This window comes from Rosa rugosa, chromosome 2 (assembly GCF_958449725.1).
Source record: "Rosa rugosa chromosome 2, drRosRugo1.1, whole genome shotgun sequence".
Lineage (NCBI taxonomy): Eukaryota > Viridiplantae > Streptophyta > Magnoliopsida > Rosales > Rosaceae > Rosa > Rosa rugosa.
This window is the reverse complement of record NC_084821.1, coordinates 36,959,457-37,010,249: the sequence shown is the minus strand read 5'-3', so window position 1 is coordinate 37,010,249 and position 50,793 is coordinate 36,959,457. Positions and strand designations below refer to the sequence as shown.

General features: G+C 38.4%; 1 protein-coding gene, 1 long non-coding RNA gene and 1 pseudogene across 6 annotated transcripts; 1 reads left to right on the top strand and 2 right to left on the bottom strand.

The window, feature by feature from the left end:
* Nucleotides 1–4,804: 4,804 nt before the first annotated feature.
* On the bottom strand, nt 4,805–7,317 carry LOC133730702 (cytochrome P450 736A117-like; annotated as a pseudogene).
* A 31-nt stretch (nt 7,318–7,348) lies between these two features.
* Nucleotides 7,349–10,991, top strand: LOC133734385 (uncharacterized). Of its 2 annotated transcripts, XR_009858246.1 has the most exons (9): nt 7,349–7,623; nt 7,989–8,060; nt 8,230–8,295; nt 8,390–8,508; nt 8,632–8,799; nt 9,131–9,191; nt 9,281–9,352; nt 10,215–10,275; nt 10,391–10,991. It is a non-coding gene; the product is annotated as an uncharacterized LOC133734385 (long non-coding RNA). The 2 variants fall into 2 exon arrangements; XR_009858245.1 differs by having other exon boundaries at nt 10,215–10,991.
* A 21,580-nt stretch (nt 10,992–32,571) lies between these two features.
* Nucleotides 32,572–34,658, bottom strand: LOC133727953 (uncharacterized). Of its 4 annotated transcripts, none has more exons than XM_062155369.1 (4): nt 34,358–34,658; nt 33,966–34,206; nt 33,171–33,328; nt 32,572–32,853 (listed from the first exon to the last, which is right to left on the bottom strand). In XM_062155369.1, the coding sequence occupies exons 2-4, from the start codon at nt 33,995–33,997 to the stop codon at nt 32,801–32,803; spliced, it is 243 nt and encodes an 80-aa protein (XP_062011353.1). In that variant the 5' UTR covers nt 33,998–34,206; nt 34,358–34,658; the 3' UTR covers nt 32,572–32,800. The 4 variants fall into 4 exon arrangements, with proteins under 4 accessions (XP_062011353.1, XP_062011354.1, XP_062011355.1 ...); XM_062155370.1 differs by having other exon boundaries at nt 33,966–34,105; XM_062155371.1 differs by having other exon boundaries at nt 33,966–34,102.
* Between the last annotated feature and the right edge of the window lie 16,135 nt (nt 34,659–50,793).

Genomic DNA, 50,793 nt, shown 5'->3' with positions numbered 1-50,793 from the left:
TAGTTTTTCTTATGGAACGGATTTACTGTTTTCACCCACTTTCCGATCACATTTTCACATCTTAACCGTTCTGTTTTTAGGTCCTAATGTATGGATCACCTCTGCAAAATTTCAGCCAATTTGGTGATCGTTAAGGCGTCCAAAACTGCAATTTACACGAACGAACCGAATCTGTCGAACTGGAACCGTTCGTTTACATTGTTGTAATTTGCAGTTTTGGATGTCTTAATGATCACCAATTTGGTTGAAATTTTGCAGAGGTGATCTATACATTAGGACCTAAAAACTGAACGGTTAAGATGTGAAAATTTGATCGGAAAGTGGGTGAAAACCGGAAATCCGTACCTAAGAAAAACTAAGGACGTCCTTAGTGTAGCCGGACTGTATATATATATATATATATATATATATATATATATATATATATATATATGTATATATATATATTTACGTGGAATATATATATTGATTGGCGTGTTATCAAGTGATGAGATGATTGGAATGGATTGATTATTATTCAAGCTTTTATTTCCGCACGTAAGATGTTGAATAATGAATTGTTGAACATGTGGTGAGAAAGCTATTGTGTATGTTACGAATTTTGGATTTAGGGTCGACGTAGTGACCGGTATGAGGGAATCGGATGCTCTAATCTTGGGCGGATGATGGGCTACGATTAGTTGAGGGAATCGGATGCTCTAACCTTAGGCGGATGATGGGCTACGATTGGTTAAATGTATCGGATGCCATAACCCTGGGAGGGTGACGGGCTACGATTGAGGCGAGTGTATCGGATGCCATAACCCTAGGCGGTGACGGACTACGATTGAGGTAACGATGTCGAGTTTTGAAACGAGTTATTTTGTGAGATGGTGTATTCGGAGTTGAAGGGTGAGTCTTGGTTTTAGCATGAGTTGTTGATTTCTTTAATTAATTTCCTTTTTCATTTCTATTGTTTGGTTTCTTTTTCTCTTCTATGATTGATTTTTAAGTAATCTCCTGAACTAAGTTATATGCAGGGATTACTGCTTTTGTATTGTTTGCTTTAATGTAATCTCCTGAACTAAGTTATATGCAGGGATTACTGCTTTTTGAATTGTTTGTTTTTATGTAATCTCCTGAACTAAGTTATATGCAGGGATTACCACTTTTTGTATTGCTTGTTTTAATGTAAATTCCTGAACTAAACTCTATGCAGGGATTTATATGATTTCTTTTGTTTGTCTTCATGTGATCTCCTGAACTAAGTTTCGATGCAGGGATTACTAATTGTTACCTAGTGTGATTGTATGTTTGGTTGTGTTTTGTGGAATTAAATATTGTTGCTTTAATTATCTCACGAGCTGAGAAATTATAAGCATGAGTAACGTGAGTCACTTTAATTGAGTTTACTCATACGGGCTGAAAAGCTTACCGGGTTTGTTTTGTTCAATCCCAGTGCACTATTCTATGGTGTAGGGTTTATTGTGCAGGTCAGAATATCGGGTGATCGTTATCGAAGCTGAGGTGGACTTTCCGTCACGTGGGTGTAGAAGGGCGCTTATACTTGTAGTCTTCCGCTGTGTAGTGAGTTGGTGAGAGTGGTTACACATTGAAGTGATATTTAGTTTAATTTGTAAACTATTGTAATGTAATATGTGACTCTAAAGAACGAGTCGGTATTGACATTGTGAGTTCAGTATGTTTGTTGCTTAGTTTATTTGAAAATTTTTCTAAGAGTCTTATTGTGATTGTTTGTTCTCGCGTTTCGGATTTGAATTCCTTTATTCAAAATTCGGGGCGTGACATCATGGGTGAGATGAAGGAAGAAAGAAGCGAGAAGGAAGGAGAGAGACGCACTAAGAAACAACAAAAAAATAAAAGACAGAACGAGAAGACGCTGTCAAATTTGACAGAGGAGAGGCCAATGTCTAATCCACGTGGATAAGGCATATCCATTGGAGAACAATTTGGACCTTCAAAAGTATTCGTTGGAAGGCTAGGTGGCAAAAGACCAATCTGTTGGAGATGGTCTTAGTCGTTACTTCCCACACGGTAGTGTACAGGGCTTGCTTTTGACGCATTGTACTGGTGTCAATTTCGGATTGGATTCCATCCTGATCTCATTTCAAGAGGCTTTGGTGGTGTGGAGTTGGTAGATAGGCCACTAATGGGATCTCGTACTCCTATGTTGGTCAACTTCATCTTTTGTTTAGGAGGCTTGGGTTGTTGGTTGCCGATTTCAGGTGACTACTTTGAGGTCGTGAGAGATCTCCAAATTCAGGCGACAGTTTGTTATAAACTTGGAGGACTGGAGTGGCCGTCCCCCAGAGATTAGCAGCAAATTGACGGCAATGGAGTTACTCCTGGTTTTTGCAGTGAGATGATGCGGTCTGGGCAGTCTGGGCACAACATTGAGCCTTTGGTCCTCTATTAGGTTTGGACTATGAGGTCAGATTGGGTTCTGGGCTGGGTTATTTGGATGGTTCCTTGAGATCCTCATTCATTACCTAGGTAGTGAGTGCCTAGGGTGGGAGGTCCTTCTAATCCTCTTGGTTTAATATGTACTAGTAGGAACTCTTCTATTAGTCTTTATTAGAAGTATAATTTACTATTTCTCGTACTACAATTGTTTGCTAGAATAAGAAGTTATAAATTCAATTGAAAGTGTGAATGACAAATTTGTTCTTATTTTTGTTTGAGTGATTTCATTAAACTAAGGGCATGTTTACTTACTTGGAATGGGAGGGAATGATTACTGGGTAAATTTATTCCTGCATTTACTAACACATAAAGGAATCAGAATGATTCCGGGTAAAAGTATTCACGCGTTTACTAACACATGAAGGAATCGAATGGGCGTAGGTCCCACCTCTTTATAAGGAATCTATTCCTGAATACTCAGCAATTTGATTACGAAGGGGGAGGGGATGGGTTTAGGAATCAACAATACCGATTCCTTTCTTCTCCCATTCCAGTTGTCTCCGATTCATGATTATTTTTCATTCTAAGTTAGTAAACATGCCATAAGTGAGCTTGTTCTTCTTATATTATATACAACTAAGGTAAAACTTAAAAGCCCAACTTAGCCCATGGTCAAGTCAACCAGCATACTCGAGAAAATCCCTTTAAATTTAGAAATTCACCTCCTCGCATCAACCAGGAAAAAAAAGAGGAAAAAGACACCATTCACCTCCAGAAAATCAACACAAGCATGAACTTGTTCATTACATGTTTACAAATTACAACCAAACCAAATCAACAGAAAATCACTCTCAATCTTTCCTAAAGTTGAAGAGCCAAAGAATACTGAATTTCATGTAGTTGCAGACCTAATTAATGAGGAGGCTAGAGAATGGATTCCAGCTTCTGTGTATGCTCTCTTTCCACCTCACATAGCAGAAAAAATCTTGTGTATCCCTGGAAGACGCACTTGTTCAGATCGTCTTATTCGGAGTCCAGAAAGAGGGTTTTATTCTGTGAAATCTGCTTATTGGATTGCAAGAGAACAAGTGTTACAGAATGCTCTTGCTTCCACCTCAAATGGTGATCCATTCAAAGAGCTATGGAAACAACTTTGGAAGGCAAAATTTCCAGGAAAGGTTCTTATATGCAACTGGCTCGAGCTTGTAACAATCTCTTCCCTACAAGAGAGAGACTGTCACCAAAGGCTATACTGGAACTACTGAATGTTAGCTGTGTCATCACCCCATGGAAGATACCTCACATCTCTTTTGTAAGTGTCCTCTTGCTTCACAAATACTCTCTGCACCTCCTTTCAACTTGCAACATACTTTGCTGCCTAATATGAGTTTGAAAGAATGGATGCTTGACAGAGTGCAGCAACTAAAGCCTGAGGTCCTTGAGTAATTGTTGATGATTGTGTGGGCTTTATGGAAGAATAGGAACAATGTGTTATGGTCGGGGAAGTTTCAAACTGCTCAAGACTTAGTTCTTAGCTGCTTTGCATGGTTGGAGGATTTCAAGAAAGCGCGAGGCAGCACTGTTCTACCTAAAACGATGCAGACCAAAAAATGGAAGCCAGCAAAGTCAGGTTTCAAGTTAAATGTTGGTACTGCATTCATTCCAAACCAGAATCATGGTGGAATTGGGAGAGTACTAATTAAGAGACTCGAATGGACAGTTCAAAGCGGCCTTTATGCAGCCGGTGCTGCATACTGCATCTCCAAAGCAGTTTGAGCTGCTAGCCATTCGTGCAGGTTTGGACTTACTTGCCTCTCTTCAAATTCAGAATGTCATCGTTGAGAGTGACTGTATGGAAGCCATCTCTGAAGCTTTCTGTACAGAGTATGCTTTGTTAGCAAATGAAGGCCTAATAGATGATATTCGACATGTTTGGAGTAGGCTAGATGGAGTGACACTCTGTCATACTCCAAGAGCTTGTAATGCAGCTGCTCACCGCCTAGCAGCATTAGATTTTGAAGCAGTTATAGGGGCAGTATGGTTAGATCATGCTTCTTCTAATATCATTGATGTACTGCAGCACGATTGTGCTCCTCTTTTGAGTTCCCTCTATAAAAGTTCTTTGTTTTGATTCAAAAAAAAAAAAAAGAAAGAAGTTGAAGAGCTAAACAAGGAGCATGGCGAAGAATCAATGGGATGTCATTTTACGATATTATGTTTCTGAGAGGGAAGAGTAGTATTTCTGATGTTTAATCAATGCATGATAATGTTTCCAAAGCATGAATGCAATTAAATAATCTTTCAAATTATGGAATACAATGTATAGTACATGTAATGAATGAATTAAAAGCATTTTAATTGCATTGAATTTTCTTTCTTTTGTTTTTTGTAAAAATGAGAACTAAAATACACTGGATCGAAGTACCGAACATAGGGACAAGCTCACATGAACTCTTTGTTATTTCTTAATTATACAATATGTTCTTTAACCTTGGCAAGGATATGGAATAGCCACGGCTTTAAGAGGATATTTTCTATGTACAGTTTGACCAGTTTCTTCAGTCATGTCTAAATCCTCCCCTCTTGCACCATCAGGCAATACCCAATCAAACTTGTGAATTAAATTTGCTAAAGCAATCTCTTGAACAGCCATGGCAAACTGAATTCCTGGACAACCCCTCCTACCAGCCCCAAATGGAATAAACTGGAAACCATCGTTCCCTTTATAATCTATGGCATTGTTCATAAATCTTTCTGGTTTAAACTCTTCTGGTTCTTTGTATGACTTGGGATCCCTTCCAATCTGTCATGCATTAACAAGTACTTGTGTGCCGGACAAAATGTTGTAACCGTTTATCTTTGCATCTTGGGTAGCAATCCTGGGCAATAGTAATGGAACTGGAGGATGCAAGCGAAGAGACTCCTTGATCACTGCCTTCAAATAGGGGATTTCAACCAAATTATCCTCTGTTATTATGTCTTTTATGTTTCCGACTATTCTCCTTACCTCACTTTGCAATTTCTTCATAACACTTGGATGCTTGAAAAGCTCAGACATCGTCCACTCTAAAGTTCCAAATGTAGTATCGGTCCCAGCCACGAATATATCCTACAAGAATAATATTTATGTAGTCATTAATTTTGATTAGTCAAATTAAATTATACAAATTAATTAATGAAATAATTGTCCTATCATCAACACCAACTTAACATATTACTGTGTTGTAATGAATAAAATACAAATCACATATACGAATATATATATATATATATATATATATATATATATATATATATATATATATATATATATATTCTATCCAGGACGAAGCTTTGCTTTGAAATTAAAGTGCGTATTTAGAGTTTAGGGTCACTTTTCGATCACATATCCACATTTTGACCGTTCAGTTTTCAGGCACTAATGTATAGATCATCTCTGCAAATTTTCAGTCAAATTGATGATCATTAAGGTATCTAACTTGCTTAAATCAATGGACGAATTGAATCTATCCAACCTGAACAATACTAGCTTTAAGGCAGTTATCAATGCCTTAACGATAATCAATTTGGCTGAAAATTTACAGAGATGATCTATACATTAGTACCTAAAAACTGAACGGCCGAGATGTAGATATGCGACCGAAAAGTGACCCTAAACTCTAAATGCACACTTTAATTTCAAAGTGAAACTTTGCTCTGGATAAAATCTGTGTGTTTATATATATATATATAGTCAATCATGCTTATTTAAGAGTAGTTTTAAAGCACCATAGGAAAGAGGAGAATTATTCTACGATCCCGGACTACCAAGTGGCACTGCCATGTGGTGGTCTAAACCAAAAACATCACTCGAATTTCGTGTGGACCATGCAGGGATGAAAAAAAAAAGATAAATTAAATTTAAGAGACCAATCAGAAACAAATACAAATCGTATGGGCCAATCGGACATAGATTCACTTATCTCTTTCAATATCTCTTTCAATCGGACATAGCTATAAAATTATAAGAACTTTAATTCTCAGCATTTAGATTCACTTATCTCTTTCAATATCTCAAAAAATATCTCTTAGTTGATCCATCAGCTTTGTATGTATGCTAAAGAAAGTTTGACAAGCTAGGTTACAAGTGATGAGACAAAATTAAACCAGACAAAGAGTAGTCTTTTTTATTTATTTTTATTTTTTATTTTTTTTTATTTTATGCGATAGAGAAAGAGTAGTTACGTACCAAGATGATAGCCTTTATGCTAACTCTATCGATGGGAAGACCGACTGTGTTTTCTTTTTGAACCGAAAGCAAAACGTCCACTAAATCCTTATGGCCATCATCCTCGTCTCCTTCAGAACCCTTTGAACTATCCATATGCTCTTGAACAACCATATCCAAAAATTCATCAAACCGTTTAGCCAGACTGTCTAGTTTAGCTTCCAAGCCATTAACACGGCTAACCCAAGCAAGCCATGGAATATAGTCACCGATATTTACACGCCCCATTAACTCTGTGAACTCTACAGAAAGCTCCATAAACATCCTCCCTCGACCTTCCCCGCGATCACTGTATTTCCTCCCCAAAGCTACTCTACAAATGACATCATTAGTAAGCCTCAGAAACATTTCTCTTAGATTCAAAACAGAGGACAACGAGCCAGTGAACAGAAACCGGGAGCCAACTTCTTGTGAACAGAAACCGGGAGCCAGTGAAGCCACTCATTTAGACCTCCTCTTGGCCTTGTAACTCGCTGCATGGCATTGACAAGTTAGACCATCTCCAACAGATGTATCTTTTGCCAGATGGATACCCAACGTCAACTTTTGACCAACCAAACTAATCTCCAACCCATTTGCCTTTTACACGTGGATTTGACATAAGAGTCTTCTCTGTCAAATTTGACAGCTTCCTCCGTTTCTGTCATTTATTTTTTTATTATTTGTTTCTCTCTCTCTTTCCCTTTCACGTCTTTCTTCCTCTCCTCTCACCCAGAAATTCAAGTTTTCCTCTCTTCAAGTTTCTTTTCTCTTCTTGAATATTAGGAACATGGATCAAAATTTATCAGATTCATCTTCAGATGCTGCAAGTGAGGAATTTTGGGATCTTGCCAATTCATCATCAGACGAAGAATTGATGAATCTGGAGATTGCTGCTCTACAAGAGAAGGGAAGAAGAAGACGCCGGGGCTCAATTCCTGGTCGCATATATAAAGATAGACAACGATTGCAAGGTCAAGAAACACTCTACAATGATTATTTTGCTGAAAATCTTGTTCATGAAGAAGTTATTTCCCTTAGAGGGTTGGTTCTTGTATACATGTGTGTCTGTGTGTAGCTTGTTCTAAAGCAATTAGTCCTTTATCCAGGACAGGGAGAACCTTATATAAGCTAGGTGGGTTGGGAGGTTGTTTCAGTGTCTTTACATATCTAGTTTATTTACTCCAGATACTTGTGTGATATACACATCTGAGGTGGTACTTGGCAGTGTATTTGAAGTATCTCCATCAGCTCATGCCATGCCACATACTTTTGTTAATTCCCAACCTTTTCTGTTTTGCTTACTTGAAATTCTAATATGTTTAAGTTCATTATGCAGGCTGAGATAGAAAAGGTTAAGAAGAGAAGGGAGGAAAGAGCACTTGAAAAAGCTCAACATGAGGAAGAAATGGTAAGTTTATTGCCTGGTATGCCAAGAACTTTTCTCTTGAAAATGTTGGCATAATGAATTGGTGTGCATTTTGCCATCGGGAATAATATTTTTGCTGTTGTCATTTCTTCTTACCTTATTGGTTGATATCATTGTAGTTTTGTTATGCACCTTTCATTTCTTTCTGCAGGCACTGCTTGCCAGAGAACGCGCTCGGGCTGAGTTCCAAGACTGGGAGAAAAAAGAAGAAGAAGAGGTATTCTATTTATATACCCTTCTTTTTGCTGTGAACTTTGAATGCTCTTGTATAAGTTAACATGTTATACCGCTTTTGTTGTGCCTGGTGATAGTTCCACTTTGATCAAAGCAAAATGAGGTCAGAGATCAGATTGCTTGAAGGGCGTATCAAGCCAATTGATGTACTTTCCAAGCATCTTGATGGCTCAGATGTTTATTATCTATGCTGAAAGTTAGTTCCTTTTTCTTTCAATCCAATCCTTAAGTAATTTATCTTTCCTTGATTATGGTTGTAGTTGCTATAGAAGAATACTAACTAAAAACATGTTCTTTTTACTTTTTATGAAACCTATAGTTGAAGCTTTACTGACCTTCAAGAGCAGATTGGAAAATATCCGTGTCTCAAACAATGGACATTTCAGTAGTATATTATAAACTGAAGGACCCTTGTCAACTTAGCACCATTTGCTCCAAGAGTTTTCATGTCACAATCTGTCCTGGTCTTAATGATGTCATCAGACAGGTATTAACTTTCAACAATAATTGTAAATGTTGTAATGCTTTGTGCTGGTGGTTTTTATCTGAACTTTCATAATGGTTGAACTTTCAACAATAGTTGACTGTATCTACATATATGCAAAACATGATGGAATGATTGAAAACTCAAAATGCCATGTTTCAGATCAAAAACAAAAAGAGGTTGAATTAAAATCAAGTTAAGTGACATGCTATTTGTGAGTGAGTACGTACAGCATAAGTTTCAATTGAGTTTTCTTTTCAGCAGCCAAAGAAAGGGTAAAACAAATTTAATGCATATGATTAACACCCGTATATGCCTAATTCTGGTGGTTAAGATGGCAGAAGAGAATGATAAAGAACCGGGAATCTGCTGCTCGTTCACGTGCAAGGAAGCAGGTCTAGTTTTCATTCTTTTATCGTTGATCTTAGATTCCACCTGTGCTTTTCTTTTGTTACTTTCATCTGAAAAGAGAGAGTTGCAACAGGCTTATACAAACGAACTGGAGAACAAAGTTTCACGTCTGGAGGAGGAAAATGAAAGGCTAAGGAAGCAAAAGGTTGGGGTTTCTTTCTTTATGATATCTTTTTGGTATTTCATTCATTTGGCTTCTTCAATACACGTTGATTATTAAATGGATAATTGTAGTTGGCTCCACTACTACTACAATCAATACATTTTGTTTTCTTCAAAGAAAGAGATAGCTTTAGTTGGCTGTCTATTAGTTCAGACACAAGCTCTTTGCAGGTGATATTGGGACACATACGCACAAACACCATTCACATGATCTCATGACCATTAGAAATTGTGGTTTGGCTTTTGGGTTAATATTTTCTTGATTTGACTGATTAATATGACAATTAGGGTCACTGATTCTGGAACACATATAGAACAATGCATATTTGTTTTACTTGTTAATGTGGCTAGCTAGAGTTGATAAAGTCACGGTTTTGGGTGATGGAATGTGGGAAAGCATGTGTGTCTGTTTGTTGTTAGTGAGAAAATTGTTTAGTAAATGAATATGGATGCTGAGGGGCATCATCCAAACAATCACGCAGTACAGAAGGAATAAAGAAAGCATGATTTCTTATTTGACTTCTATTGCAAAGTTGCCATTTCATCCAGCAGTAGACCACTAACACACTCTTGTGATACCCAATTAACTGTGAAAGGGACAAATATAGCCCCAAATATGGTGCATAAACACCAACCTTCATTCATTTGCAATTATTTGGCCAAAATTTGTCTGCTATATTTTAAAGTAATATTATTCTGCACATTCATTTTGTATTGACTGTGTTCAATTTGAATAAGTTACCTTCTTTCCAATACTTGTGTCTTTAGGAAGTATATCTGCCACATTTTTCTTCTATTGTATCTGCTTTTGATTCTAACATTCTAAGTTTTATCTCTTTCTGTAGACGCATTGTTGGGAATTAAGGATTTATTCCTTAAGCATCCAGAAGAGATGAACCACTATCAGTTAAGTTACAGTTCAATTTGCTGTCATGTTGCATTGTGGTCAGACATTCTGTACCTACATGTACGTTTGCAAAGCATAATTAGCTATAATCAGCCACACTCATCGTACCGCCAGAGATACCAACTACCGTCAAAGGAGTAACCCACAGATAGGCAGCCAGGCGGGCCACGGCCTGAGCACAAGAGTTCCCCGGGATCACCGCTGACGCGCCGCCACGCACTCTGCCAAGACGGCATCAGAAGCTACTGAAACTGGGAACTGAAGCACATCAGTCCCACATCGAAAACAAAGAGAAGATCAAACTTCTCCTCACCTATAAAAGGTCCTCTCTTCTCTCTTCATTAATTATGCATTAACTACTCATTTTATTATTATGCTGCCTATATATCAACTGACTTAGGCATCGGAGAAGTGAAGACCGCCCAACGCGGTCTCCCTCTGACGCCTTGTCTTTCATTTAGCAGCCAGCAAGAATCACCAAGTATAGAGTAGCGGTCCGCCCGCCGGACCCGCGTTAAACGAAGGTTTGGCTACCGCCAGACTTTGAGCATTAACACATTCAATGCTGGTGAGCTTGGTGAAGACAGAATAGACTGGAGAACAAAGTTTCACGTCATGAAAGCCTTCTAGATTTTTTTGTTTGGATCAGTTCGTTGGTTTCCAGCGATGCACTTGATGTTTATGTTGAAAAGCTGTTTATGTTTCGATTATATGTATTCCCATATCTCAAATGTCTCATAATCTCAATTGCATCTCAATTGATTTACAAGATAAAAAAAAGAAGGAAAAACAACATAAATAGAATTTTATATATTAAAGTAATATTCAAATTTGACATAACCATTGGAGCTTAAAGGATGTCAAAATGTTGTTATATCAAATTTGCCATGTCAAAGCCATTGGAGATGCTCTTAGAAGACAAAATGGAACTACATATATAAGTGAAACTGCAGTTGTTACAAATATAGATGGGAAAATAATTCTTAGAGAGAAAAAGTTGTTGCTAAGCCGAAGGACCAGAAAAGAATGGATTTCCATAGCATGTACATTGGAAGAAAACACAAATGAATGTTGATAACTCGTACGTTTTGCATCAGGAGATGAAAGTTAACATGACTGGACAGTTTAAAAGAGTACACTTAAAAACTTATAGGGATATGAACACCTGAAACATATAGTACAAGCAATAATATTTTAAATGCAACTAAGGGACTAGCATGATGAGGCGGTGCCCATGTGCACACAAGCTAGGGCTGGCCCTGGTACGGTAACCGACTTTTTTAGGCTGAGCCGACTACCGTACCGAATGAGGCGGTAATTCAAAAATTCAAACCACTACCGTCCCGCCAAAATCGGTAACCGTACATTTCGGCTACCGGAAATCCGGTCGGTTATGGCTCGGTTACAGCCCAACCGAAGTGAATAAATGGGCCAAACTAATATTGAAAATTTTCAGCCCAGTTACTCAATCAAACTGTGTTAGGTCCTTTTTTTCTGAGCAGTTATTCAATGGATACCAATTACTCAACTCAGCACCAACAATATATCTTCATCAAGTCTATTTCTCACCTTCTTATAGAGATGTGAGTTGTAGACTTGATGTTTCTCTATTTTAGCCTTTTTCCAGTTCCACATTACAAGAAATCAAGAATACAAGTTTAGAAATCATGTGCAATTCTGATTTCAAAGTCTAAACCTACTTAAATTACATAACTTCATAATAGGAAGTACAAATAAACAAAAATCTGCTTCTGATTCACTGATTTGATGACTTCAATCACTTGACAAAAAACAAGCAGCTATATCTTCAGGCTTCAGCACCAAGCGTTTGCAGCATCCAAATCTTCATACAACAGTTGTTGTAGAAGAGTTTGCACCTCCCAAATGCAGCACAGCAGTTGCTTCAAAGTAAAAAACAGAAAACAAATATAAACAGCCAAGTGTAAGTTGATGCAAATATAAAAAAAAATGCAAGTAAGCTAATACAAGATTACAAGTTCAAATTATACCTTTCTGCAGTTCTTCTAGATCCTTATACAAGGACAACTCATCCGTTGTTGTAAATCATGTTCAGTTCATACTTTTAGTAAATCACAATACTTATTCGCAATCATGTTCAGTTCATACTTTTAGTAAATCACAATACTTATTCACAATCATGTTCAGTTCATACTTAATTCCATTATTTTCAGAGGGTCACAAATTCACAATACATGAATACATATTCACACATACTCTCACAAAGCAGTTCAATACTCAATGTTCAATTCATACACACTTTTTCACAGAAAGTCACAGTAATAAGAGTTTTCACAGAAAGTCACAGTAATAAGAGTTGCTCGAATGCAAAGTAAAATTTTAGCACCCATAATCACATACTTCTTATACACAAAGTCATAATCAGATACTTATAAGTTATACACAAAGTTAGAATCAGATAGAGCATCTATGAAAGAATCAAAACCCATCAAAGCACACACAAGTTTAGTTACCTAATCAAAGACCTCGATCACCTCTCTGCCTCTACATAAACTGATAAACTCTCAACTGAAATCCATGGTCAATACGTTGAAGCTTCAAAGGACTTTCCTACCAAAACACATATTAACATATATATTAGATAACCACGATCACTTGCAAACAATCAATTAAAAAAATCAACAACATATTACATTTTTTTCATACAGATTAGACTAAAAGGAGTAACAAGAGTACAACACTAAAAGGAGATAGATTTTACCGAATTTTTGTGCTCTGAACCACCACTTCAACACCGTATATATATCTGAGAACAATCAGCTGATCTAGGGTTGGGTCGAAGGATTTGGGGATTTCAAAAATCAAATGATATTGGGTTGAAACTTATGTTGGTGAGGTTCTCATCTTGCGTAGATCACTAGATCGTGTTTTTCGGATTCGATTGGGCAAAGTTTTGATAAAATTGGGGCTGGATTCAAGAAATTGTGGCTGGGTTCTTAGAGGAAGAGAGAGGAAGAGAGGGTCGAGAAAGAGAGGCTCTAAACCACCACTTCAACACCGTATAAGCCTCTGAGAACAATCAGCTGATCTAGGGTTGGGTCGAAGGATTTGTGGCTGGGTTCTTAGAGGAAGAGAGAGGAAGAGAGGGTCGAGAGAGAGAGGCTGCACAAACAAATGACCTAACTCGACTGGACCCCTTAGGTTATCCCGTGGTCTCTACTAAGATCCAACGGCTGTCATTCATAGATGCTAAAATCAATGGCCTAAAACATACCTAGTATTAAAAATAAATAAAATAATAATAAAAGTATATATATACGGCTGGTCGGTAATACCGTATATATATAGTTCTACATACCGTTACCGAGCCGACAACGTATATACGGTTCGGCAGAACCGAACCGGACCTTCGGCTACCATTTTTGTCGGCGCCGACAGCGGCGGTTCGGCCGGAACCGGCCGGTTTCGGTAGCTCCGGCATTTTAAGCCAGCCCTAAAATATTTCAAATAAAGATTTTGGTTTGTTATTGCTTGTGACACAAGCAATAACAAACCAAAATCTTTATTTGAAATATTTTCTTGCCCTAAGAAATATTAATATTTTCTAGTTGCCATATCCATGGAGCTACCCTCTTACAAGTTCCATAATAACACCAATACACGTAAGACTGACAAACAAGTGATCAGCGAAAGCAAGTCACAAGCTCCTCCCAAGTTAACCAATAGAAATCTCCTACACCTTGAAAAACAATTCAGAATTTGGAAAGCTGTAAACTGGTTAGACTAGTTCTAGTTAAATCTAATTCAACATTAAACATACTTTTCATAGGAGTTCATATATACGCCGCCTTCGAAGATTTCTGGCGTCCCCATTTGTCGGTGTGAAAAGTGGAGACTGAACTGCACCTTTTTAAAAACTGTAATGTGGTGGCTTGTTTTTGGCTTCACACAAAGCTGGTTTGCGTGCTAGAAACCATCAAAGCTCTTCACTTCCAGGTTGGTTGTTTGATATGAGAGTCTCTTCCAGCTCCACAACTTGATACGAACTTGATACGTTCTTTATGGCTTTATGGACTATTTGGGTGGAAAGGAACAATATAGTATGGAATGGTGGTAACTTTATACCTATGCATGTTGGACTGAGTCACTTCTTAATTGTATCCCTTGATTGTAGAAATTGTTATGTAATTAGGATTGTGTAATTATTTAGAATGTTATGTAGTTAAGGGGGAGTATATTACGATGTAATTAGGTAATCACTTTCCTATTAGGTTTCTGCATACTTTGTATATATACTCTGCTTTTGGAGAAATCAAGATACATAAGAAATTCCCAAACTTTCTCTTTGCCTTTGTTCTGTTTGACTTGGTATCAGAGCAGAGATCCGTCTGGACTCTGTTTGTTTGTTTCCGGTGCATATTTGTCTTTGTACTCTTTAAGAGTTTGTCCTTTGTCTTCATCCTCTGTTCCTTTTGCCCTAAAACCCTAAAGTTTGCAATACCTTGCCGTCAGCCTCTCCTTCCTTAGCCGTGTCAAATTTTGTGGTTTGTGTTGCTGCTTGAAGAAGAAGAATGGCAGATTTGTCCCTTAGTTCGTTGTTCAACAGTCAAGTGACTTGCAACTATTGTAAAACTATTGGCCATTACAAGAGTCAATGCCCCAAGTTGCTAAGACTCAACTCCAATAACTCTGGTTGGAAAAGAAGTAACAATGGTCTGAAAAGCAAGGTGGCAATCCAATTGGTGTAGGAGCAAGAACCTGATTTCTATGATGTGGAGGGTGAAGATCAAACTAAGGGTAATGTTTCCCTAACTTAGGAGAAACGAGGTAAAATTGGTGCAGGAGCAAGAACCTGATTTCTATGATGGGGAGGGTGAAGATCAAACTAAGGGTAATGTTTCCCTAACTCAGGAGAATCGAGGTAAAATTGGTGTCGCTTTAAATGTTTCTGGCTTTACTGGTAGTAATACATGGATAATTGATTCTGGTGCGTCTGATCATATGACCTATGATAAGTCTTTCTTCGTCACGTTGTCCTCCCCATCCATAACGCATGTCTCTAATGCCAATGGTGAGTCCTTTCCGGTCTTAGGAATTGGGTCAGTCCAGGTTATACCGTCCATTACTCTTTATAATGTCCTCTATGTACCCTCTTTATCTCATCATCTTTTGGCTGTGTCTCAATTAAACACACAAAACAAATGATCTGTCACCTTTTATCCTATGTATGTTATCTTTCAGGATCTGTACACTCGGGTGATAATTGGCAAGGGAGATCTGAGGGAGAGACTGTTTCACTTGGATTGCATGTACAGAGGACCGACACAAGCACCATCAAGTCCACAAGGTCCTGTTGCCCTGACATTGAGTTCTGATCGGATGAATGAATTGTGGTTGTGGCATCGCCGTTTGGGCCACCCATCCTTTGGTGTCATGAAGAAATCCATGCCTTCCCTTTTTTTTTTGGGAATAAGTGATTCTAGTCTACATTGTGAAACCTGTTCTTTAGCCAAGAGTCATAGGTCTAGTTATCCTTCTAGCTTTCAGTCTAGTACAATGCCTTTTGAATTAATTCATTCTGATTTATGGGGACCTTCCAAAAATTCAACTCTTTCAGGAATGCATTATTTTGTTTTATTCATTGATGATTTCACCAAATTAACTTGGGTTGTTTTGTTTAAGTCAAAAGATGCAGTTTTCTCTGCCTTTACAGCATTCCATAATCTTGTTCGTACCCAATATGATGCTCGTATTAAGGTCTTTCGGTCTGATAATGGGGGGGAGTTTGTTAATCATTCATTTCGTGATTACTTCTAATCTCATGGAATTGTTCACCAAACCACTTGCCCACAAACACCAGAACAGAATGGGGTCTATGAGCGGAAGAATTGTCATTTGTTAGACATGGGTCGCGCCCTTCTCCTTAGTGCCAATATGCCTAAATACCTTTCGGGAGAGGCAGTGTTGTGTGCCTCCCATCTTATTAATCGTCTCCCATCTTTCTCTCTTCAAGGTCGTATTCCATTCGAGGTATTGTCTAGTTATGTCTCTATCCCATCTCTTAATACCCTTCCTGCTCGTGTCTTTGGTTGTGTAGCCTATGTCCATCTCTATAAGAACCAAAGTTCTAAGTTAGATGCAAGGGCTCTCAAGTGTGTCTTTGTCGGGTATGGGACTCAGCAGAAAGGATACAAGTGTTATCATCCTCCCTCTCAACGATTTTATGTCACCATGGATGTGACATTCAGTGAGGATACATGTTATTTTCCACCTTCTACAACTCATAGTCAGGGGGAGCAGGGTGTTTTTTATGAAGGACAGTGCCAAACAGGGCCAACGATTGATCGCTTTATCTCAAACGATCGATCGTTTAGTGAAGAGGAAGTGTCCAATGCCTCGGAAACCAACGACATTCCTACAGAATAGAAAAGGCAATTGCCGAACAGAGCGTTGCGAGTTCCGAAACAGAAAAGGAAATTGCTGAATCGTCTAGCCTTCACCATGCAACTACCGAACAGAGTATTGCAAGTTCCGAAACAGAAAAGGTAATTGCTGAATTGTCTACTCTTCTCCATGCAACTGCCGAACAGAGCATTGTGAATCCCGAAACAGAAAAGACAATTGCCGAATCGTCTACCCTTTAAGAAGAAGCTCCTAATCATTCAGTCTCTCTCTCTCCATCAACAGTCTCCCCTGTTCAATCTTCATCTGAGGTACGTAGTAGTTTGCCTTTGTCCTATAACGAATTAACCTACCTTTGTCTAATAGTGTTACTCCTTTAATTGATTCTACACATGTTCAAACACGAGTCTTACCAAAATGGCCCAATCGTGGTCAGCCTCACAAGAAATATGAACCAAGTTTGTGTGCTAAGACCAAATACCTTATAGCTAATTATGTGTCTACTCATAGGTTGTCTAAACCATATGTAGTCTTTGTGAATCAATTATCTTCTGTCACTTCCTAGTAAAGTGCAGGATGCAATGAAGGACGAGAAGTGGGCAAAAGCAATGGCCGTGGAGATGGATGCACTTGAGAAAAATCAAACGTGGGAGTTAGTAGCACTACCTCCTGGAAAGAAAACAGTTGGGTGCAGGTGGATGTATACAGTGAAGCATAATTCTGATGGTTCAGTAGACAGATATAAGGCAAGGCTAGTAGCAAAGGGTTACACCCAGAAGTATGGCGTGGACTATGATGCCCCAGTAGCAAAAATCAATACAATTCGGGTACTTCTATCTCTAGCAACTAATCTTGATTGGCCTCTTCAACAGTTTGATGTTAAGAATGCCTTCTTACATGGTGATTTGAATGAAGAAGTCTACATGGACTTGCCTCAGGGGTATGGTACTTCCACTGGGACCAGGGTGGTGTGTCGTCTAAGGAAGTCTCTATATGGCCTCAAACAGTCCCTAAGAGCTTGGTTTAGTCGGTTCACAACTTTTATGAAACGGATTGGATACAGGCAGAGCAACTCTGATCATACTCTATTCCTTAAGCATCAGAAAGGTAGAGTCACGGCTCTAATTATTTATGTGGATGACATGGTAGTGACAGGTAATGATCTTGAGGAGATGAGGAAGTTGCAAAGAGAGTTGTCTGCAGAGTTTGAGATGAAAGACTTGGGGAGTTTAAAATATTTCTTGGGGATTGAAGTTGCTCGAGGAAAAGATTGTATTATGTTGAGCCAGAGAAAGTATGTTCTTGATCTGTAAGCAGAAACAGGTATGCTCGATTGTACACCAGCTGATACACCTATGGAGCAGAACCATCGGTTAGCTGAGTATCCGGATTAGGTACCCACAAACAAGGCCAGATATCAAAGGTTAGTTAGGAGATTAATTTATTTGTCGCACACTATACCAGATTTAGCTTATGCGGTTAGTGTTGTGAGTCTGTCACGCCCCGGATTTTGAATGATAAATTCAAATCCGAAACCTGAATAATTACAATTACAAAATCCAAATCTCGAAACTTCGAGTTCATTATTACAATTCACTCTCACAATATATTATAAAGCTCAAATGAGCATAACACACCTCACAACTTACAATTGTTGTAAAACTCTAACAATTGCTCTAACCGCGCGATCACCGTCCTGGTTCTCCTGTCCTGTAGGATTACCCGCTACACAATTTGAATAGTGTACCGGGAGTTGCAACAACACAAAACCCGGTAAGCTTTTTACAGCCAGTATGAGTAAACAAGAAAGAACTGTTGATTTATTAGATTTCAAGACTACCACAAACCCACGTTACTTTCTCACTCTCATATATATATATATAGACACTTATGAGTTACTCTCAATTTAGCTCATAAGATCACTCACTCTCATATATATATGTAGACACTTATGAGTTACTCTCAATTTAGCTCATAAGATTTCCCAACATTTGGTAGACAGACTCATATATATATATAGACCCTTATGAGTTACTCTCAATTTCCCTCATAAGGTTACCATATATATATTGACACTTATGAGTTACTCTCAATTTCACTCATAAGGTCACTCCACATTTGGCAGACAGACTAGAGCTCTAACTGAACGTAACCACTCGTCCGGCCACAGACGTGATTACGATTTAATACTATTAATAACCACCAGCCCGGTACGAGAGCGTGATTCACTAATAGATGCCATGGTCACCTCGTGACCTAGTGATCTCCACAGATCACAACAATTTATTGTTCCTCAACAATAAAACTCAACACCTCTCACAATATATTGTTTCTCAACAATAAACTCAATACCTCTCACAATATATTGTTTCTCAACAATAAACTCAATACTTCTCACAATATATTGTTTCTCAACAATAACTCAACACAACTCCAACAATACATATTATTTCACGTAATAATATATATACAGACATTCACACAGGAATGTCTAGTAACACCAACAATAGTTCATATGATTGCAACAAAATAAAGCAATTAATTGTATTGGGTTCGTAATATGAACCACGTGAGGTTTACTCACCTCGATAATCCCGCTGCGTCTTCAATTCAGCTCAAAATACGATCCACAATCGTCCACCAACTCAAACCGTCAATCACCTAGTCCAATAATGATCTTGACTTAGCCAACAACTCAAATATGTAATTAAACGACGATCCAACGCTCAGATTCAAATTAAACGATGATCCAACGGTCGGATCTGAATTTAATGATGATCCAACGGTCGGATCCTCACGGATCGCCTTTAGGATCATCCTCCAAAATTATCACGAAGATCCAACGGTCAGATCTTCCTGAATTGCCTTTACTAACATCTCCACAAAATTATATGAAAATCCGACGGTCAGATTCTCACGAATCGCCTTCCGAATCACTATTTCTCAATTATACGAAGATCCAACGGTCGGATCTTCGCCCGTGACCTCACAAAGTCACCGGGACAGTCATACGATCAACATATCCAAAATTGAAGCAAAACCGATGGTCAGATCTTCACAGATCGTAAACCGAAGATAAACGTAAAAACGTTAAATAGTAACGTCAAAACGAAAATCCACTATTTATCAACTTTTTCTAACATGACCATGTTATATATCAAAACGCTCGTATGGATGCATAGATCATCGCCTAGATAATGAAAACTCGAAATATGGTCTGATGCGCCGCCACAAGCGGTGGTCAGTGGGCGGTCAACGCGGCGGTCAACGCCGGTCAACCACCTCAGATGGCAAAGTGACCAACTACAAACTGGTTCAAAATGAAAGGGTGATCGACTTCCATACCTGGAGCTAAGTCTGGTTTGACCTAGATCGTCCTAGATCAAGCGTTGAAGTTGGATTAATCTCGTGCGTCTGATCAGATTCAGATTAAATCAGGGACGTCGAAAAAGTCAAACCATGATCTAGCGTTCTATACACAAAATCGTGATGAAAGGCTTACATGGGGATAATCAGGGGGAGGAGGAGATCACGAAAATGGGGAGGATCGGCCTGTGCAACGCCGGAAAAGTGGTTTTCCGGTCGGGTCGGGTTCTAGCTTCGGGGGGGGCTTCGATCTCCATCTGGGGGCAGCGGCGGGGCAAGGCGGTGGCAGGGAGCGGCTGGGCGGCTCGAGGCGACCTCGGGGAGGGCCGGGTCGTGGCCGGAGGACGAGCGACGGCGCCGCTGGAGTCGGGTCGGGTCGGCGGGTCGGCAAGCGTGGGGAGGGCTTTGCGCGAGAGAGAGAGAGAGAGGGGGGGGGGACTATTCCGCAAAAAAAGGAATTTTTTGTCCTTGAATGAAAAATAAAATCAGAATTTTCCTATTGATAGAAAATTCCCAATTTTCAAAAATTCATAACTTAATCATACGAACTCCGAATATTGCGTTCCACATGTCCACGAACTCGTATCGACGAGCTCTACAACTTTCATGAAGGAAGTTTTCCCAAATTTTGAATGTATAAAAAGTCAACTTTGTTGACCCCCTAAAAACGTTCGTTTTCGAAAATAAAATCGTTCGAACTAATTCCACAACTTCTCCGAGCCTCGTACTCGCTCCCACTATCGTGAAATCATTTCTAAAAATCCACGGAATTTAATTTGGATTTTCCGGGGTATTACAGTCTACCCTCCTTAAAGAAATTTCGTCCCGAAATTTGAGCGTAAGTCAATTCCTCTTGATTAAGGTTGACCTAACCATAGAATCTCCATCTCTTCCAAATCTGTAGTAATCTACAGAGCCACAATCCTTTGTATAAAAATACATTCCTATGGCCACTAAATCCTTCATCACAAACGTAAACTCACACAACAACTGCTCAACAACACTCCACATCACATACACAAAATCGTCACATGGATCATCTCATAGATCCTCACATAGATCTTCACATAGATCATCACATAGATCTTCACATAGATCATCACTCTGTACTGGCATACAAGCACAGTAAACGCTCTCACAAAGTGTTTCGCTACTCAATTAGCATCACGGTAAATCTCCATAGTAAAACTTAAGCATGCACCACTCTTCACAACCATAGAGATGCATCACTCAAAACAAATCATCCCCAAAAGCACGCCAATAAATTATGTCATCCAATGATGATGACTTGGGCTTGCTCAATCCTTGGGCTAAGCACTAGGGCTGGCCATTTGGGCCTGAAGAAATCGGACCATCCACATTTCGAACCGGCCCAAACCAATTTGGGTTTAACATTTGGGCCTACTATTCGGGCAGAACAATTGGGCTTACCATTTGGGCCTACCATTCGGGCCGAACAATTGGGCTTAACATTTGGGCCTACCAATCGGCCGAACCAAAAGCATTTTGAATAGGCCCAACCAATTTGGGCTTACTATTCGGCCCACAAAGTTTAGCTCGGCTACGGTATGAAATTGTACATACCGTAGGTATACCGTATATACGTATGCATACCGTACAGACCGTATATACATATATATACCATACATACCGTATATACGTCCGTATATCAAGCATATACGAGATCCAAAAATATTTGTAGGAGGTAAGGTTCGAACTCCCGACCTCGAACACGAAGGTTTTGCTCTCAACCACTGAAGCAAGAGCTGCCTTCATTAATATATGCTCACGTGTTATATTTATTATGTCATAAGCGACATAAATAAAATAACGGGGGAGGCAAGGTTCGAAACCTCAACCTGCCGCACGAAACCTTTGTCCCCCAACCACTGGAGCACAAGCTGTGCTTAATATAATGTGTACAAATGTTATACTTATTATGTCATAAGCGAACATAATAAAAATAAACGAGAGGCAAGGTTCGAACCTCTCACCTCTTGTACAAGAGCTTTGCTCTTCAACCACTAGAGCACCAGCTGCTCTCTTTACTATCCATGCAACTCCCTTTATTTATTCTATCATAAGCGATAGAATAAAAACAAACTGTCGGTACACTCCACGTGCCACGACACGTCTCTTCCGTGATTTACGGAAAGCAAATCACTTTCGGCTAAAGCTGTCTGCCACAGCGTCTCGAGATTCCCTCGGTCCCCTTACACGCTCTCCACGCGCCAACAGCTTTTCCGTGTTTTAGGGCGACTTTAATCCAACGCGTAGAATGAATCACAGGAGTCGTCCATCCAACGGTGGAGATCCGCTCACCTCGCTCTATAAATAGGTGCATTCTGAGGGCGCAACTGTTCATTCCAAAGGAACGAAAATCTCTCCTGAGTTCCAGCCCCTCTCTCCCAACTCTTCAGCTTTCCTCTTCTTTCAAAACTCAAAACATTTCTTCTTCGATTCAATCCTTCTCTTCTGATCTTCTCTCCCATCTAGTTGATTCAATCCCATCTTTCCTCTGAACTTTCAGATCTCCAACACACCATCATCATCCTTAATCCCTTTAACAACAACTCCTTCAAACACTCGACAACTTTACTCTTCGATCTTCACATCCCCTCAACCCATCACCATGGAACCACGAACTCTGCAACTGATGGAGCTACAAACCCAACAACAAATCGAGGATGGAGGAAACAACCAAGCAGCCGGGAGTAGTGCCAACACGGATTTCTGGCGAAGCCGTGCCAGGTGGGTTCCTACTCCAGATCAAATAAGGATCCTCAGGGATCTTTACTACGACAAGGGAGTTAAGACCCCAACTACAGAGCAGATTCACGAGATCTGTCTCCAGCTGCAACAGTATGGACAGGTTGAGGGCAAGAACATTTATTTTTGGTTCCAGAATGTCAGGGCTCGAGAGAAGCAGATGAAGAGGCGCAATCAGGCTGCTCAAGTGCCCATGGGAACTAGTTCTCCTGGTACTGGTGGATCCATTGATCTCAATTTTGGGTCCACTGGTTCTACTGGTGCTGGTGGATCCATCGACATCAATTTTGGGCCAGCTGGTGGATCCATTGACATCAATTTTGGGTCCACTAGTTCTACTGATGATGGTAGATCCATTAATCTCAATTTTGGTTCCACCGATTCTACTGGTAATGAAGGATTTCTTGATTTAAATTTTGTTTCATATTCTTCCTCACCCTTCAATACTAATACCAGTACAACTCTTTTGGCACAACAGGAGGACAAACATCCCTGCAACAACGAGGAGGAGATCACCAGGAGGTTCAAACTCTTCCTCTGTTCCCCGTGCACGGCGAGGACGTCTTTGGTAACCTGAAGACTACTTCCGAGGAAGGTAGTGCACATGATTACTATTTCGGTGGCTCAGGCGGTTACAACCGTGGATCTCCAGTTTCTCTTGAGCTCAGCCTCAACCCATCCGGAGCTACTGATTAGGCTTAGTATAGCGTAGTTCCAATTTCCTTTTTGTAATAATAAATCAATAAGATAGTGTGCATGTTGTTTCTTCTTTTTGTTTAACCAACAACAACACCAAGGATCGAACCTTGGTCACCCAATACTATTTTCAAAACCATAAACAACTCTACTGCACACATCTTACATAATGATGCAATAAAAACAATCACTCAAAAAGAATCCAACAATCAATTAAGTCACATCGAGGTCTAGCTAGTATCCTCTGAGTCAAACCAAACACAACAATTTCATCGATAGGATTAGGGATTTATAAAGCTAAACACATCCTGAGTTAGCTAGGAAAAACCCACGTTTTTAGAGTTACTCTTACAACTCTTATAGAATCTCGATAATTCCATCTATCAATTGCTTCAACAAAAACTCACCACAATTCAATCCCTAACATTTAGCGATTCAGAAATCAAATCAAACTCCATATCACATAGTAATTCACTTGAACCACTATGGATACCTAACAAAATCACTAAAATCAATATCCGAAATTGCGTTTAACTATAACACCTAAAATCAATCACCAAAGGCACACACTCTCATCCAACATCATTCACAAGAACTGATTCTAACTCTCCCAATTAATTACACCAAAATCAACTCCATTGCAAAACTTTAAGTGTCCCGCCTACTTAAACTTAAAACACACAACAACTTCAAATTCACTGCAGCCCATCTCCATACTACGATCCAAAACTTAAGAAAACTAGTTCACCACACAAAGGCCACAAAATTCAATTTCATTCACTTGAACAAAACTATATTCACAAGTCACGGTCAGGTCATCAACCCATGGTGTTCAAATGAATAAATTTCAAATCCAGTTTTCCTTATGAATCGTAACGTATCGTTCCAAAATGATGCAAGTAACATCAACCACGTATATAAGACACATCTCGCGAACTCAATTCAAATTCAGAATCACCAAAACTACTACTAATTCCAATTCTACCAACAATCTTGATTCTGAAGGAATTATAGTACTCAACGACAACCCAAAACAATGGTCTCTCATCTCTAACCATCGAGCACAAAATAAAATTCTTGTCTCGCACCTTAAACCCTGCTTAACAACTTACAAGCACAAGGAAGAAGTAACCGCAATAATTCCTTCCCTAACCGCAACACTACTCACAACTCCACATGAGTCAAGAATCTATTCAAGAACATTAGTATATCCAACTTAAAAAGGCAAAATTACCATCGATTAATACTCGTATCCACATTACAGACGAGCATAGGTCCAGACCATGCCTTCAACCAAACACTTCAACAATCAAAAGAACCTCATTTCCATAAAACAATCCTCGTTGACTTAACAGAGTTGAATCAAGAGGTTCCTATTCCTCAAGGATTGTAACTCGCGGCCACTGAACTTATTCCCATACGAACCTACAAGACAACTGTAAGGTTCTAAGTACAACCCTTTCGAATATCCATCACCTAAGGAGTATAGTATGCTTGGCTAATACTTGTATAACACTTAAAACACAGTATAAGTCAAATACAAATTCATATTAACCAAGTCAATACTATAGGGAATGTATTCACGTTCCCTAAACGACCTAGCGGCCTAAACAACTCCCAACACTCACGCATACCCAATGACTTAGCCAATACCGAAGAGCACACGATGGGGATCCGCTGCAGACGGGCCATCACTCGGAAGGTATTGACACATCACCAAATATGCACCTTACGCTCTGATACCAAACTGTCACGCCCCGGATTTTGAATGATAAATTCAAATCCGAAACCTGAATAATTACAATTACAAAATCCAAATCTCGAAACTTCGAGTTCATTATTACAATTCACTCTCACAATATATTATAAAGCTCAAATGAGCATAACACACCTCACAACTTACAATTGTTGTAAAACTCTAACAATTGCTCTAACCGCGCGATCACCGTCCTGGTTCTCCTGTCCTGTAGGATTACCCGCTACACAATTTGAATAGTGTACCGGGAGTTGCAACAACACAAAACCCGGTAAGCTTTTTACAGCCAGTATGAGTAAACAAGAAAGAACTGTTGATTTATTAGATTTCAAGACTACCACAAACCCACGTTACTTTCTCACTCTCATATATATATATATAGACACTTATGAGTTACTCTCAATTTAGCTCATAAGATCACTCACTCTCATATATATATGTAGACACTTATGAGTTACTCTCAATTTAGCTCATAAGATTTCCCAACATTTGGTAGACAGACTCATATATATATATAGACCCTTATGAGTTACTCTCAATTTCCCTCATAAGGTTACCATATATATATTGACACTTATGAGTTACTCTCAATTTCACTCATAAGGTCACTCCACATTTGGCAGACAGACTAGAGCTCTAACTGAACGTAACCACTCGTCCGGCCACAGACGTGATTACGATTTAATACTATTAATAACCACCAGCCCGGTACGAGAGCGTGATTCACTAATAGATGCCATGGTCACCTCGTGACCTAGTGATCTCCACAGATCACAACAATTTATTGTTCCTCAACAATAAAACTCAACACCTCTCACAATATATTGTTTCTCAACAATAAACTCAATACCTCTCACAATATATTGTTTCTCAACAATAAACTCAATACTTCTCACAATATATTGTTTCTCAACAATAACTCAACACAACTCCAACAATACATATTATTTCACGTAATAATATATATACAGACATTCACACAGGAATGTCTAGTAACACCAACAATAGTTCATATGATTGCAACAAAATAAAGCAATTAATTGTATTGGGTTCGTAATATGAACCACGTGAGGTTTACTCACCTCGATAATCCCGCTGCGTCTTCAATTCAGCTCAAAATACGATCCACAATCGTCCACCAACTCAAACCGTCAATCACCTAGTCCAATAATGATCTTGACTTAGCCAACAACTCAAATATGTAATTAAACGACGATCCAACGCTCAGATTCAAATTAAACGATGATCCAACGGTCGGATCTGAATTTAATGATGATCCAACGGTCGGATCCTCACGGATCGCCTTTAGGATCATCCTCCAAAATTATCACGAAGATCCAACGGTCAGATCTTCCTGAATTGCCTTTACTAACATCTCCACAAAATTATATGAAAATCCGACGGTCAGATTCTCACGAATCGCCTTCCGAATCACTATTTCTCAATTATACGAAGATCCAACGGTCGGATCTTCGCCCGTGACCTCACAAAGTCACCGGGACAGTCATACGATCAACATATCCAAAATTGAAGCAAAACCGATGGTCAGATCTTCACAGATCGTAAACCGAAGATAAACGTAAAAACGTTAAATAGTAACGTCAAAACGAAAATCCACTATTTATCAACTTTTTCTAACATGACCATGTTATATATCAAAACGCTCGTATGGATGCATAGATCATCGCCTAGATAATGAAAACTCGAAATATGGTCTGATGCGCCGCCACAAGCGGTGGTCAGTGGGCGGTCAACGCGGCGGTCAACGCCGGTCAACCACCTCAGATGGCAAAGTGACCAACTACAAACTGGTTCAAAATGAAAGGGTGATCGACTTCCATACCTGGAGCTAAGTCTGGTTTGGCCTAGATCGTCCTAGATCAAGCGTTGAAGTTGGATTAATCTCGTGCGTCTGATCAGATTCAGATTAAATCAGGGACGTCGAAAAAGTCAAACCATGATCTAGCGTTCTATACACAAAATCGTGATGAAAGGCTTACATGGGGATAATCAGGGGGAGGAGGAGATCACGAAAATGGGGAGGATCGGCCCGTGCAACGCCGGAAAAGTGGTTTTCCGGTCGGGTCGGGTTCTAGCTTCGGGGGGGGCTTCGATCTCCATCTGGGGGCAGCGGCGGGGCAAGGCGGTGGCAGGGAGCGGCTGGGCGGCTCGAGGCGACCTCGGGGAGGGCCGGGTCGTGGCCGGAGGACGAGCGACGGCGCCGCTGGAGTCGGGTCGGGTCGGCGGGTCGGCAAGCGTGGGGAGGGCTTTGCGCGAGAGAGAGAGAGAGAGGGGGGGGGGACTATTCCGCAAAAAAAGGAATTTTTTGTCCTTGAATGAAAAATAAAATCAGAATTTTCCTATTTATAGAAAATTCCCAATTTTCAAAAATTCATAACTTAATCATACGAACTCCGAATATTGCGTTCCACATGTCCACGAACTCGTATCGACGAGCTCTACAACTTTCATGAAGGAAGTTTTCCCAAATTTTGAACGTATAAAAAGTCAACTTTGTTGACCCCCTAAAAACGTTCGTTTTCGAAAATAAAATCGTTCGAACTAATTCCACAACTTCTCCGAGCCTCGTACTCGCTCCCACTATCGTGAAATCATTTCTAAAAATCCACGGAATTTAATTTGGATTTTCCGGGGTATTACAGAGTCAGTTTATGCATAATCCTAGTGAGGCCCATATGGAAGCTGTGATTAGAATTTTGAGGTATTTGAAGTCTGCCCCAGGCAAGGGGCTGGTATTCTCTAAGCATAGCCATTTGGACGTTTTGGGGTATACAGACGCAAATTGGGCAGGTTGTATAACTGATAGGAGATCCACCTCTAGCTACTTTACGTTTGTTGGTGGGAATTTGGTTACTTGGAGTAAGAAGCAGAAAGTGGTGGCCCGCTCTAGTGCTAAAGCAGAATATAAAGGAATGGCCCGTGGAGTTTGTGAGATGTTATGGTTGAGGCATTTGTTGAGGGATTTGGGATTCAAACAGAAAAAGGCCATGCCCTTGTTTTGTGATAACAAAGCTACAGTTGAAATTGCTCATAATCCTGTCCAGCATGATAGAACTAAACATGTGGAAGTTGATAGACATTTCATTAAAGAGAAGTTGGATCAGCAAATTATTTCTTTTCCCTTTGTACCTTCTGAGGAGTAGTTGGCAGACATTCTCACAAAGGAAATATCTAGTAGAGCATTTTATGACTCACTTGACAAGTTGGGCATACGTGATCTATATGCTCCAACTTGAGGGGGAGTGTTGGACTGAGTCACTCCTTAATTGTATCCCTTGATTGTAGAAATTGTTATGTAATTAGGATTGTGTAATTATTTAGAATGTTATGTAGTTAAGGGGGAGTATATTACGATGTAATTAGGTAATCACTTTCCTATTAGGTTTCTGCATACTTTGTATATATACTCTATTTTTGGAGAAATCAAGATACATCATAAATTCCCAAACTTTTTCTTTGCCTTTGTTCTATTTGACTATGCATGCTGCTGTATGGTCAACAAATTTATTGGATGAATATCAGCGACTCCATCATTTGAATATGGCAAATAAGGGTAGGAGAAGTAAGGTTGCTAAGTGGATTTTCCCACCACGAGGTAGACTTAAAATAAAATATTGATGGAGCTTATAGGAGTGATTCTCGAAGTGGGGGATTTGGAGTTATAGTACGGGATGATTCCGGAAGCTTTAAGGGTGCATGGTCCGGCTTCCTACCTCATGTGAGCTCAGCCATTCACTGTGAAGCCGAAGCTCGTAGAGCAGGATTATTGCTGGCTATCCATCAAGGATGGAAGGAGATTGAATTGGAAAGCGATTCTTACATTTTGGTGACTGCTCTAAACCGGCAAGGTAAGGACTATTCTGAGGTTAGTCGTATTACAGATGATTGTAAAGATTATTTACATGAGTTTGATGCTATTGTAATTCGACATATCTATAGAGAAGCAAATAGTGTGACTGATAGATTAGCCCACTTTGCTAGTTTAGGTCATGTTTGTGATCTGTCTTTAAAATAGGCGCAGCTTTCTTACAGGATGTTCTCTATTAGGATTCATGTAATGCTAATATGAGCGCTAGGTTCAGGTATTACGTCTTCGCCCCCCCGATGCGTCATTATGAAATAAATAATAGGACTAATTTCAGTTTACCCCCTTGAGGTTAGGGGTCGTCAGCATGTTAGTCCCTCTAGTTTCAATTTAATCAGTAACACCCTTGTACTCTCCAAATTCATCAGCCGTGTCCAATTTTTGGACTTCCGTCCAAATTAGACGTTAAATCTGTTATGTGGGCCCCTTTTAGGGGGCAAAATGGTAATTTTGAGCTCCAAATTATATAAAAAAAAAAATCTGTTTCCTTTTTTTTTTTTTTTTTTTTTTTTTTTTTTCTGTTTCTTCGTTGTGTTTTTTTTTTTTCCTTCCTTCTTTTCTTTCTTTATTTTTCTCTTTCTCTTCTCTTTTTTTTTTCTTTTTCTTTTTATCTCTTCTTCCTCCTTCGTGTCTTCTTCTTTCTACTGGGGGATAGTCGGCTGGAGGCGGGCTGTGCAGGCGTGGTGCTGGAGGAAGACGAAGGCGGTCCGGCCGGAATAGTGCCAGAATCGGGCTGGATCGAAGGTAGTGCTGCTGCTGCTGGGCGTGCGCTGTTGCAGTTGCGCGGAGGCGCTGCAGGTAGGCTGCTAGCGAGGGGGCCGGGTGGGCTGCGGTGGTGGGCAGGCGCGAGGTTGGGCCGGGTGTGGGTGTTGGCCGGTGAGGTGAGACCGGTCTGGAGGGGGAGGGCTGGTTGGAGGCCGGTCTGGGGAAGAAGGCTCATATCAAACACATTGACTTTTTTGTTCCTTCTTCTTCCGCCTGCAAGCCTTCTTACCTCCATTCATTGAAACCCATTTAATCAAAATTGCAGCAACATTCACAATCCTCACGAACACATCAAAATCAAAACTCTAAGCCCCCTTTTGCTTTGCTTCTTTGATTCGTTCTGATTTCCCTCTTTCTCACAACCTCATTTATGAAATTCAAGATGCGAAATTCCCAGGTAAGGCATGGGTTTCAATTTCCCTCTTTACTATTTCTTGTAGATCTGCCTAATCATGCTGATTCTAATAAGATCTCTCATCATCATGGAAGGCTCATATAAACCCAGCTAGAAATTGAGCCAAAAAGTTTCGATCTTTGTCAGCAACTCAAAACGATTCAAACTCACTGTAAGTCTCTCTTAAAGCAAATGAAACTCACTGAAGGGTTCATTTTCTTAGATCCCAAGGAGGAAGAAGACACGAAGAAGTGCAGCCGGCTATCCCCCAGCAGAAAGAAGAAGACACGAAGGAGGAAGAAGAGATAAAAAGAAAAAGAAAAAAAAAAGAGAAGAGAAAGAGAAAATAAAGAAAGAAAAGAAGGAAGGAAAAAAAAAAAACAACGAAGAAACAGAAAAAAAAAAAAAAAAAAAAAAAAAAGAGCAAACAGATTTTTTTTTTTTATATATAATTTGGAGCTCAAAATTACCATTTTGCCCCCTAAAAGGGGCCCACATAACAGATTTAACGTCTAATTTGGACGGAAGTCCAAAATTGGACACGGCTGATGAATTTGGAGAGTACAAGAGTGTTACTGATTAAATTGAAACTAGAGGGACTAACATGATGACGACCCCTAACCTCAGGGGGGTAAACTGAAATTAGTCCTAAATAATAACATGAGCCTCTCAACTTGACTGGGTTCTAAACCCCTTTAAAAAAAAACAAAAACAAAAATAATCTAAACAACAAATGTTAAACATTTGACGTTAGTTCACCGTTGACTAAAAAAGAAATTCATGTGATTAAGATTAAAGCTCTTTCACAATCAAGACTTCTATCACCATTGCCGACTGGTATATGGCAAGAATTAAAGTATGCTTGAAACTTTATTGTCGTACGTGCGATCTGGGTAAAGATCTTCCTTGCAATTTTTGTTCATTATCAAAAAGAAAATTAATATCAAATCATTCTTTTGTTTTTGGGTGAAATTTCAAGAGGAAGATTCATTGAGATATGGGTTGTGTTCTGGGTGCACCATGCTCCATATCATGATTGTGAGTTGGACATTAGAGATTCATATTGACATGAATTTTAATTTGAGTTCTTGCTTTCACACACACACACATATAGAGGGCCCTTCCACTAAGGGATCCTTTTTTTTTTTGTCTTTTCTAGGGATATGACATTAGACCAACTTTTCAATCACATTTTAGCATCTCAACCGTTCAGTTTTTAGGTGCTAATATGTAGATCATTTCAGCATATTTTTAGCCAAATCGGTGATCATTAAGGTATCAAACTAGATTAAATAAATGGACAAACCAAATCTGTCAAACTTGAACCGTTCATACTTATAATCTTAAGTGGCCGTTTTGAATGCCGTAACGATAATCAATTTGGCTGAAAATTTGCAGAAGTGATATCCACATTATGACCTAAAAACTGAACGGTTAAGATGCCGAAATGTGATCGAAAAGTTGGTCTAATGCCCTATCCCTATAAAAGACCAAAAAAGAAATCCCTTAGTGGAAGGGCCCTATATATATATATATATATCTGCAAAGACCGGAACAGAGAAGAGTATCATTCAGCTTTCCCAACACTACCAGGGTTTTCCATGTCATTTGGCCGGCCACGTACATCTTGAGCAGTCGGTGGCGGTGGCCGAGTGCCACCATTTCCCAACACTGCCTGAGGAGAAAGCATGCTTGTAATATTTCTTGTTTCTCAAGGATCTTAGCGATATGGGCCTGTAGTAGCTCTGCTTGAACTGTGCATGTTGTAGAAGTTTATATAGTACGTGCTCAAGGCTAGATGTGTGGATAGAGGATTCCTTAAGATTGTTACTTCATCTTCACTCAACTAGTCATGCAGTTCTGTTTCTCACTACCGTTGAAAGTTAGAAGTGCACACTACTAGAAAAAGGGCCTAAGGGGACACATAACATGTGTGCCTTTTGATACCTATAGGGACAAATATGTGTCTCCATTGAGCTATAGAGACACATATCATATGTGTGCCTATTGCTAGTGTTCCTATTGCTAAATGGCACACATATTTCATACTCATGTGTCCCCAAATAACACAATGAGGCCCATGGTTTCTTAAACTACAATACACTACAAATACTATACAATTATACAAATACATTGCACCAAACTGAGGACGCTTTCTACATCTGTGCCCATAGCTCATCATCATCATTATTTATTTATTTTTCATAATTCAATGCATAGACAAAAAGAATAAGAACAGAAATCAAATTAAAAGACAAGAGAATACTAATCACAATCTCATTATAGTGATTATACATTTCATTAAACAACTCTGTCCAAATCATCCAACAATACATAAACAAACTCCAAAACTGAGGATTACATTCTCTCCCAAAAACTACTCAACTCCAAGCAACCCAATGGAGTAGAACCCCTCTATATCAGGTAGAATTAATTTCATAGAATTTTAAAACATGGAAATCTTGAGTAATTTAATTAGTAGTACTTGTTCCAATATTGCTTCAACTTCCTTTATAGAACCACATATTTCTGCCTGGTTAGAGCTTGCCACAGATGAATGAAGCCTGGAAAACAAATGAAGAACCACCTAGTTAATTACATAAGTACAGCAAGGCCAAGTATCTAGCTTATGTATAATGCACCACTGTGAATAATAATAATCTAAACTTGAACTCTAGACATGGATCCATTAGTAGATTCTTCTATAAATAACCTCTACTTCCAATTTCCCTCCCACTAAAGTTTAGTTACATAGCTGAATCATAATCAAACATAGCTAAAAGAAGATAAAATCAAGCTATCCAACTATACAGCAAAATCAATAATCAAACTAAAATTTCAAAGTCATTACTTGGATACAGGGATAGTAACAGTAAATTACCAGATGTAATAGCCTTCTTTATAACTTCCAAATCAAGATTTAAGACCTGCTCAATCTCGACCCTCTCCCTTGAGTTGGTCTCTAGTATCTCTAGTTCTCTACCGTGCTCCATGCTATGCTGTTGTCCTCTGATGGGGTCACTGAATTGGAAGTGAAACCTGAAGCAAATGGCTAGTTAAAAACAAGAGTATATGACAATGAAAGACATATATATTAAGCGAACGAAACCCAGTGCTTACTATAGACTTAATTATTCCTAAATCCTCTATATCTTAGGACAGTAGTGGAGAGACCAATTGAACTAAAACTTGCAGATTTTATGAGATCTCTTGTCTCTTGCTCTTGATCAAACGACCTTCATTCTTCATCAAAAGACCTCTAATGAAGGCATGAATTTGTGTGATAAAAATACAAAAGATGCTCTTCATAGTCCAAATCAATTCAGCAATGATTCTCCTTAACCACAAATTTGAAATAAAACTAAGATGCCAACCTCAACTCTAATAAAGCAATCTAATCAAAACATCGTTATGTGTATAAAATTGGTAAACTTATTACTCAATATACATTTATTATTTGAACACATAATTATACAAACACAATAACAAGTTCAATTCACATAATCAGTTGCACCCATTATCAACTGTGCCTGTAAATTTTTCAGATTACAAAATTGTAAGAGCATTGTTGATCAATTGATATAGTCAGTGCAACATATTAACCAATATCTAAACAAGGAAACAAATAAACTATCTGAATATAGCACCCCTTTATTAATGAAAAGATCAAGATTACGATTGTGTTGAGGGAAATTGGTCTCTTTCCATCGAATCCACTACCACTCCAACTTCAACCTTACTGCCGATCCAAAGCGCACTAGACTTCCCCTCATCACCTGAGAAATCGACCAAGATCTCCTAGCCTAATCCAATCTACTACAATCATGGTTTTGCTTCAAGTTAATTGGCTTGAAATCACATTTAGATCAAATGCAGCCCAAATAAATTTGAAATCTACGGTACATATAAAATGAAACCTGAAAGTAATAAAAAGAAAACCCATCATCAAAATAGAGTTTCTACCTCCATTCCACACAACAGAAACCATGGATCCAAACTAGAGTTTTCTTTTATTCGAGTCATGAAAGCCATAATATTTGCAATTAATTTCAAGAGAAAAAGGGTAACCTTTTCAGAAGTAAAAGCGATAAATAGCCCAAAACATATTGCAACCCTTGGGGGTTTCGGAGAGAGAGAACCAGCGGTAGAGAGCCGGAGATAGTAGATCTGCCCCGTGGTCGGAGAGCAGCACAACAGATCCCGCCGGTCAGCAAACACCAACCGTTGTCCATACTGTCAGAAGAGGCTAGGCTGATCTGACTTCAGATCTGGACTCCGGTATCGTCCGGCCGAGAGAGAAAACTCTCACTCTGTCAGCTGCTGCGCGTACAAACCTTTCAGTGTTCGGGCGTTTGTATACTTAATACACAATAATATACATTGAAAACAGAAGAAAGGACCCTCAGGAGAGAGACTGATGGCCAAAAACGCGGCACTCAGAGAGAGAGAGAGAATACGAGATACGGATTCATTGTGATTGACACATAACAAATACATATTACTTCCAATTGCCCGTGCACAGTAGGTATATTTATTGAATGGGGACACATAATTAATCTGTCCCTTTTCTGATTATGGGGACACATATCTTCTTTAGTCCCTATTTCTCATCTAAAGGCACAAATCCTTCATGTGTCCCCATTATATGTGTCCCCTTAGGCCTCTTTTCTAGTAGTGGGAGAAGTGGGTTTCTAAAGGTGGTGGGCAGAACTAGCCAGTTAAGTTCATGCATGCATACACACAATTTTCTACCCCTGCCCAACTTTACATTATTCATTTTCCCAATAAAATTGAGGAAGGCAGAAAACCAACGCGTAAAGAGGAAAAGAGCAAATCCAACCTGTTCTCTCTGAAGATTTTGCACTTTTGGGTGAGGGCGCGTCACTGTTGGTTGGATGATTATCATCCTGTCAATTGTTGGTTGGATGATTATCATCCTGTCAATTTTTCTTCTAGATTTACGTTTGGGAATGTGTTTTATTTATTAGGTACTTTACATACTCGGGCAGTTTCTGTGTAATTAAAAGGAAATCAGATAAATTTGGTTTCAGGTATGGCACTCATCTTTCAAATTATGCTTGGAAAATACTAATCCACGCAAGGGCTGGCTTGAATTTCATATGAGTTGCGTATGAAATTGTTTTACCTACAACTTTTTTTTCACTTGCTTAATCATGCTTTTAAGGCCTATGTCTTTCTTCTTCAAAGTATCCTCTGTTTGATTTTAGACTAGCTAGAGGGCATAATGCTGCACCGTTACCTTGAACAGTGGAGCCACCAAGGTTTAATAAGTAAGGCCATTCACCAGTGATAAATAATTATAATAACATAGAAAATGGATAAGAAATTCGAAAGAACAATATTAAGAAATTCAAATCATCAAAATTATTCCAAGCATTCTACAAAGCCCTAGAAAATGAATGATCCAATATTCTTTAAAGATAACCGTTCAGTTTTGACCCAAATTACCAATTATGCATGTCGCAGTAAATTTCTGAAACATGAGGCTGGCCATGATGATTAAACTATGAGATCAAAAGTCCTACCAAATAAGTCTTGCATTACCTTTCCTAGTCTACACTGAGAGTCAATAAAATTAAAGGTAACGTCATACCAGAAATTAAAACCACTAGCTAACACAAATTAGAATATGTCCCTCTTCCTCCCACTTGCGCCACACACGCTACTCAAATTTTGTTGAAACTCCTTGAATTGTGCGAGCCACTTAGATGGCGTCAAGATCATGCCGGCTGGAAGTGTCACATAAAATCTGGTGGTCGGAGAAAGATTGCTTTCATTTTTCATAAGGGTACAGATCAAACAGATCGAGTAGGGAGAAAGAGAAAGAAAGGGAAAGGGGAACGTTTCCGGTGGACTACTGCAAAGGATATAGGATTTTTTTTTCTTTTTTCTTTTAGAGAATGGTAGTACGATTTTATTGAATGGGGAAACTAATACACATAGGAAGTTAATAGGCTTCCGGTACAGCAAGAAGTTATTCTTGACATCTTCAGTGAGCCAAGAGGGAAAAGAGACTTGCCAAGTATTAATTTAACACACCTCAAAGCATGTCCGGCTATATCGTGGGTGAGTCTGTTGCAAGTTCTAAGCACAAAACAACATGAGAAAGCTGCAAACTGTTGCATGTGTAATCGAATCCTATGGGAATTTATTTTAGTCATTGTATATCACAGTAAATTTAAATTTTTAGGTGTGAAAATATGGCTGTAAGGTGTAGTGAGTAAAGTAACCCCTACAATACCCTCACCTAAATTGCTAAAAATTAGTACAAGTGATCTTGAAAAGAAGGAAATAGAGTAAAAAATTTCGTTACTTAATGATCAAGAAAAGAACAAAAAAATTCCATTTATCAATTGGAAATCTGATTGGTCCACCTAATTCACCCCTACAAATTGGTTCTTGCTTTGTACGCAATTGGTTTCTATAAATCCATCCTCTCAATTCCCAAACCCTAGCCAGCAACATAATACACTCGCAGCAGTGTTCTAGGGCAAAACAATTCTTTAGCAGAAAAAGAATTACATTTTTTTCATTCATGGAGGGTGGTCGTATGCTTCTTCCAGGCCAAAGGTTTTGCCCCATGGAAGATGAACTACTCATGCTCTACCTTAAGCCTAAGGTGAACGGGATGGAAGTGCCCGGCAACGAAGACGTTATCTGTGAGTTGGATCTTTACGGTGACAACGATCCTTGGAAGATATGGGAAAGATTCGAAGCAAGAAAGGCCAACGACTTGAGGAGGAACAAAGATCTCTACTTCTTCACCCAAAAGAAGAAAAAGACTGCAAAAAGCTCACGTATAAGCCGAACTGTTGGGAGTGGCGGTACTTGGAAAGGCCAGAATGCAGCCAAGGAGATCTATCTTCTTGATGATAATCAGCAGCCAACGACTACTCTTCTTGGTTTCAAGAAAACCTACACCTATAAGAACAAGGGGTCTGTGCATGATGGTCGCTGGATCATGTATGAGTTTGAACTTGATAAGTCACAACTCGTGCACAAGAAACAAGTAAACAAGAATGACTATGTTCTTTGTTTACTTAGGAAAAACGATGTACTGCCGGAAAGAAAGAGAAAAAGGCAAGAAGAAGAGGAGATGCTTGGAGACTATGTCGAGGACCATGACGGAGATAACACAGATCCTGAATCGGTTACTGAGGAGCCGCAAGAGAAACGGCAACGTCTTCTACCATCATTAGAAGCTGAACAAGAACAATTCTTGCAGCCAGCACCATCATTAGAATCTGAACAAGAAGCAGTACAAGATGAACCACTTCTCTTGCAAGTGGATGAGAATATGGAACTGCAGCAACTGGAGTTGGCTGAACTAGAAAAGTGGTTTGAAGTGGAATTTGAAGCAAGACCTACAACACTAGAGGCTGAACAAGTTTCCTTGCCTGTTGATGAGAATTCAGGACTGCAACAATTGGAAGCTGAACCTCAACTAGGAGGAGAAAATCTGGAGCAGCAACTTGATGCACCATCATTTGCAGCTGATGAGATAATGAGTGGCTTTCAGTTTCACCCAGATGAAAATCCGGCGAAGCAAATGGGGGCTGAACCCAATGTGTATGGAGGGAACTTGAGTGACGCTATGGATGGTGAAAACTGGCCTATGTTTTTTGTGGAAGAGCTAATGAACGATGAGCAGCCAAATACCATGGAAATGGGAGAGTGGAATGCTACTTTTTCTGATTTTGAGTACTTAGCATTTTAGTCAACAGTTTTTCTCTTTTATATCATTCTCTAAGAGAATCGATTTGTGTAATTAAATTTCATGGGGTTAAGGCATTAAGTCCCCCCCCTTATTGTATCTTCAACTAATAATATGGGTGTGAGGGCCAAACCCCCCAGCTAGACTGGGTTCCAGCCCTCGTTTAAAAAACACATGTCATCTCCTTCACATGAAAATACAATATCTGACCAATATATAGGCCGAGGATAAAAGACTCTAAAATTTGATAACTTAGAGTGAACCACGAATTCATTACCATTGTTCCTCATCTGCAATAGAAAATAGAATACGCTGGTATTATCAGTTTCATTTTAAATGTCATTGCTCATTAACTGAAAGCCGAATCGTGTTACACAAATTTACTAATTGTTCTCAGTAGCATACAAATTACAGATTTTTCTTAAACACTTTTTCAATAGAAAATGGAAAAGCAAAGACATAAGAATGAAAGATTCTTGAGTAACGACAACAAAATTTCATCCAATTCTTTAGACTCAAAAGGAACCACATTTGGATGCAACTGAGTAACTTTAACTTGCTAGCACACAAGAGAGCTTGCAACTGTTACGTGCTTGAATCATCACACATCAAGTAAACTAGTACAGTCGATTACTCCCTGATATCACCCTGAATTTAGTAAGAGAATATTATGGATATATACGCCCAATAGAAGATTCATATTAAAAGCAAATTCTCCTACATTTCAAAGGTATGTAATGCATCATGGAGCTAGATACAGTCTAAATATTGAAAAAAAATCTGTTGCAATACACTGATCTAATTAAACACCTAGTTTGTTAGCTATCATTAATTATCACTTTAAGGCCATGCAATACCGTCTCTAATTTGCATACGTGAAGGTCAGGAGATCATTGTACTGAGCATGGAACAGGAGGAACTGCGTGAAGAAGGGAAAAATCTGGTCAGAATTGCCTGTGGTGTAGGCAGCAGCAAAAGCAGCTGCACACTGGCACCAAGCCCCAGGTTCTAGTCTACGATTGCTAGCTGGACCTTTCTTGGAACCTTTTCTAGTCTGTGTTTTGATTTCCGTCGCGATTACAGCAGTAGGAGGAGCACTTCCTCCTCATGCAGCCTTTCCTTTGGCCCCGGCTTTTGCATCAATAACTGCTGTGTTTTCACTCTCTCTCTCTCTCTCTCTCTCTCTCTCTCTCTTTCAAGTCCAAATAGGATGTTTTAGAATGTGAGAGATGGTTTGAAGAAAATTGGCAAGAAATGCATTACATTAATTTATAGGGTATGGAGAAGAGAATACAGTTAATAGGTCAGTTTACTCCAATATGTAGTGACGTGTATACATCATAACATATGTATCTAGAGGCACGTACGTACAGGAGTTGTTGCCAAATGCTTACTTGCTCCACTTTGGGCAAAATCATGAACGAAATGTGAATGAAGTGTAAAAATATGATATATGTACGTATAGAATCCGCACTGACTATATATTAGTACATTGGGTACGTGATGGATAAGGTTATTGAATTATGAAATGAATAACCCTCATGCCAAAGCTCCTTACACTCTATTTAGGTTAATTTATTTCCATTCAGAGATCGGAAAAATCATTCCATAGTCCAAGCCATTTCAATCATCAAAAAGCAAAATATTGTTAAAGCTGAAATTGCCTATTTCATTTTTGCAATAACAAATGTGGAAAATGATTTGTGGCCTCAATCTTAGGTGTCATGCCATGACACCTACATATGTCAAATCATGCCATGTAATTCTTGAGAAAAAGACCATCTTATCATTCTATAATCTAATGACTTCAAGTTATTTTAGCTTTCTTCTAAAAAGAAAAACATTATTTTGGTTTTTTTTTTTCATTTTTCTTTTCATTACACTCATGCTTAGATTTAAACAACAATTTTATTTTCTTCAATCATGAATAAAAAAATTTCATGTAATTCAGTCAATAGATTTGCACATACATTCGATCAATAGATTTGCATAACACATGTATATGAATTCAACTTTTATTGGGTTCCTGTAAATTTTGAAAATATAATGTGAAAAATACATATTTGTATGATTATATATATTCTTTTGTTCATTTTTTTTCTATTTATCTAGGGTTTAAACGTTATATTTGAATTAATTATTTTTTGTTTATTTTTTTATCTTATATTTAGGTTGCGGATGATAATTAATGACTGCTACTAACATGAAATTTTTTTCTTACCTCTTAATTTAGAAACACGTATTTTTCCAAATTCAATTTATTATTGCTATTTTTTTTTGGGTGAAATTAATCAATATTTGGAAAGAAAAGTTAATGCTTATTTTTTGACACCTAATTCAATATATTAATGCTATTTAGAAAGAAAAATTGTAGGAAATAATTTAATTAAATGTAGAAAAGTATTGGTCTTTGTAGACATATATCTTAAATTAATACATAATTAATAGTTGATTTTTTTTCGTCACTTAATTAAATTCATTAATGTAATTGGTTCACCCCCTAACATCTAAAAGGAAATATAAAACGGTAAAGTTGGTATTGTAATAGTATGATGTGGCAATATATATTATGTGGAATTACAAATAAAATTTGTGTTTGCTTACATGGCATGACACACAGGATTTGAGGCCATAAATCTTAGGCCTCATTGAGACCCTGTATCATTGCCCTAACAAATGTATATAACGAGAAGAGATTACAACCATTTCACCCAAATCCACTACAAGTTCCTAAAATAAGTATATACTTTTTTTTTCTTTTCCGTTTTCCGTTTCTCTCTGTTACAACAAAAAATTATTTTCATCAATACAAACATACCGTTTGCCAAAAGAAAAGCTCAACCAGTTTATTTTACAAGCCGCATGCATGTATGCATATTGTATATTAGTTTTCGTTCTACATATCTCCAGACCCTTAAAGGGGAAAAATCAAATATAGGAGCTATCACAGTCTTTAGCTCTGTTGGAGATTGTAGGAATTTTGGTCCCACTACTTGTGTGTAAAGGAGTTAGTGCAAATAACCCTTCTGGATACAATGAAGTGTACCAACTTGCTATTGTTTATCGGCGTCTTGCACTACGAAGATCAACCAAACACTCAATGGAAAGTTTCAAGAGGTTCAAAGTTCCTAAAAACTAAAACTGCATAAAACATAGAAGTAATGGAAAGAAGCTAGGAATTTAAAGAAGAAAGCAGAGTATATCTAAAGATGTAAAATGTGTGGTTCTATTTATAATCTTCAAAAGATCACTTGTTTATTTAGGAATGTATATGCCTCTTGGAATGGTGACTACCATTAGGATACAACCCTTCCTTGAGAGTAGCAACCTTTGGTTTATGAAAGATGATGATTAAAGGATGTACTTCATATCCCAAAAGTCACAACTAGCTAGAGGTACGCCGTACACGAACACATCTGCACAATTTAACAGAACAATATTTGTGTTTATGAACCAACACAATACTTTATCAATATAATTGTCCAACTGTTTTCAATATATGAGATCCTTTTGAAATTTGAATTGTGCTGTCAAAATTGGATGAGTTTTCTTTATAATTAGAAAATTATTCTAACAAGCTGTCATTCCCGGTGTTTTCAGAAGTGATTCTGGAGCACTTAGATGTGAGGTGAGAGAAAATTGCCTCAGAACGGCTTGAAAAGGGTCCTTGTTGGAAAGGTGAAGGCCATAGGGAAGGAATGGATGAGTTTCTAAACTTTTTAATTAGTGCAAAATTAGTTTAACAATTAAACTACTAACTAATTAAACATAAAATTCATTCTTTTAACCCGTGATCTTGACTTATTGTGATATGTATATAAACATAGCATGCAAAGTAAGGAAGAAAAAAGAGGGAGTTTATGTTCTACTCACCCTTGGAGCGTGATCTCAATCCGATCCAAGTAAAACACCAAAGTTCCTCTCCTTGGTCTCTCCCTTGGTCTCTCCTTATATGTGTTTCCTCCATCTTGAAGCACCTTGGATTTAGAACTCCTTCTTATGCTTGTAAACTCCTCCTTGATGTAACAAGTAGAGCCACAAAAGGATGTGGCCTCTAAGGATCTTTACCAAGTGGATCAAGAGATGAAGAAAGATGAAAGGAAAGCAAGAAGTATGCAAGTGTTCTTACTTCCTTGTTAAAATAACCAACTTATGTAATAGAGAAAGAGAAAACTCTCTCATACCAACTAAAGATAGTAGTGTAAAAACTCTTACTCCCTTTGTCCATGCTTTCACCTTATATAGTAGGAAACAATTCCAACTATTAGAAGTGAAATATTGACTTTCACAAAGCCAAAATGTTGGATGGTCTAGATATGTTATTGGGCACTACAATTGTATCTTGAGATTTCATTTAAGTCTCACTTAGTGAAGCCCAAGTCCACACCAAAAATCCGACAATTGTTTAGGCCCAATAAGTTCGGTTTTACTCGAAAATCCTAATTTTATCCAAATAATAAATCTAATTAATTATTTGGTCATAACTGTGAGCCCCGGAAAATTTATTGAGCTTAAATTGAGATCTTTCGACAAGTTATTTATTTAAGATCTCGATAATTGTCAAAGTGCTCGAGGAAATTTTCAGAAATTTTCCTAAAGTGAAATCCTCAATCTAAGAGTTGGATAATAAAGTACACGACACGACGAGTTCGTGGGATTTTTCGGAGAATTTTTCGGACACCCGAAGTGTTTATAATGAATTTCCGAAGTTTGGAAATTATGGAAATTCATTTAAATAAAAAGAAAATTTCCGCGGTGCAATCCTGTCCATCCATCCGCCCACCGCTTGATCATGGTCGTTCACTGTTAAATGGACCAACCTATATATCTAGGTGATGATCAGATCAAGGGTGGAGGAATATCCAGAAAGCTCGAGAGAGAGAGAGAGAGAGAGAGCTCGGTGCTCTCTAACCTGAGATGCAGTGCGACCCGGCAAGTCACTCGACCGGAACTTCCACGTCCGACCACCCCACTATGGCGCGAGGCCACCAATAGCGTCGTCTCGGCGTCGCCTGCTTTCCTGCATTCTCAGATCGTCCATGCATCGACGATGAACGGAGAAGCAACGACTGGAAGCTTAACTTCTCCGGCAATCTCTGCAACTTCCGGCGACTTCGGCCACCGTTTGGGTCGTCTGTGGTATGAAACTTCCTCTCCTCGTCATACGCTACAGCCCAGCATACTTAGTTTTTCAATTCGATCGAGTTTTGACTATTGGGTTTCTGGGTTCCTCTCGGTTTCGACGCTTTTACCGACGCCGGGGACTTCTCCGACACTTCCTGGCTTGGTCTCTGGTTCGACTGCACTTATAGGCGAGGGCTGACCTTGATTGAGGATAAGTCTGGGAATTTCGGGTTGGTGGCTGTCAGTTTGTGCTTCATCACCAATCGAGCTTCGTCGAGTTTCCGGAAAACGTTTAAGATCAAAACAAGGTGAGTTGAGTTGCTTTCGGCTTTGGTGAATTATGATTCTCGTTACAATGTTGATGGGTTATTGTCTTGGTGGAGTTGTAAATTCAGAAACTTGGAATTGTGGACATTAATTGAGGCTTGGATTGCTAGTTCAACATCGAGTTCTTGGAAGGCTGTTGCACGGGAGTTAAGGTTCACCTTGCAGATTGTAGTACTGAAGGTAAATTCGAGTTTCTAGATGGAAATGTTTATGTTTGGCTTGAGAGATTGACTGAATTGTAGTTATGGTTAGTTAAGTGGGAGTACAAAAATTATGAATTGGTTGTGTTGGTGATAATGGAAATTGTTATTGATTTGCTGGCGCATATGTTAAAGTAGTCGTAAGTAAAGAAAAGAAATTAAATTAATATATTGGGTGGCCTTAGTAAAATTGTGGTGCACCTAATATATCGGGTCGATATCACAATTTTAACTAATTGTTCGGTAATTTAAGTTAATTATCGAACTAGCCTCGATTGGTCAAACAATGGTCAAAATTGGTCAATCCTGGTCAAACCAGGAAAAGTTGGTTTGGACGATTTATTATTGCTCAATGAGATATTAACCATAGAAATGTCGGAATCTAGGACTCCAGTTACCCAAGGAACGGAAGGTTCGCGACTCTCGGAGTACATGAGAGAAAGCATTGGAATCCAGGTAGGGGATTCGGGACTCTCCTCGGTTAGTAGTTTTCTTATCTATTGTTATTAAAATGATGCATGTTAAGTGGTACGGTTTGGTTAAGTTAAAATGCAATGCATACTAACCAAATCGTGAGAAATGTGATGGCTTGAGGGCGAAAGGGGCACTGCCTTCCTTGGGTTCGATTCCCTAAACCTCCGGAGGGTTAGCTACACCGGTCGGACGGTGCGCGATCGCAATGACGACCCAATCCGTGTGTGTAGCTAGGTAGTGGACGCTCTCGCTACGCTTACCTGGTGATAAATTAATTTGAGGTAAGGTCGTGTAGTGGGTCTATGGGACCGGCCATCAGGTAATATTTGGATTTGGCGCCGTATTTATTTAAGCATCATGCATCTGTTTTCAAGTTGAAAAACATTAAAGTTTGTCGTTCCTTTAAAATATTTGGTTTAAGCATGTTTTCATACTGGGATCCCAAATATATATTTAGTGGTTTCAAACCTAGTCGTGGAAGAGTTCCTGTAAGAGCAGTGAGGACGAAAACTCACCCCTACAACAGTGTGGATGCAGGTACTGTGCATTGGTGACGGGACAATAGCAGACGGAGCTGGGTGTGCAGAACAAGTTCGGTAAATTTTGTCGTTTAGACCTTGTTCTAAATTCTATTTCTCGAACTTCGTATTCCGAGACTTGTTGATAGTTAGCCTTGTGTCAATTTTGGTTGAGTTCTCATTTCCTTGAAGTTCGTACCTCGTGTGTGAGAATTCATTTCAAGTTCTAGACGAATGAAATAAATTTTTAGCAACTCAAGGATTTTCACCTCAAAAATATTTGTAGCTTCCGCTGTGTTTATACGAAGAGTTTTCAAACAAAATGCCTAGCGGTTCTCTAGAATGTAAATTGAGCGTTCGGTTTATGTTTTAGAGGCTTGCGGCACTGTGACGTGCTTAAGCTGGTGAGGTGCAGCTTGGGGCGTTACAATAACCAACTCTTGTTTAATCTTCTCCATGTACAACCTCAAGGATCCACTTATATGGTGTGTGATCTCTTAGGTTCTAATAACAAGGTAGTGAAGTTTGTAGAACCATTATATTTTGTTTATGAATCAAAACTCCATTTCGATTCTCCCTTGTTGTTAATTAGGATCATAAATGTTTATCAATTCTTGAGGACTTCACAAGTCATGAGTGACGTCTTGCAACATATCATGACTACCCTAGTTAATATAGAATGACAAAGAACCTATTCAATTGGCATTACAATAGAATACGGTCATTCTTTAATACGATGTTCTAAATCACATCATCGGGGTATGTAATTGATATGTCAATCCCCTAATGTGATTTTCATTCTTATGTGATTCTTAGAATTTGATTAGAAACTCCTTATTAATCTCATTCAATGCTTTGGCTAAAGACTCATTGAATCACATCTTTGAACATACACCTTATTTACTTAAGGACAAAGATTCCTTATTGTACACTCACATGTCTCTATGATCGAATTGATTATACCAATCAATGCATAAATCATATTCATTAAGGGACATAAATTATTGCATTATCAATACTTAATCCACTTACTCATAAGACAACCATGATGTCTCAGGTCAAATGACTAATTTGTATGTTGCAATTTAGAGTTCAAGTTTGACATGTAATTAAGTAAAACTTCATAACTCTAATGATCACGTTCAATGTACTCTTTAAGATAAGAGTACCCACATACTTGTATTAGCGTCTCTACATAAATGATAGGAGACATATTATCCTCCATATTGAGCATACATAGTATGTGCTAGTCTTTCCGGATTATTAATGTCCAAATGATAATCCTATGACTAGGAATCTTTTAGGATATATAAGAGTGTAAAAGAGTAGTAAAGGTCTCACACATCTAAACTATTTAGATTATTTCCTCTTTAACTCATATTCCTTGAATCTTGTTCAATCAAATATTAAATAGGATTAAATTATGTTTAGTCCCTGTACTATAACCCTTTTTTCGTTTCAGTCCCTAACATTCTCAATTAATCTGAAAAGTCCCTAACGTCAAAATTTCTGTATGATTGGTCCCTCCCGCGTCAAATTAGGAGTTGGCCTTAGGTGAAATGTCCAATATACCCCTCTGTTATTTATTTTTCCTTTTTAATTTCTTTTTCTCCTTTTTTTTTCTTTTTCCTTTTTCATTTCTTTTTTCCTTTTTCTTCTTTTTTTCTTGTTCCTTTTTAATTTCTTCTTTGCTTTTTCTTCTTTTTTTCTTGTTCCTTTTTAATTTCTTTTTTTTCCTTTTTTCTTTTTTCTTTTTCCTTTTTAATAACCATCATATCCTGCTGCATCGGTAGCGCCACGTCGGCGAACCAATCCAGATCGACCCGAAACCCCAATTATTGTTCTCCACGCCGACGCCCATTTTTCTTTTCCATCACTATTCTTCTTCTTCACTTCTGGTTTTGGTCAACTTGGCCATCAAAAACCATCATTTCAACCAAACCCAAAATCCAAATCACCATTAATTTGAGCAAGACCCAAAAACCTCAGGGTCTGAAAAAATGGTAGTTTTCAGTGAAAAGTTTTCAATTAAACTGAGGCTTGATGTGGAGAGAGAAAGTGAGATTGGAGTGGGAGAGAGAGAAGTAGGCTGTGAAAACAAGAGGGGAGTGGTTTAGCGGCGAATTTCCGAGCTGATTGGGATCTGCTTGTGTTTGGGAGATGGCGTCGGCGACGATGGAGGCGAGGGCGGATCCCAACAGAGGGAGATGGCTTCAGAGAAGGTGACGAAGTGATCGATCAGCTCCTAGCCTCTTGCTTTTGCTCGATGTCCATCTCTGCACCGCCAAGCTAGGTCTTTGCTGGGTTTGGTTTCAATTTGGGGAGAGAAACAGATGGGTTGTGGAGTTTGATCGGAATGGGATTGGTGGGTTGAGGAAGGAGAAAGTAGGCAAAACAAAAAGAAAAAAAAGGAAAAAAAAGAAATTAAAAAGGAACAAGAAAAAAAGAAGAAAAGGCAAAAAAGAAATTAAAAAGGAAAAAAAATTTAAAAAGGAACAAGAAAAAAAGAAGAAAAAGGAAAAAAGAAATTAAAAAGAAAAAAGAAAAAAAGGAAAAAAAGAAATTAAAAAGGAAAAAAAAGAAATTAAAAAGGAAAAAGAAAAAAAAGGAGAAAAAGAAATTAAAAATGAAAAAGAAATAACAGAGGGGTATATTGGACATTTCACCTAAGGCCAACTCTTAATTTGACGCGGGAGGGACCAATCAGACGGAAATTTTGATGTTAGGGACTTTTCAGATTAATTGAGAATGCCAGGGACTGAAACGAAAAAAGGGTCATAGTACAGGGACTAAACATAATTTAATCCTATTAAATATAAACAATGAACAATAAACTTGTCCTTTTGATTAATAATAATTACAATAATAACTACATTAAAATAATTAATTGTTTTAGGACACAACTCATTCACTTAGGTTAGGGCCGGCCCTAAGGGTTGCAACCTTTGGTGACCGCCTCAAGCTACCACTTTCAGGCGGGCCTCGGGAGATTAGATTTCATAGATACTTGACTGAGTCTATATATTATACGTATGCGCTATCATGATGAAATACACTGTTAGTGCAGTGGAAATGTTGTTTTGCCACTCTTTTCTAGCCCAAATTCAAAAATCTTGGTTGCAATTCTTTTACTTTGATTTTTTATTTTCTTTTATTTTAGTTCTTTTAATTTATTATTACAACTTTTTTTTAATCTGATTTTGTTAAAGTTTCTTAGTCTTTTTTATTACAATGTTTTGGTGTACACCAACCACTAATAAAGAAGTTTTATAGATGCTTATTAACAACGATCAATTATAGACACACACACACAGGGTCCTTCTAGTGAGGGATCCTTTTTTTTGGTATTTTCTAGGGATAGGGCATTAGACCAACTTTTGAATCATATCTTGGCATCTTAATCGTTCAGTTTTTAGGTCCTAATGTGTAAATCACTTCTGCAAATTTTCAGCCAAATTTATTATCGTTAAGGTATTCAAAATGGTGACTTAAGATTATAAGTATGAACGGTTCAAGTTTGACAGATTTGGTTCGTTCATTGATTTAATCTAGTTTGATCCCTTAACGATCACCGATTTGGCTAAAAATTTGCAGAAGTGATCTACACATTAGGACCTAAAGACTGAATGGTTGAGATGCCGAAATGTGATCGAAAAGTTAGTCTAATGCCTTATCCCTAGAAAAAAACCAAAAAAAGGGATCCCTTAGTGGAAGGGCTATATATATATATATACTGTCATGCCCGAATTTCGAATAAAGAAATTCGAATCTGAAACGCGATAACGTAACAAGTCCAAAATAACACTCTGAGAATTTTTCATTTAAACTAAGCAACAAAACAAACCGAGCTCACAATGTCAATACTGACTCGTTCTTTAGAGTCACACATTACATTACAGAGAGTTTACAAATTAAACTGAAAAACAATTCAATAAGTAAACACACTAACTACCAGCGGAAGACTAAAACCAAAAGTACACTTTCACGTCCAAACTACGATAGCAACAAAATATCAGCTTTGACAACGGTTACTCTGACCTGCACAATAACCCCTACACCATAGAATAGTGCAATGGGTTGAAAAAACAAACCCGGAAAGCTTTTGCAAGCTCGTGTGAGCTAAATAACCACAAAACACCTTTCCGACTCAAGGACAACAAATCAACACAAAGATTATTTCCCAAAATCAAAATCATTTTCCTTTTAAAGAAAACACAAGTTACCATCGTGACAAACCAAATCATTTGAAATCTCAACAATAAATCGAAGAAATCACTCTTCTTTCCTCTCGACAGGAAGCATTTATCACTACAGTGACATGATAAAACATTTCTCAAGTCATTACGAGTCTCATCCACAATTGCACTCACAAATTAAACTAAATAAAACCAGCAATCCCTGCATAGAAAATTAGTTCAAGAGATCACCAAAAAGCACACAATCCAAAATCATAGTAATCCCTGCATATAATTTAGTTCAGAAGAATACATTAAAATTAATCAATAGAAATCATAGTAATCTCTGCATATAATTTAGTTCAGGAGATTACATTAAAATCAAACAATAGAAATCATAGTAATCCCTTCATATAGTTTAGTTCAGGAGATTACATTAAAATTAATCAATAGAAATCATAGTAATCCCTACAATTTAGTTAAGGAGATTATGAAAGAAAACAAGCAATTCAATAATAGAAATAAACTAGAAAACAATACACACTCAACCATTGAAACACCAATCACTCAACAACCACAACACACATCATTTACACAAAAACATCACGCAGATCATCTCATAGATCACCTCACTGGTTATCACATAATATTGTTTCCTCATCTCCAACAACCTCAAAACAAATGAAATCATTTTTAAAATATTGTTTTCTCAACTCAAAATCATCACCAAAATCATACCTACTTCTTTCAAAACTCAAAGCCGACAAAACTGTCTTTTCTTTCCAAATTCATTTATTTTCCTCAACATCACATTGCACAACAATAGTGAACAGATACCCAATTCCACCAAGATAGATATATATATATATATATATATATATATATATATATATATATATATATATATATATATATAGTCATCTACTCAGGGATGCCACTAATACCAACTATAGTTCACAAATACAAAACCCGTGAAAAAATCATTTTTCTAATAAAACTTCATTTTATTTACCTATGAACCGTAGACAATCCAGTTCATATAATTTAAAACAAATATTTATTTTCAAAAACGATTTAACAATTAAACAAATAATTCCGAATAATAAAGTAATTTTGTTCATAAATGAACCTCGTGAGATTTACTCACCTCTAAATCCAGCTGCGTCTTCACACGGGACACGAGATAAAGCTCAAACCATCAAACTCCTCTCAACAACCTCATCAAATCTAGTCACAACAACTCACACTCAATACGACACAACGTACACAAGCATTTAAAGTTTGAAACACGCGAACTAAAAACCAAAGACTACGTCCAACAAGACGAAACTTTCTCTGAGACCTCCCAAGGTCTCCAAAACACTCCTAGGATATATTTCTCAAAATTATACGACGATCCAACGGTCGGATCCTCACGGATCGCAAATCGAAAAAAAACCAAAATTACGAAAATCCTAACATTTTCAAATGATCACAACATGACCTCATAATATATCCATCTGGTCGTATCGACGAGTAGGACACAACAAAGGAAACAGAAGCACAAAAGCTGGCCAAACATGCCACTGCCAGTGGCTGAGTGTGGGTTCCACGTACCGCTGGATCGACACCATGCCAAAATTTGGACAATCAGTTCCTACCAACTTGTAGAGCACAACAAGGAGAGCAACTTTCATACCCAGGACTAAGGCCGATTCGGCCTAGATCAAGCTCGAAAATCTCCATCGTTCTTCAAATCGTGATTCCAGCCACCACACTTCGAATCGAGCTTCGAGGCTTGCATGGATGTGATAAGGAGGAGCAGGGCTTCAAACTGTGGTAAGAATCAAGCCCAGCCGCCACCGAAATATGAAAATCTGACCGGGTCTGCCGCCTCCTAACCCTTGGTTTCAATCTCTAGTTTCCGGTGAGAATGGATGGAAAAGATGTCGTAGGAAGGACGACGAGGAAG

Coding starts and splice junctions, on each gene's coding strand:
- LOC133727953 (XM_062155368.1), bottom strand. CDS start 34,521: ATGGACAACGGTTGGTGTTTGCTGACCGGCGGGATCTGTTGTGCTGCT. Junction 33,329..34,357: donor TCGCTTTTACTTCTGAAAAG/GTTACCCTTTTT, acceptor CATTTGCTTCAG/GTTTCACTTCCAATTCAGTG. Junction 32,854..33,170: donor AAAGAAGGCTATTACATCTG/GTAATTTACTGT, acceptor TTTGTTTTCCAG/GCTTCATTCATCTGTGGCAA.